Source organism: Anopheles stephensi, chromosome 2 (assembly GCF_013141755.1).
Source record: "Anopheles stephensi strain Indian chromosome 2, UCI_ANSTEP_V1.0, whole genome shotgun sequence".
Classification (NCBI taxonomy): Eukaryota; Metazoa; Arthropoda; class Insecta; order Diptera; family Culicidae; genus Anopheles; species Anopheles stephensi.
Window position 1 is genome coordinate 16,215,012 of NC_050202.1, and position 72,089 is coordinate 16,287,100.

At 41.8% G+C, this 72,089-nt stretch overlaps 1 protein-coding gene across 1 annotated transcript; it reads left to right on the forward strand.

Annotated features, from left to right (window-relative positions):
- The first annotated feature begins 7,657 nt into the window (after positions 1–7,657).
- Positions 7,658–51,377, forward strand: LOC118506315 (roundabout homolog 2-like). The gene is made up of 14 exons (XM_036043264.1): positions 7,658–9,101; positions 18,943–20,036; positions 34,826–35,119; positions 35,213–35,331; positions 35,493–35,676; positions 36,959–37,228; positions 38,005–38,282; positions 38,356–38,587; positions 48,017–48,099; positions 48,447–48,866; positions 49,001–50,056; positions 50,124–50,286; positions 50,360–50,906; positions 51,007–51,377. The coding sequence occupies exons 2-13, from the start codon at positions 19,943–19,945 to the stop codon at positions 50,533–50,535; spliced, it is 3,369 nt and encodes a 1,122-aa protein (XP_035899157.1). The 5' UTR covers positions 7,658–9,101; positions 18,943–19,942; the 3' UTR covers positions 50,536–50,906; positions 51,007–51,377.
- Positions 51,378–72,089: the final 20,712 nt, after the last annotated feature.

Genomic DNA, 72,089 nt, shown 5'->3' on the forward strand with positions numbered 1-72,089 from the left:
AAACCCCCTGCAGCTTTAAAACGCAGTTGTTTTCCCGCGGGAAATTGTTCCTTGCTAGCGTTCGTACGGTACGAAATTTTTTTGCAAACGGAGCTTTAAATGGAATGCAGTTGATGCAAGCGGTATGAAATATAAAATCGTTTCGTCACTGCAGTGCAAGCAGCTCTTGCAGGGCTTGAAGAGACGCAGGAGGTCGTTCTTTCTGGGAAAAGTTGCAATTGAATGCAGCTTAGAAAATCAATGTGGAAAGGAAATTATTTTGGTTTTGCTTGGATTTGCTTGAGAATTTGAATTTCAGAAGATAACGCCTGAAAGTTTGGCTGAAAATTTGGAAAAAGAGAAAATAAAAAGTAAAAATGTGCTGAATCAGGCAACTAATTGGAACAAACAGGTTCGTTGTTTCTGCAGTAATAAAAGCAAAAGACAGACAAACTTGGCCACCAGTTGGAAATTACACGCAAAAGACATAAATTCAAAAAAGGAGAAAAATAAAACCCCACTCACGGTGGTGGCAGTGATCGGCATGTGGTGCGACAATTTTCGCGCCTTCGCACCCTGGTGCCACGCCATGACCTTACCGAACACCGGCGCAGACGATCCTCCGCACGATGTGCCTGGTGGCGTGGGCGACTACCTAAGCGTTTGTTTATGGTTATGTCTGTTCCCGGGGATAATTAAATGCACCGTGAAACGTTCGCTCCGCTCGGGACCATTCGGGCCATTCTCGTTATCGTGGGAAGAAATGGATGTAAGAGATCAGTAACTAACGCCTGCATCCAACGTCTGGCTTGTGGATGGAAAATGCATGTTAATTGATACAAGTGTCACTTTGTTATTAATTTTATTCGCTTCATTTGGTACGTCATGGTCATAATTCTATAATTTAATAAAATTGTTCTTCAAAAGAACGGTTCGCTTTTCCATTCCCAATCAATGCGAGATTAGCCGTTCCGCCAGAATAGCTCGGTAATAAATAAGCAAAACCATCGTATTACCAGCAACTGGACAGCTTTGGTCACGCTAAACATCTTCAAACGCAATACATCACACCACTTCCGGGGTGTGTCGGAAGCGTCATATCATTTGCCACAGCCGACAGACTAATTGTTGTACCGGCCGGCCACACCTCACAAGCGCGGCAAGGTGAGATGTCTGTGGGACAGGTTGAGCCCTATGCACAATGGGCTTTTAAGTGGATAAAACTCCAAAAAGCAAGAGTCATGCTGGGACTAACTTTACTATTATATTCATAACTTAAGAACGAGCAGAATACCAATATCTGCATCTTTAACTTTGTTTAGTTTGAAATTTATGTAAAGTGTCGAAGTTGAAACATTTTAAGCTAAAGTAACTCAGTTTAGAAAATTATATGCGCGTAATATCTTGGATTTATCCGAAGCTTTATAACAAATTCGATATTAAGTACAAATCTGGGAGGGAAATGGGATGTGGATTATGTGGAAAACACAAAGTCAGTTAAGAAAAATCCTGGTTCACCAATAATTTAAAAGTCTTTTCCCCTTCCAAAAATCCTTAAGCTGGGCGAACATTATATGAGGTATCTAAATTTAACAAAATCTCATTACCTTTGCGGAACAGATCCCAACGACATTAGAAAAATAGACTTTATTCTGATTCTACACCGCTTCAATTCAATTCCTACTTGTAAATAGTTAAAATTAGTCAAATAACTAACTATTTTAAATTTTATTTGATATTAATATCAAATATTAACCATTTTAAGTCTCAAAAGGCATCGTTTAGGCTAATCGAATGAAAAATCGCTTCGAGTAACTTTTTTTTAGTTGAATGCATTTGAATGCATCATCAAGATCACCAGAATTCTCACAAAAAATCTTAACCCCTCCAATAGGCTTTATGTCCTATAAATATCTCATATGAAATAATAACACACATTCAAATGATTTTTAGATTCACTTAAACATTTGAGTACTTGGTCTCTTGACGAAAATGAGAAAAAATCTTGTAAGGCAAGTTATCTTGAGCTATTAGAAATATTTTGGACATTAGAAAGTAGGGTTCATATGAGGTTAAGATAAACATTTAGAATCATGTTCGCTACAGTAAAATATTATTTACAGTGCTTGTATTTCAGAGTGAATTTTAATACTAAATTCCATCTTCTTTTGCAGTTTGTTTCCAGTAAAAAAGTACTAAAAACCAATTTTTTTTTTACAACTAACCAATTATTTTTCTTTAAAACTCTTGCAAAAAGCAAATTAATGTAATAAATGTACTTCTCGCAATTTTATACCGACATTTGTTCGGAAAAAATCCCACCGTGCGGTGAGACGCACGTTAGTTAAAGCCAACACCACACTCACAAACCTTTAAAAACCCTAGTTTTCCACACCGTAGAGACCACCCACCGTGTCTAATCTTTACAAGCATAATATTGTACATTTTATTTACAAAGCGTGTAGGAAGAAGGCCGTCAATAAGATTTACTGTTTACTGAGCGTGGTGAAGCGGTAGTAGTACCGGAGTAATAGTGGCCGTAGCCATTAGCTGTAAATAAGAAGCTTTGGGTGGTGCATTATTCTAAAAAACACAATAGAAACACAAGTGTGTGGTTAAAGTTTCTCAATCTCGATAATATGATCTACCACCGGCTGTGTCAAAGTTTTGCTTTTTTTTTTGTTCGAAAAGGCAATTTTCAGTCCAGCGTCTGCAAAGTTCATCATCTCTCGCTGGATGGAAATTCGCTCCACCCTCCCTCGGTTTGCCAACTGCCCGTCCGTCTAGAATTTCCATAATTAATTGCACATAAAGCTTAACCCGGCTAGACGAGAAATCCCGTGCCCCGATCTCATAATCATCTTCGCCTCGCACTCTTCGTTGCACTGCCGTTGATGCATGAAAGTTGGTAAACTAGGAAAAAGTTGTAAATTTATTAACAAGCCAAATCGAGCCAAGCATTTCGTCCTGAAGCACCAGAACCTCACACTCTCTCCTGGGTAAAGTTGGTTCGTCTACAGGTAGTGACGAACGATCTTGCTCTTGCCCGGGGTGCGAGGATGTATGAATCAGCAATAATCTCCTGTGTCTGTTCGTCGTCTATGCAATTCTGCAGCTCGATTGAGGAGCGGTCGTTTTTTTCCAAGCTTCTTCCTGAACATTTGCATCACAATAGTGAAGCACGATTGGGATGTGGGTGGTAAAATGGTGGAACTTAAAAAAAAACACACACACACGAGCAAGAACCCGAAGACAGAAACACGGCGAACGTGGAACCTTGGGCTCAAATTGGTATTGTTAAGCGAATGCTAGCTTAAACCGCGTCGGGCACACGCGTTGCATACGCTGGTCGCGTTTCGCATTACATGTGTTTATATTTTGGGGCCCGTGGAGTACAAGCATAAATTTGAGGAAGGGAGGAGTGGGGGGGGGGGGAGGGGGGCACTGGGTAAGTGAGGATAGGAACTATTTACGATACAGTAACATCGTGTATCCATGCGGCAACGCGGCACCCGCGCGAATCTCCAAGGTAGCCGGCGTTTCATTAAAAGGCTCTTCGCTCGGGTACAGCACATGATGATGCTGGAGCATCATAGTTGGGTACAGCAAGGGTGCACTAGAGTGGGTGAAAGAGCTGGAGTTGTATCGTACCTCGAACCTGCTAGGATGTGTTTTCGTTCGCCCTGCCAACCCTGCCGGTTAACATATTCCGGGCACAGACCGTGACGCAGCTTGCAGTGTTAAGTGTGCTTTTTTAATGCTGAGCGCAACGTTGATCGGTGTAGATTGAGCTACAGTGCATGACACAAGAATGGCAAATTGTCGGTGTGGTTATGGAGATTCCCTAGTTTATTTTCCTTCTTTTTGATAAGTTATTAAAAAAGAATTACTTTTACTACTAAATTTTAAATAGATCAAATCTGAAAATTTGCCAAAATTCCATTTCATTTGTGAACTTTCAGCGTTATTAAAATTTATAACAATTAAAACAAATCTCGGATTTTCCTAACGCTGCAATACTTTTTTATCGTAGTGGTAACCTTTCTACTGATTAACTAGGGTATTGCATTTAGAATGACGGTTACACTGCATCACTTTGAAGGTTCGATTATACTTGAGTTGTACTTCACAAAAGAAAGCAATTACTAACGAATAAAGCCGATGCTGTCAGCAATTAAAGCAGAAACGCTATAAATAATACAATATAAATAATATTTTAGGAGCGGTCTGTTGACCTAGGCAATACCGGCGTCGATCTTCACACGGCCAGACCGTGGTTCGAATCCCATTCAGCCCGCCTCCCCGTTCGCAGGGGTTTGCGTCGGGTAAAATCAAGTCACAGAAAGCCAGAAATAACAGACCCGAGACTTCTCGAGGTTGTAATGCCAAATAAGAAGGAGAAGAATTTATTTTTTACTTATTTATCATTACATATTGTTGTCACCGCTTGTGGTGAATGCGAATTATAAATTCACACAAAAAACAATTAAAGAAAATTTATAGGGCATTTCCTCACAGTTATTTGCCTTATCCCGGGCATGCTCGGTTAAGAAGAAGAAAATATATATTATAAAGAAAAAATGTGATGTAAAAATTTAATATTTAAAACACCCCTTAAATTATGCTTAATCGATATTTCATTGCTCTAAACATGCAAACTGTACTAACAAAAATATATTTAAAAAAAGTTTGGAATAGAAAACTTAACATGATGTTCCATTTAAAAAAATTGTTGACACCTGCAAAATTCCTCCGAATTATACGAATACCTATGGAAAATATTTTTCAATGTTAGTGTAATGACTTTAAAATTCGTTAGCAGCTAGCTGATTCTTTGCAGGCTACTGTATCATTGCAACGATACTTGTTTTTAACTTACGCCCCGATGAGGCTGCAGCAAAAAGGGCAGCAAACCGATACCAAGACACAACACCGGTAGCGTACAGGAAGCGTAACGCGTGGCAGTTGTTATGAGCATCACGATTTATTGACCATTTTGCCGGCGAAAGAAGTAAAAAAAAAGTTGGTTGTGTAGCGTAGTTTAAGGCAGAATCAACGAACAGGCAAAAACAACAACCCTTGATATGAATTTAATGCTTCGCTCGGAAGCTTTCGAAGCTAATTTTCGTATCGATTTATAGTTCTGACAGTTAGTGGGACTTACCCAAGCTCGAGATTCGCTGTGGAGTAAAGGAGCGGATGGAGTCTTTTTGTCAAATAAACGCACGTAATTTGAATCGCACACAGTATCGGGTAATGAGCACTCACTTCCAGCCACAGCATATCGAGTGATAATTGTTTCATCGTTAAGATCCTTTAGCACGAAAGTTGGTGGTTGGATGGAGCATGGATGCGCCTCTTAGTCGACACCGTACTGTCAAAACTTACGCCAGCTACTTTGTCCTTTGGTAGGAACGTCTGAGAGCAAGTTTTAATTTGGATGGGTTTTGCCTGGGCGAAAGGAATTCTTCGCTGCTTAATATTCATGCGAACTAAAAGGGCTTTACACAGAAGATCAATGAAAAAGTCATTTGAAACCGAACCGATTTGGGTTTCGGAAGAGGAGTAGCGATGAAAGGAGGACTGGGAAGGCATCGTTTGCATTGCAATGTGCAATCTGTAGTACATTCAGCACAAGTTGAGATCCGTTCCGTTCGGGTTTTTCTTCGGCGATGGAACTTTGGCGATGGTAAAACTTTGTCAATTAGGTTTGCTGCCTGTTTGAGGGATGGTGGTTAATGAAAGCGAATTATATTCTATACTATTGTCCTAATTGCATCTGTAAACCCTGCAAGGATGATTGCATTTTGTGGTTCGAGCGGTTTCGATGCGGATGAGAAGCGTTGTTTTAATGTAACAAGATTAAAGTTGTAAGTTGTCTCAATGCTGATGGGTTAGATTACTTTACAGTGATTGAGTTTGAAAAATAATTAATAATACTTCTGTTGTGATTTGCTAACCAATGAACCTAGATTATTATGTAAGGTTTAATTATTTAATCGCTAGAATAATTGCCCAAATTTTAACAAAATATAAACGAAGTAGTTAGGGGATAACACCTTGTTTATTATTCATAATTTTATATATATATATATATATATATATATATATATATATATATATATATATATATATATATATATATATTTATATATATATATATATATATATATATATATATATATATATATATATATATATATATATATATATATATATATATATATATATAAATATGTAAACTAAAGAACATCCAATAGTTGGATTTTAAATATATTTAAACAAATTTTAAATATATTTAAAACAAGCAAATTTAGAAATAGAATGCATGAGACATGTTAAACCTTGATCATTTACTGACTTATCAGACGCCCTACCCGTCTAAACAGCCCAAAACAGATTGTACGGACTGGGTTGTCCGGTGTTTTTCCATTACCAGCCTATTGTAGCTAAGAAAGATTGGAATGACTTCAAAGGATATCTTACCTGTAGATCACCCCACCATGAAGAGTAGATTAGGAATTAATAAACAAAAAAAAAAGCAACAATTCTTAAACGAAGAGCGATTTAACAATAATTATTCACCCGTCCATTTAATAAAAAATCCAACAAAACAAATGATGGATTAAAAAACAATGGGCCTATTCTTTTGAGGACATAACCTATCCAAATACTCATGGAAGAAACGAGAAAAGAAGAAAAAAAAATTAGCTGCCAAGTAGGTACCACACCGGAAACGGACACATGTATTTTTTCCAACTTAAAAAATACAACGGATGAAATAACGATTACCAAAGGCTTAACTGGATACATTTAAAAGCAAGTGGAAGCACATAAATGGAAGCAACCATTAGAACTCACTAGAAAAATGGACGAAAAGTCTATAGTATACAAACGCTCAGTAATTCATTTTAGAACGAAGCTAAAAATGGAACAAAAACAGAAGAAAAACAAAACAGACAGTTGTCAATACTCAACTTACTTCAGGAAGTAAAAATTAAGAATATAAAAATATAAAATGCAAATTAATTTAAATGTTTCACACGACATTTTCGCTTACACTTCAAATATTTCTACAATACCTTATTGCTTTCAAACCGAGCATGCCCGGGATAAGGCAGAATAACAGGGAGGAAATGCCTTGTTAATATTTGTGAATATGTAATCGTCAACACATGCGGTGTTGACAATACGGCGTCATGCCGTAATACTGGAATTATAAAATAATAACCTTATTGCTTTCATTTCTTATTTAATTTAAGAATGAACTTCAATTTAATTTTTTTATAAGTTAAAGTCAATTTTTTTCCTTAAATTTCATTTCATGCTAACTATCGCTACACAACTGCAACACACTCTCCTACCGCGTGTAACAGCATGCCTGCAACATTGTCCATGTCACAAAGCGTGCACGCACTTTCAAAAAATGCACCAACATTTCGCCTTCTCTCGCTCGCTCTCTCTGTAGCATTGCTACTCTCCCAGCATCTCTCGCACTGAGAGCGGCGGTAGCATAACTTAACGAAAGATTCGATACGAACCCTGCAAACCGTACGCATGAAAGGGATGCTGCGAAGCAATGTTTCGGTTCTCGCACTCTCTGTCGTAGTTCACTCTCTCGCGAAAGGGCAAACGCACGCACACGGCCGGCAAGCTTTTCTCTAGCAGGTCCGCGTACGTCAGCATTGTTTTCGCTCTCGCAGTCTTACACGAAACGCGTCAAAGTGAACGTGGAACACGGTCGCGCGTGCACCCACTGCTCCGTTGTTGTCCGTCGCGTTTTGTTGTGTCGGTCGTGATTCTATTGAGTGAGAAAGAGATAGAGAGAAGGGCGAAAGTGTGTAGCAAAACAATGGAAATCCTTCCAGCGCGTTTAGCGTGACACGGCCCGTGACAACATCATTCTACACGCACACACACGTACACAGGCGTCCGTTTTAGGACGTTCTTTATTGTTCTGGTGTGCAGTCTCCAGTGCGGTGAACTGCTTTGTGCGGTCATGAAAGGTGGTCGTTGTTGTGTGGATTGTGTCAATCTTCACTGATGTGTTAGTGGTGGTCGTCTCTATTGTGTTTGATGAAGGAAAGCTGAAGCTCGGCTTGTGTTTCCTCCCTTGACGGTGCGCTCCAGCCAATGCAGCTCGGTGCATCCGTGCATGCGCGCTGTCCTGGGTTGTGTGTGAGTGCCGGTGAATGTGTGTGTGTGTGTGCAATTGCGTGCTGTTTGCAAGTTGCCGTTTCCGTCTACATGCCGGTGCTATTTATTTATATTAATAGATTTATCGATGATACGCAGTGCATAATTTAATTGCAACGTCTTGTCCAGTGCGTGTGCGTGCGAGCTCTAAAGTGCATCGATGCGTGTGATGCAGTTCGGGAGTTGGCGATGCGTTTGATCTAGCCCAGTGAAGACATTCGGTCAATCGTGCGTTCCTGGGTTTCCTGCCAGCTTCCGCCAGTTTTCCTTCCTTCCAGCCAACCCGTTCTGGATGAAGCGAAGGCGTTCCGGGATCACCGGGGAAAAGCGGACGCACTCACTGTGCGTATGTGTGGTGTGCTCGGTGTGTATGTGCGCGCGCGTCAGCACGAATGCTATTTCTGGTACCGCGAATGAATAATTGCCGGCAATTTACGCCTCGTCTTCACAGTCGGCAGTCGTGCGCAACGTCTTCTTCAGCTGCAGGAGTTTGTGTGGAGTTTGGGGGGAAAGAAAGCAGAGCGGGGAAATTTGTGATCCGTCCCGACTAGTGTCCCAGGGACGTGTGTGCGTGTGTGCATGTGGCTCCTTCGAGCGAGATTTAATTGTCGAAGCACAAATTAAGCATTAAACGGTGGCGTGTCGGTGACTCTGCCTGAGAGATAGAGAGAAGAGGTCATCATCATCGGCATCATCAGCAGAAGAAGATTCTTTGTGGTGTGCCTCTTCTTCTTCGTCATTCGTCGCCAGAAGGCGCTACACGGACATCGTGAGCTGTCGAATAAATTTGCTCATTATACACCCAACCACCCAACCCAGCTCAACCCGCCCGGAACTGTTTTTCTAGTCATCAACGAGCAGAAGCGGCAAATCGACTTCTATTTTGTCTAGTCTTGGGTGGCGAAAAATCGGCCACTTACAACACGGTAAGTTAAATTATTCCCAGCAAGAGATACTAAATAGAGTTGTACCGTTGGAATGTGTCTTACCGAGCATGCGATTAAAGCGTTGCCGATTTCTGAGTTTGAAGAGCTCTCAAGAAAATAAAGGTCCTAGAGGTGCTATTGCGAAATTAGTTTTCTTCTCTTATTTCCCATGTTTTTTGTGGTTTTTGTTCGTTTTTAGTTCCTCTTTTTTATGTTTTTATATTTATAAGTATTCTTCTATATTTTTATTGAACTTTTTCTTAAAATAGGAGAAGTTTTTATTGATTTCGTTTTTTTGTTTTCAAATTATTTTTTTGTCTTTTGTTTTCTAATTTTTCGTTCGTTTTTAGTTCCTTTTAACCATATTTATGTTTTATATGTTAATCAATGTTCTTATATTTTTTTATTGAACTTTTACTAAAAGTATGAGATATTTTATTTATTTTTTATTACTTGTAAACCCATAGCTGCGGCAATTTTTATAACTTATATGTCACAGCTGACAGCCAAACCCATCAACATACTTCAATCCTCGAGTCTTAGACTTAGTCGAAACTTAATTTTAGTTCGCTATTTTTTCATCTCGTTTTGCTTAGGTTTTTTTGGTATTTAAATTCGTTTTAGCCCTTTTTTAACATTTACATGTTTCAATGTGTTTATAAATGCTGTTCTATATTTTTCTTTTACTTTTACATAAAGTGTGAGTTATTTTCATGTTTTCATTATTATGTATTGCTTGTAATCCCGTGGCTAAGACAATCTTTATAACTCATATCGGTGACAGCCCAACCCATAAACAACAAACAAAACAGTTTCATTTTTCGTTTCAAAATTTTGCTTTACGAACCACACACACACACGTAATATGGTTTTTTGGTTGTGATTTATGGGATGCATGGGTGGCAAACGGTTTCGAACAGATTCACAGTTTGCTGAAAAGTTACATTTTGTTTATGGGTGGTCCATTCCCCCCTCCCGTAATGCTCAAGAAAAGCGTCCATTAAATTATGTTTATTGTACGAGATTTTCGGTTCGGGGAGGTGGTTCTCGAGCTAATTCTCCTAACGCATTCGCAATCAAATATATGTGCTTCGGCACAGTCATAAACCTCCAAGTGTAATGGCTGCTCGTTATTTATTGTACTCCTTCCCGTCTTGTTTTGTTTCCGACTTTAAGGTTTTATTGCCAACCAGCAGAGGTCGTCCAAGTGATTGGGAAGGTTTAATTTTATTTGTCTAATTATACGTTTAATCCTATCGGTCTTCTTTTCGCCGACAAAAGAAAACCACATGAAAGCCGTTAGCGTTATTGCTTAATGCTCACTGACTGATTGGTCTAAAACTGACCTATCAGCGGTGAAATGGATGATCCCGGATAGCGGGACTGTTGGGGACATTCCTGTCGTCTGGCCGGGTGTCATTCTCCAACGGCTCAAATTTTACCGCGTAGCTGCCTGTAGCACTTGACGCTGCTTTTTCCCTGATGGTAATCGAACAATGTCATGCTCATTTTACGTTGCGATCGGGACCAGATCTGTTCGGACGTGACCAAACCCCGCGGAGTGTGTGCGTTTTTGGGGCTATTTTTACCTTCCTTTCTTTGCTCAGCTCACCAGCTATTTACACGCGAAAAGACAAGGAATGGCCGGTTTGTTGTCATGGGCCACGATCTCACAATCGCATAGGAACCACTTAATTAATGCCACACACCACGTGTGCCAGTGTCCAGAAGGCGTTGGTATGTTCATGGTCAGTGTTTGATTTAGTGGTTGGCTTCTGGAGCACTGGGCAGGAGAGTAATTTCTTGTCCACTTTTGCTGACGTGAATATAAACAACAAACAGCAGTATTTTGATAAAAATTATCCGTTTTTAAAACCGGATTAAATTTTTAAAGATATGTTTCTTTCGGTTGAACTACATTTTTGAACGTCTTTTAACTTTATTTAATTTATTTCGATAAACGTACCATTTCGGAAATGGCTAAGAGCCAACGGATTCGTTTTTCCATTGCTTCAAACCGGTTGCTTTCACCCGCGTCTTATCGGACGCGCATTTCTTACGCCCAAATGCACCGTGCCCCTGGTTTTCGGCAGTTGAACACCTTCAAGCCGCGAGGGAGAAGAAAATAAACTGTGACACCGATGACAGCTGCTATCAGCTGTTTTGAACGTTTCGGGTTTCTCTTTCCATGTTTCCTGTATCGGTTCAATGAGTCAGTGCGGTATCGCGCACAATAATGTAGGTTAAGGAAGCGAGTGGTGTAGTGGGTTTTGGACATGAGTATGATATGCTTTTGGGTAGCCTGTCTGGGATGAAACAACACGCAAGTTGAAGTACAACTCGTTGATATAGAAAGATGTTTTGAGATGTGAAATATTTACTAATGCATGTATTACACATCTTATTTTAAAGCTTCTATAGCTTCTATAGGTAAAATCAAGACCGAAATCATAGGAAAAATTTATAGGACAGACAGACTACCCAATAATTCTAGCTCAAAAAGCTACTCCTACTAGTTCTCGGTCTTCATAGCACAAATACCAAAGGCCTAGGAGCTATAGATAGAAGATATAACACCTAATTTCACAGACAAAGGAACAGTGGCTATTCAAGAGTTGTAGTTCAAAAAGCTATTCCCTTTTGGAAAAATAGAAGTTGTTGGTCTTCAAAGTAGCAATACCAAAGGTCATTTTCACATCAAAAACAGAATTAGATATTAAAGTAAATGTTACGAATATAGCAATTTCCTATCCACCAATCCTATATTGCACATCCTATAAAAAGCAGCACATTCATCCTTTATTCTAAAAAACTTGCAACATTTACTCACTATGAATTGCGCACAAAATGTGAAGCTCCGCTCTCACTTAGGAGCTCTGTCTTCATTAGGTAGCTCTGCCTTCACTAAGCAGCTATTCACATCTTACGCAGCTCTGCTGCCTCAATCAGTAGAACTTCTCACGCCTTGTAGCTCTGTCCGCACCCAAAGAATCGAAGCCTTGCCCTCACTTAGATGCTATGGGTCCTCAAAATGTAACTCAGTTCTCACAAGGCAGTTCTATGAGCAATCCATTCGCTCACTAGGCAGCTCTATTCTCAATTTTAGGATATGGCCACACGAGGACGACGAGTTCTGTCCGTACGAAGTAGATTTGTTTTAAAGATTGGAGCTAGAAGTTCTCACAAAGTAGTAGCTCTATCCTCACTAGGTAGCTCTGCGTAGGCTACAAACTTCTCGCTCTTAGTTAGCGTGAAGATACAGATGGCAGCAGTCTCCTCAGCTCTTAAAAAACAGCCATATGATACATACCAAAGACTCAAAGGGTCAAAAAAGGAACATTTTTTTAAAGCTTGGTAATAATATTGAATATCTACGGTGGTATGCCCGGGATACGGCAAACACCAGGGACAGTGGATGCATTGCTTAAACGTGAACTTAAAGCTTACACTTAAAGATGCGAGCTTAAAGACCCAAAGTCTCCATTAATTATTAATTTATGTTATCATCAGCCAAACTTACAAATTTGAACAAAAATGTTGTCACAATTACATCAAGAATAGAAAGGTAGAAAGATAATATTTATTAAAGTAAAATGTTTCATCAACTATATTATTTAACGAAGCATAGATCTATGGATGTGTAAGATATAATTAAATTTTAAATGGGTTGCAATCTCATTGTGTTTCATCATGCAAATAAGGTTTGATAATAAGGCTCAAAATATCATATTACATAGCTCGCATTGATTTTCAATTTTCTGCAAACGTAAACAAAAGCCTCAATTCGACGACTAGGATGCAGATCTCCAATATCAGGTATTCTGCTGAAAATGCCACCGAAACCCTAGCACCCGGATGCATCACTGTCATCACTATTCCGGTGCAAAATCTCGCATACCATTTTGGCCGCATGCGCTCTATTTGCAAATGCATTCCTAGAATGTTTTTGCACTCCAAACAATAGTGCTTTCCCAATACACAAAGCACTGCAGAGAATCCTGCAGGGAACGTAAATTAAAAACTGCTGCCGCTGTTGCTTGTGTTGTTTCGCGTTTTCGATTGTTCGGTCTGATGGGGTTTTGTGGTTTAATTTTACTTCCGCATCGAGAGGGACTTCATCACAACAGTATATGGATTTACTGATGAATCGATAATTTAATATGCGCTCATCATCGCAACCATGCACAATCAACAACGGGAACAGTCACGAATCCCAGCGCCGAAACCCCTTGATTGTCAACGCTCCTTTACCATATTTTTGATGCACTGGCAGGAACAAAAGAAGGACGCTTTGTTGTAGAAAAAAAGGCAGGTCCCGATAATCTATGTGTAGCCGGCCCTATTCGTCAATAAATCAACGGAACGGAAGGGCCATGTTGCTTGCTCAGCAGCAAAAAAGCATTATACGTTCGGCTTCTTATTACACGAACGACACGATTATGATTGATTGTCGCTTCCGTAAGCAGCGCGCCGGTTTTTAAGACCGGGGGAGAGTTTGGTTTGGTGTGTTTTTAGAGTTGATAGATTTTAGGTTTTTTCCCTCCGTTCGTCTCTTCTGCTACCGGCATTCCCGCGCCACGGCACTGATAACGCCCGGTGGTGCGTTCGTTCGAGCACACGTACGGTGGGTCGCTTCCGCGCCGCTGTCAGACAGGCCTATCAGATTCAGTGAGCTGTCAGCGAACATCAAAGTGTCACACTTGCTGCTGCTTCTTCTACTGCTGCTGCTGCTATTTTGATATCGCACCATGTTGCCATCGACTAAGGGAAGATACCTTTCTGCCTTCCCGCGGCAGGGCAGGGAATTCGTTTGACGGTTTGAAGATGTGTCAGGGTTTACGAAATAGCTTTTTGATTGGGACATCTTTAAAGCTGTACGTCATGGAGTGTATGGTGCAAAGAGGTATTTTTTTTATTTAGAGCTAGGGGAAATAGAAATAAAATGTTTGATGCTTTGAAGTTCAATACATTGTTTAATATATTTAAAATTGTCCTACAGTCGTTTGAAAGGCAGATATTAATGGGAGATCCTTCGAAGAATTAGTTTTTAATTAGCTATGACTTGCGATCGTAAGTACATTGGGGTGTGGAAGGTATACTCAAGTAATACAATATCTCATCTGACGGACAAAATGACGTAATGCCTTATCAATTTGTGACACTAAGAAGTTCAAACGGATAGCTTCAGGCAATAGTGTTGGAGGCAACTCATAAGAAACTATATCTGTTTAGTCCCACCTATTTAGAGATGGGCGCTCGAGGTCGGAATCGCGATTCTGATCCGATCCACACATAATAATGAGTGCGATCCGATTCGAAAAAATGATTTCGATCAGTTCTGGACCAGTTTTTAATTCAAGACTCATTTATGATTTTGGTATAGATTACGGACTTTGGATTTCCGTTTAAGTTGCAAAACATCCATCTCGAACATACTGTTCCGTGTTCGGTGTGGTAAGCGTTACCATCGTATGGCTGCCTGATGGATTTAGCTACTGTTGTTCTTTCCTCTCGTTACGTGGTGATCCGGTGGCAGAAGCAATTGCGCCGACGGTCTTCAAATGGCAAGACCTTAAATCGGACCAGCTCTACGTACGCAGAACTGGTTATGCAGCAACGGGTGAAGTTAGTGAATGTAGCGAACAATGATGGTGGTCCGGTGGTAGATGCGACAACACCAGGAAAGAGGTTCAAATCCCATCCGGACCGTTCTCCCGTAGTGAGGACTGATTATCCAACTATACGTGGTATAAATAAGTCTAGTAACCCAGAAACGACAGGCATGAACTTAAGAGGTCGTGAGGCCAAGAAGAGAGCCAACAATCATAGATCAATTCCTGTCGAGGCTGTAGAGCTTAAGAAAAATAAGAAAAACAAATAAAATAAGAAAACAAATAGAGCGCAGAATCGTGATGCGGACTCGACTCCTGTACCGGAGCGAACCGGTCAGATTCTATCCGGCAAATGGTAGGATCTGCCCATTGCTAAATCTAATGTCTTCGATCCTCACCTAAGTTCGATCAGTCCTGATTTTAGTTTAGTTTTACCTTTAGACCTCATTGGCTGTGCCTTGGTCCTGTGTATTTTTACATAATTTTGTCCTTGATGACTCATATGACATCTCTGTCAATCGTTTATTATTAAGTATGTCCGATTATCATAGTAATTTTCAAACAAAATTAAAAAGATCTGAATTATTCTGTCTTTTGTATATTTTCTCCAGAAATTTAAATTGAGATGATTGATAGCTTAGGCATCAATATCCTCCCCACAAAAAATAATATCAAAATTTGCAACACTAACACTAACGGCCTCTAAACTCCTTACATCATCCAGTGGATGGCACTCGAACCAGTTGGTAGGATGGATTCGATTGCGTTCCATTGATGGATCCCGCAATTGACCCATATTTCCGGCAAAATTTCCACTTGCTCACACACGCACGCACTGGTTGACTGATTGATTGCTTTTTCAGCGATTTTACCAGCTGACCCCTGACATGGTTTCGATCGTAACGATGACGATGATGATGAGCATTTGAACATCGCAAGATGATGCTCTCTCTCTCTCGGTACGATACGTGAAGACAGTTCCGTGATTGATGCCATCATGCAAAGATTTGCACGATAATGCACGGAGATAGCTCACGTTTTTTCCTCCCCGATTTTATACTGAATTGCGTGTGTCGAAATCGTGATATTGCTCAAGTTTTTCGATTTTAAAACATATTATTGCGCTGGGGGGGATTTTTTTACTTTGATGTATTTTAAACAAGGGTACAAGTTCACGATGAAAAATAACCATCCATGATTGAATTATTAATTTAAGAAAACACGAAGATTACAACCGTTCCGATCGCACACGCAACACTCACTGACGGCCACAATTTGGCGAAAGTTCACTTCACTCTCGTCAAACGTTTGATGATGTGTTGTGTTATTTCTGCTCTTCTTTTTTGCTTCTTTCCCGCTTCAATGAAGCCGTTTACCTTAACGAGAAATTGATGTCCTGCCAGTCAAAAGTGGAAACATTTAACAAAAGCAACCCACACCCCGTTCCTGGCGCGCGCGCGCGCGATCTCGGAACATGTTAATTGCTAGCCTTTCCCCCGACCGACCGACCGACCTCGCGACCACACGATGCGTTGCTTTTGAGGGGCAAATAAGAAATAAAACATGCTCTGGGTCCTCCCGTGTGCTCCGCAATTGCCTTCGGATCTCTCTCGCTGACCTGGCTCGCTAACCAGCCCGTTTTTCTTTAATTTACTCGACGGTTTGACGGCGGATGCTGTTATAGCCGCGCTTTCGACATCGTCGCCGATACCGTAGATCTTATCCAACCCTTCCGGACACTGTTAGGGGGGGGGGGAGTTGTTTCAAATCTGAATGTGTTGCCCCCGGTAGTGTCAAGGTGTTGAGCCCGTGGTTCGGTCGGAGCGAAGGACCCCTGCTGTTTAAGGCGAGATGTGTCAGAAAACGCTGTATTTACAACTTGGCATTTAATATTTTAACGATATCGAATAGTTTTGAGAATCTCTTGAGGATTTCATCAGTTTGAGCTTATAAGTATATCTTATGCTTACAGAAGTTTAACTTATCTATATTCCATTCTATGAAGAATTCCTACTATCCATCAACTGTTTATGGACCTCTTATTGAACCCCGAAAACAACCCCTAATGTGTTTATTGGTAAGCTGATCAAATAATTAGCTCCATGAATCAGCAATGATTCGATCGTTTCCTTCAAGGTTGTGTCTAGCTGCGACTTCAGACGAAAAGCGTGGCTATAAAACAACTTTCAACTCACCAACGATGTTCAGGGGGGATGTTAATAAATTCTCCAAGTCGGGCGTGCGATCAATAACTATTTTTTAATTATTTGAAACGCCTCCCGGGTTCACGCCGGTGGCCCGGACTGGCGTGAAAAAGGTTAAACTGGGCCACTGGCACTAAGAAGCCATGCTCTGCCTGCCTGGGTGAAGCCATTGGTGTGTGGGGCTATTAGTTAGCCGGCAGCTTAAACGAGCGGCACGTAAGTCTTTTGGTGTTTAGAGTGCTTAGAGCGCCCTTGATTTGCGTTTCGGGGGAAGGGGAAATTAGGACAATGCTTAGTGAGTATGATTTTTATATTTAGGAACTATCAACCGACAAGTTCAGAAATTCGAATTTCATCAATAAGATTCATCAGCATAGAGCATGGAAATTTAATAGCTCTTTACCTTTACCGCGAACAAGCATTCAATAAATAGCCAATGTAACAACGAACCCTCATATCTGCTTACCAACAACTATTTGGAATGCGCATCATTTGTCCTTCTTCAGCTGATGGCATATTAATGTGCTCATTTGCTAGCCAATATGCTCTTGTCACACCTTGACAGTGGACTCAGATTACGCACAAACCCCCGGTGGAGCAGCAGCGTAGTTTAGCGTCTTATTAACATGCACGAACACAATCGATCGTTCGGTGCAGGAAGTTGTGGACAAATGGAAACTACAGGAAGACCTTACAATTGATTCATAGTTCCCTGGTTCCCTTTTGCAGTTGCCGACAACTAAGTTTTTTTTTGTTTCGTTGGGCATCAAATTTCAAGCAACATGTGTTACTCATCCGCTCATCGTTTCAGCCCGAAGAATTCGAATGGTCTTCGAATTACAGTGACGGCGGGTCAAATAGGAACCGTGGGCATGGGCATTGCAAATGACTTGTTGAATCTTTGGAGCGAGTCTTTTTTACACTTCTTCGCACTGAGACAGATTTAGTAACTTCAGCTGAAGCAGACAGCTCGTCTCTTACGCACACGACGCTCGCGCGGACGAGCACTATCGGAGACTAATTTGTTTCGAATTTCCTTAGCGTGGACCGGATATTGGAAAAGATGTTTGGAAAATATGCTCGATGCGATCGGGACCCGGGACCTCCCAGAAGCGATGTTTGGAGAAAAGTTTGCTTATGGTTTTATTGTTTACCGGCAGCGGTGGTCGTCAGAGTGTGCGTTAGGAAGTGCAACAGCTCGAGATGCATTAAATAACAGTTGGAAGTTACGCAGCGCGAAGTTTGATGGTGAATGAGGACGTTGTAGTCTCTTCTGTTATTCAGATACAGCTAGATACGCCTAAAGGAATCAACATATGAAAATCTCTCCCGCCACATTTGGTCTTGCCTTGTAGAATTAGACTACCTCCTCCTTCGAGGACTTCCGATTGAAGAATAGCTTTGAACGTCATTCTCTCAACAACAATGGTGAAAAGTCCTCTAGCTTTCAGTCCTCTGGTTTTATGGTGCTTAGAACAGCGTTGAATTTATAAAATCTTTCTGGAGAACCTTCCTAACAGCTAACTGTTTCTAATCGCTCTATCATGTCCAGTTGCCCGGTCGGTTCAACATCAAAGCCAACTTCAAAGTGACTATCTAAATGTGTTTGATGCGGTCACATCAAGCCCTCGAAAGAGTTTTAAAATTTTAATCAATGCGTCGTTGTGAACCATTTTTTTCGTTATCTCTCCGGTCTACAGTTTTACCCTTCAAGTGAATTTATTATGATCAGATTTTGAGGAAGAAGCAACCTAGATAGGGCAGAATGGGTATTATGGACTCATAAAACGACCCAGGAAGTAGCATAATAATGCTGTTCGGGAGGATGCTGAAGCACGTTGACAGAAGGAGAACTGCATGTTCAGAATTAAAAAGGCAATTAAATTTCACGCTCCATGATAAGTTGTGGGACATGTTGCAAGGCAGCTTGGTACCTGAAGCAGATGGTTTAGTTTTAAAGTTCGTTCAAGTTTTGCATTGGAAGTCATGTTAATTCGTTTATTCCTCTGTTTCTTCTCTTTTCAGCCTAACCGATGTACTGAAGCTGTAACATATTGCATTTACCGTGGATCGACTCAACAAAACGCACACAACGTATCAACCGCGCACTTCCAAGCATCAAACGCCTACCGATCGGTCACCATAGTCAAGTTCCTGCCAGCACACAAGGCCTAACCGCATTTATTCCTCGTAAAATTGCATACATACCATTGGTCGACGGACGCAAACGGAAGACCGCCAGCGAAGGGAAAAAAGGTTTTTTTTGAGAGAAAAAAGGAGAAAACAATAACGCAGACCACCATTCAATTCCTATACCTCTCTGGTGATCGTATCCGGCAGCTGTCGATAGTGAGTCAGTGTCGTCTATTCGGAGGAGACTGGTGGAAAACCCTTAATGAAGGCATCCTCTGGCGGTGAAGCTATTCGATTCGACACGCAAATAGACGGCCGACCAGAAGCGTCCTGAGCGAGAAAGCCGGCACACAGCTGGAATAACGACAATCGGGTGTTCAAACTACAAAAAAAAGGATGATCCTTCGGCGAAGACAACCTTCATAACTCGAAAAAGCAATTAGGGTGCACCATTCACAAAAAAGAGAAGAAGCGTCGTGTAGAATTCGTCAGGCATTTATAGTCGACGCGCGAAGACTTGCCCTACTGTGATAGCCCTCTACCCAAGGTTCCTGGCAGACGTTCGATCCTGCAGCAGCAAACACAACCATTGAAAATCGAAGAAGACCGGACCGGAGAAGGTCACCTGTTACACGAGTCGCCAAGCTATACCAAGTCTCGGTGTAACCGAATGCAAATTCGCTGTTACGCCTTGGGCGGACATTTTGTACATGTGCAAAACACGCTAGTGAAGGGAAGCGTGCAGAAGCGTGTTCGGTGCAACATATCATACGAAACAAATCGTCATTGACCCGTAGCAGAAGTCGCACGGGTCGACAAAATCTTCAGTTAAGCTGCACAAAAGGTGCTGCAGATTCAGACAATCTCTCCAAGATACATAACCGAATCCACAATGCATTACGGCGGCAAGATGCGCTGGACGACGCACGGGATGGTTCGATGGATCACGCTGGTGGTGGTAGCGTTCATGTTACCGCTAACGAACGGTAAGTTGTAGTTTTGTTTGTCTACAATTCCAACTCAATGCTCCCCAGAAGACAGAGCGTGTACACTTATATCTTTTTTAGACGATAGTTCCGTTCTTCTTCCGACCGACACCTTGTCGGTCAGTGCAAAACTGCCATCGTAATGGCACGAGATGCGTGTACCTGGATTGGTTGGGTTGCTTGTCGCTGTAAACAATGCAACGGTCGGTAGAAGGTAACAGAGTCATTTTTCATGTTTCTACTGCAGATCCCTTCCCTACACCAGCAAGCGTGCATCTCACGATCGAGATTAAGCCGCTTCGTTTGTTGCATCCAATCCATCTGTGTTCCGTCCGACAATCTCGCTCAATCTCGCGTTGCATTGTATCGGGACCGTGTGCCCAGATACCGATGAACGAGATGCTTGCTCTGTTTGCCGTGGTCAGCAAGATAGTGTTGCGGACGCGCTGTTGATCTTGTTCGGTGGATAAATTCGTTTGACCCGTGGGTGCTCAGCTCATCGTTTGATTAAGATAACGCGTGTAAACGCGTTGCACTGCTTGTCATCCTATTGTAAGCAATGTTAATCCGCATCCACGCTAGGGTTGGTGGTAGTTAAGGGCTTAATGGAACCACAAGTGCACCGTGAGATAGAGAGAAACCAGAAGATTAGTTAGTGGGCTTGTTTTCTTGTACAAAATTTTGGATGTAGTTGTATGTCTTTGTAGATTTTTTTATTCTTTTAGAATGGACGTATTCCCAGGACACATAGGAAATATATCTAGATATATTTGTGTTATCTGGTGCCTAAATTGCGATATCATCTGCCTTGCGAGCAGATTCCGTATCGTCGTCTGGAAATCCAATATCCTGGCCTTTCAGGCCGTCCGCGCGTTCTCTGTCCATGTGGAGGACATATGAAGACTTTACAGCATGGGTGGATCGGTGTAATTCTCATGACATGACCAATCCACCAGAGCCTAGCGAGTCTAATGTGCTGCATAATCTTAAGGTTATCAGCTTGTAGAGTTATTCATTTTATTGGCTCCTTCATTATCCAGCAACCAAAACCTTGAAACCAGGGATCCTTATGAAAATTTGTAACTCGAGCAAGACTTTAAAGAGTTCTCCAGAGTTCGACAGTTTCCACATCTCAGAGGCGTATGGGATGATTGGGACTACAAATGTTCTATACAGTTCCTGCTTCGTCCTTCGCTATAGGTATGCTGAATGGAGAATTTTACTCAGCCTGTTTATCATTTTATAAACATATGACGCTCCTAGGGTAGGAGCGGCCCGATGCTAGATACGATAGCGGCGCCGGTCTTCACACGACAGGACCGGGGCTCAAGTCTCATCTGGGCCGTTTCCCTATAGTGAGGACTAACTATCCAACTATGCGGTATCAATAAGTCTAGTAAGCCAGAAATGGCTGACATGACCTGAGAGGTCGTTAGGCCAGGAAAGAAGAAGAAGAAGAAGAAGAAGAACCCTAGCCATATTAACCCATTCTTTCGTATGCTGATATCTGATTATTTTTCTGTTGTTAGAATATTTGTAATGCTCTTCAAATACTGTTTAAATCCATATTAGAAAATAATGAACCTTGTGCAACTTGAACACTTCATCAAATTTTACCCTAATATTTATGCAACGTCATCCCAGTACATCATCCGAAAGCCTTCTCCCATTTAATTTGGCACATCTCTTGGAAGAAGCCACCTCCACACGAACCTTATCCACCCACTACAAAACTCGGTTTTCATTTCGCGTAGAAAAAGTCCTGGCTGATGGGGAAAACTAACAAATTTCTGCCCCCGCCCCGAACGAACCGCGGAAGTTCCAATTAAGAAGCCAGCTTACCTTGCTGCTTCCCAGCGCGCGGCTAAATAATTTTCTTGTTGTGGTGAAAATAATGAGGCAGCATCGAAAGTTTGGCGTTCAGAGTTCGTTTCGGTGTTTTTTTTTTGTTTTCGTTCGTTCAGCACCGGGGCGCGTAATTTAGAGTGTAAACGGCTGTGCTGTTCCCTTGGCAATTTAGCCGGGAGTTTTAAGATTTATGCAAGCAATTTCGTTCTGTGCTAGAGATAAGAGATGAGACGGGACGATAGCTGAGATTAGATTCGTACGGCAGGAAGAGTTCGGTAGATTTATCTTAAAGCTGCTGAGGTCTTTAAAGTGGGTTAGCGTTGTCTCAGAATTGGAGTAATATTCTAGGAAAAGCGGAAACTTATTTGTTGTATTATATTTTTAGCTCTGGAATACATATTTCATTCACCAATCTAGTAACAACTTGTGCAACCACTGCGTTAAGCCTCCTCTTTGTGGCTCCAGTTCAATGTTTCCAACGAACGACTTCATAATTGTCGAACCGGAAAATGACTGCGAAATGGCAGAAGCGGGCACGTCCATGAACCAGTGGTCAAATAATGAAAAACCACCAACCCCGTGTCTACCGGGGCGTAATATTGCCGCCGTTGATGTGGGGTTGGTTGCAATATTGCGTACGTCAAATGACCGCTTGCACTTGGCTTGGCGCTTTATGTTTTATGCCCTCGTCTGGCTCGCTATAAATATTTAGCATCGCACTTTATTGTGACAGTTCTGTTTTGATGGTTGCTTATTATTCGGTTGAGTTGTTGTACTGTGTACTTCAAGCACTCATATGGAGCCTTCAATTTTATAGGCTCAAATTTGTTATTGCTATATAGAATTGTTCAACTAGATATTCCTTCTATTTTATTCTTGTAGACATTAGTCAAGCAATTAAAATTCAAACCTAACCTCAATGTTCAAACCATCAAATCAAACGATCGTCAAATGGTATTGGGCGGCACAAGGGTTTTTTTTCGGCGTTGCCAACGATTTCGAATCGTTCCCTACGTGACGTTCGTGGTGCCACCCGCTCGCAACCAAGCACACACTTTCGGTTTTGGTTTTGACAATTTTCCCAGCATATTTCAAACCGTTTGTCGCGTGTGTGCAGCGCCCCTTTTGCTGCATGCAGCAGGTTTAGCGATGGCTGCGGCTGCGGTTTGTGGGCGAAAACCGTTTTAGCACGAAATGCTAAATGAGGCTGCCAATTATGAAATCATTCGACTGGCGCTACGGAATAATAATCAGCACACGTTTGCCATTTTTGGGGCTCCGGTTCAAGATATAGAGCAAAAGTGGACCTCGAAAAACAAAAAAACGGCCACCATTTCTAGCTGAGCCATACTTTTCGAATCGGTTCGATTGTCCGCGTCGGTTTCGCGGTTCAGCAAATTCAAATGACGGATAAATAGCCCTGATTGTTTTCCGTTTTAGAATCCTGCCGGTGTGCAATTGGTTGGTGGGCGACATTTTCAGGGGTCGCTGGCGGGGGTTATCGCTTATGCAATGTGTGCGTACAACTATGCGTGTGAATAATCGCTTTTTTCGTTTGGAATGTGGTGTGAAATATTGTGCTTCGATTGTTGACTTTTTTTTACAACAATGCATTACTTTTCCTTTGACTTGCTAAATTTTTATCAACTTGTTTTTAGACAAAAAATCTTTAATATTCAGTATAAAATTATCAATAGTTGAATTGCATTTCCAATCAATAGGATGATTAAGTTCAGAATTTAAAGTATAGAAATAAGATTTGGATAGATAAAAATAAATATTGTACAATGTTATAGAAAGGATAAGTTTTTTTACTAGCTCATTATCAGATTGATTTAGCGGAAAAAGAGCTCGAAGTAACTTTACCGCTATCTAAGCATTCTATTTTTACTGACGTGTTTAATTTTTTATAATTATGTTTTATTTTTTTATTCGTAAAGGATGGCCTGGCCGCATTGCTTACTTTTTATAAGTATGTTTTATTCTAATTACTAGCATTGGCATGTGTGTGTTACAAGTCTAGTTTGGTTGGACAAACATTCTTTTCTAACATGTGTTTAGGAGAATTAATTGCATAAAAGCTACAGCTAAGAGAGAAACTCCAAGCAAATTAGCATAACAACAATATGGCCAGGTCTTTGGACTTGAATGAACAAAACCTAATAGAATGCTTGTGTGTTTGTTAAAATTTTTATATTTTTTCTCAGTTTTTTAAAAAATTTGTTCAGAAAGCTATTAGCTTTCATGCCATTTCATCGCGCAGCTGTCAGTATGCTTAAAGTTATTTCATTACTTTATTTTCTGCACCAGCCAGAATTTCCGTCCCGTACAAGCACACCCATCGCCATTTTATCGACATACAATTTCCGGCTTTGATTGCACCAGTTCTACACAGTACCAGTATGTGTGAGTGTGTGAGTTTGTTTATCGTTTAGTTTCCGAGGTCCTACTGCTGGCCGCGTTTCTCGGGAGGGCGTTATTCAAATCACGCACTGTTTGTTGTGTTTTTTGTTTTGTTTTCGGCATCGCTGTGTTATTCAAATATTACAACGATGCAGTATGAATATTTTATGCGTGGGGAAGCACATTCTATGCCTCCGGCCCCGTGGGCCCCCCTGGTCCGAGAGCAGCTGGAGATGGTTTTCACTTACAGTTATTGTCCGTTTTATAGTTTGACGTTGGTGCTGATGCTGCTGCTTTTTGGTTTGCTGGCGGCAAAGTGGAGCTTTCAGCAGCCCTTTTCGGGAGTGCAAATTTGTGGAAAATCTATATTCTGTACATGATAGGGCTATCAATAAAGCTTCCTACACAGTGTGCCTTTCAGGGGCTAGCCAATAAGTTAAAGTGTTGGGAAAATTATTACAGTTAACAGAAGAAGTTTTATGATCCTTGATGATATTTGTGGTGGTTTATTGATTATTGAATGCATGTTTTATATATTCAAAGAAGGATTACATGGAGAATTGCTTCTCCCAGTGTAAGGAACGAAGTCATTTCAGTAAAATAACTCTATAATTTGAACATACTAGGATAAAAAGAGATGATTTACTGATGTGGTTGTTACTCTATTTTATGATACTCATTACTTATTCAAGTTCATTAGAAGCAATCTGTAATGCTCTCAGTATTGGTTTATTTAAAGCTGATGCATCTCTTCTGGTTGTATTACTCTTTGGCCGAGACTTCATGATACTATATCGCATGCAGTAAAAAAAACCCTCAACTATTTCTTTACTACACTCCAAAGAGAATTTAAGCCCCAAGTCTCTTACATTACACACTACCTCAGGGAAGAAAATTCTAAAGGAAGGAAGGATTTACGCCCATTTCGGGCAAGGGCACCGTAATAAAGCGAAATTTATATCGAAAGGGAAACCCCACTTTCCACGGAAAAAAGGGAACAGCTCTTTGGTTTGCAGAACAGCCACAAAAGAAAACTGTGCCAAAATTAATGTTTCTTTCCAAGGGATGCCCACCCGGACTTGGCTGGCCGGTAAAACAGATAAATTGGTCAAGATATTCACAGCACGTACCACAGGCGCCTCGTGCCCGGTTCCTCTGTGGGAAAGCTTTTAAGCAAGTGTGATCGGGAAGGAATTCGGGTTTCGGGCCAACAATTTTCACTTCTTTAAGGATTCGATGCGTAGAATATTTGTTTATCGGGTGTTACGGGACATTGAGAAAAGAATTTCTGATTGATATAAATGGACAAGAGAAATTGGAAGTATGAGTTGGGCTTTTGGTGGTGGGCAAGAAGCTGTCATATGCACTGGTACAAGTAGGGAAATAATGACTGCTGGCCTCCTGCAGTATTAATCAACATTCAGTTATTGGAATATTAATGATGTGATTTTGTGTAATGTACAAATAATTGGGTAAACATCGGCTTAGGCCGGTTCCGCTGCTGCTGCTGCTGGTGGTGCGTTGATGACGGCGATGACGATGTTGATTACGAGGCGTTAGTGTCGACTAGTGTCGGTCAACATGTGGGTCTCTGTAAGTTTTTCCCCTTGTCCCTCATCGGTACACTAAGCGGATGTTTGTATTAAGAAATAAGGAACACAAAAAAAAACAAACGCCATGATGTTGGTCGAATATTGTATGAGTCATCGGGGGGAAAAATTGAGGAACAGTGTGGGCCACTGGTCAAACATTAATCAAGGTAATCATAAGCAGACCTTCGACACAATACACGCGGGCCAGCCCTCCAGCTTCTTTATGGTTTTGGTTTTCAAGGCCCACAGCAGACGATGAGCTTGTCCGATAAAAATAGGTTAGTTTTGTTAAGAAAAGAACTGCAAGTCCCCGGACCAGTCATCTTGGGCCATCTTAGGCATCACCCGGAAGATGACCTAAATCTTTTCATAAGAAAAAGAAGCATGCTGTGTTTACTCTGCCATCCTCGGTCGGTCGGTGGATCTGCTCGGGTGGGATTTGTTTGGTTATTAAAAGCAGCTACCGGGTTTTAGCTGAGCTAAGCTTTCAAAGCTAGCTGGGGCCAGGGTTCTTCTTACTGGCGAAGGACATCATACACTCATTTCGTGCAACCCTGATAACACTTTGGAGCGCTCCATGATTAAAAGTATAAAAGAGCCCGTCAGCCTTTTTTCAATTTTCGAGCCTGTGGCGAACAATCAGAAGACTCTCACCCCATCTTCAGGCCTGATGATGAAGCTGCTATCTGGTGAAGTGTTGTGTTGTAAACAATTTTACAAGTAGTAAAATTAAAATTCTGTGTGTGAGAATGATGCGGGCTCGGCGTATGGGTTAGATCAAAAAGATTCGTGCCATGCCATGGTCGGTGTAAGTTTGCGTCACTAAGTGGGGAGCGTACGCATGCTCAATTGCGTATGCTACTGGAGGCAGCAGAAACCCCCGTTTTTGGACGGGCCCGACTGTCTCTTGTGGCAAAAGTTGTTAAAAAGGAAATTATGATTTAATCAAGGGCACGGCATACGGGATGAAACGGGAAAGGTCACCGGCGACGAGTGGCTCGGCTGGCGCTCGTTACAAATTAAAATGTTTTCAAGTGTGTTGAAGTTGCCGGGGCGGATCTAATGAAACTCTAGATAGCAGAGGAACAGTGGGTTAACATGCGGAAAGAATTATTTTTAAATGTTTTAGTATGAATTGTCAAATATTGTGGCTTTTGATAAAATTAAACCCATAAATCAATATGAATTTCACAACGAAAAAGCTCAATCAATTGTCGATTGACGAAACAAGTGTCCGTCGCTGTCCGTCGGGCACTTTAGAAAGGCCGTTTTATCATCAGAGTTTTTAGTGCTGCCCGTACGTTTTAATAAAAAAAAAAACAAGTCCGTTGAGCCACTATCATGTATCATGGCTGTCAGATGGCTCTGTTGCAACTTCGATACGGAGGAGTGTCGGTTGCGTGTGCATATGCCATGAAATTGTAAAATTCAATTATAGCCTCCACTAGTTGGGCCGGGGCACTTGTGCCTCTTTCTCCAATTGAAAAGTCCAGTGAAATGCACAATTGTCCGGCTCACTCGGCTCCACACACACAAACAAGTGTTGCATGTCACCATCATGTCCGCCATGGAAAGCTTCGTCCCCAGGACAACATTATTGTGACTAGTAGGGCCCCAAACGACCGGGCCCAAAGACAAAAACGCGGCCTCGCACTCGCACCGATACCGCAAAACATCTGTATCTCTCGCGTGCGGTATAAACAATCGCGGGCGATCCGCGTGAGGCGTGCGAGTTAAATAAATCAATTTAATAATTTGTTGAACCAATTACGTCGGTGCGCTGTGGACTGTCGGCTATGGGTGTTGCGTTATCCGGTTCACTCAACCTCATCACACAGCCCACACTCAAACGGGCCGTCAGAAAATGACCCGTCCGGGGCCAGGCCTGGCCGGGGGTTCGTCGGTTAATTTGGCGTGCCATGAAGAAGAAAAGTCGTTGGGTGGGGAAAGATTAATAAAAAAACTATGCCGCCACAATGACATGATGTATGACAACGGAGTGAAAACGATATCGGATGATATTGATACTGCTCGGTTCCGAATGATGATGATGATGATGTTTGTTAATTTTCCAGCAAGGGGATAGAGTGATACATTTCTTCTGCCTTCTGTTTACGCTTGTGTGGGTCGTTCATTGGATAATTTCGTAAAAGCAAGAGATACAATTGGTTTTTTCTTCTTTGTTTTCATTTTATATATAAAAAAGAAGGTTTGTTCATGAACAATGCAATGATTGACGCTTTTTGTTGTATGAAGTGGGTGGAATTCATTTTTTGTAGAATTTTTTGCTCCGGAATTCAAATTATGTTTAATTTTTTTAAAGCGTATTATTAATTCTTTCTTTACAGAGTTTTTCAGTTGATAAGGCAATAGCATCCATTCTTATGGTAGGCTTCTTAGATGAAAAGGCAAACAAAGCTAGTTGATATGGAAACGACTTCAGATGACATGGAATTCAAATATCTTTTTTGTGATGTCCTCAGATGATATTATCATAGTAGTATATCTTGTAAACTTTTTTTAGTTTTTACATTTTTATTTTCCATGTTTTATGTTGTTATAATTTCTAAACATTGTCAGTTTATCTTGTCAAACACATATTTCATAACCTTTGGCTGGCATATGCTGAATACTTGCATCGTGGTTTTCAAGAACTTCTGACGAGCTTTCTGAACAGACGATCTATCAAGGATAAGCTAGAAATTATTATCGCATAGCTCGAATGTACTTTTCCTTAATGTGGACAATTCAGTGTTGATTAAGTTCAAATTTCCAAATCTTGGAGCGGTTTAGTGGCCGAGGCGATAGTGGCGCCGGTCTTCACACTGCTGGACCGGGGATCAAAAGCCGTCTACACAGCCTCCTCATACTTAGAACCGACTATCACATAGAACATGTGCAGGCTTGAGCTACGAGTAAAATCAAGTCACAGAATGCCAGAAATGGTTCGACATCGTTTCTAAATTCTCGACGAACCCCCAAAACTTAGTCTCTTATTCTTGAACAGGACCTCAGTATTTTAATCTTTAGGTTCTAAGCTTGGTTGTCCTTGTCTTTATTTTTTTGTAGTTAAGGATAAAATTCATTATTCTGGAGATAGTTTGAGTCATTTAGAAATTGCCTTTAATGTTGTAGATCTAAAGTTGGGGATGTGATGCCTAACTTAACTTAAGGATTCTTGAGGTCTTTTTCCATCCGGAGGCTGATATACTGGATAATGAGTCTCAAGTGTAATTTGATTGCTTAAAATGTTCGTTTCAGTTTCATGAAACCTCTTCAAAAATAATTTAAGTTTGATTTTAAATTTTCAAGAATTTCAAGAAGAAACTATTCAAACTAACCTTTAAGATTCACTATTTGTATTCCCCATTCGCTATGAACTAAAGTTTAGTGGAATACTTCGAACAAAGTTGCACGTTCATTAAAGCAAACGCCGTGGAAAGAAAAGTTAAAGCCGTCGTAGAGCAAAACCTACTCTCTCGCCCTCTCTAAATCAAGCTGGTACCAACTTTATTGTCAATGCGTGCGTTTTCTCCCTGCCGGGCAGATTCCGTGTCATCGCTTTGCGCAACGAGATTTCAAAGGAAAAACGATAAATAAACAGGATGAGACAGTGCAGCGCCAGCAGGCAACACCAGCAACGGCAACATCCATTTCAAAAACAAAAATGGCCCCGGCCACCAACGATGATGATCCAGCTGCGTGCGCTCTTGAACAACTACCAGCTACCACCACCACTACGGTCTGGTGGCTGCAATTTAACTGCACTCTGGTGCTATCATCCTCGCCGGACAGTTTCTGCCGTACCCGTCTGCTGGCCCGGCCCGGAGGCCACGGAGCGGATTGCAAGCAAATTTGTATCAAATGCCACTGCAAACAAAGACGTTGCATTGTTGTGCCGGTTGTCTGCCAATGTCTGTTGACACATGGCGCATTCTTTCTGGTTCTCGTAGGGGGAGGGCTCGCTTTGAGGGCGAAAATCTCAGCGTAAACATCTTCCGTGACGACGTCGCTACGACCCAGGGCAAGCACACTGAAGAACGTGAAGTTCACGTGCACGGTCTAACTTTTGACGCATCGTGTGTTTAAATATCTTCATCTCACTTCTGATCATTAACCACGTGGGATTACGAACCAAAAGGGAAATGCTTCGGGAAATGGGGGTTTATGCGAGAACATGTGCAATGGACTTTCCTTCAAAACAAGATTGTTTATTCATGTGCCACACAGCTTTATTCTGATTTATCTTCCCGCGTAGCTAGGAACCGTTTTGTTTGGAAAAAATAAATAAATAATTTAAAATGAGCAAAACCCAGTCCCCAAAAATTGTGGCTAAATTAGTGACTAATCTCCGTTAGACGCTCATGAATCTACGCCGGCTTCTTGATACGCATGTTGTGCCTGCCAGACAAAAGTGGAAGCTTCCGTACGGGAAGCAGCTTTGATTAGCATAGATAGTGATCAGGGAACCCGGCAAAGAACAGCCTCAACGCCAGCCAATGGGGCCGGGTCGTCCGCCGTCAGTAGTGGAACTGTATCGCCCCGGTAATCATGGTAGCAATCGAGCGTACTATTACGGCCGGGTTTGGTCGTCCGTCGTCTCGAATGGCTGGTGCCATATTTTAACCGTAAACTGTCGTGGGTAGAATGCTAAAAAAAAGAGTATAATATTATCTCTTCATTTACGCGCTTCATGGTAGACGGAATTCGGTGGAAAAATGGGTCCAACAAGCCCAGTGGAGGAGATGGTTATCGGGTGTTTCTGAGTAAAAATCTTGCCTTACCATTATCGACATATGGATACATTTTGTGCGAAAACTAGCTTCTCGGGGCTGTGGTTTTGACTTAATTTAACTTTAAATATTGTGATAAGTACTTCTGGTCTGTTTTAAATAAAATATTTTGTAGATTTAACCTACCGTAGCCTTGCAAATATTCAGAAGTCACTTCATTGAATTCTGTTGAGTTGAGTCAATCGAGTCCGTTGCTCTAGCTGGCGAGTTTAGACTAGTTTTGACCCATAAGTTTGGATGTTTTATTCTCAAGACCGTAGAGCCTTATTGCCAAGAGTATTGAGATCTTGTCTCATTTGAATTATATCTACTCACAAGATACTTTAAATTATATTTTTGAAGCGTGTAACATTCATGCCGACTTAAGAATATATACCTGAGGCAATAGCAATCATAAGACCTGACATATGAAAACTGCATGCAATCATACATGCTTTCTCTCTCTCTCTCTCTCTCTCTCTCTCTCTCTCAATCTCTCTCTCTCTTCTTGGTCAAAAGATCTCTTTGGCCATGCCTACCATTTTTGGTTCAATATACTGATTGATACCACATAGTTGGATAAGCAGTCAGTCCTCACTACGAGGGGACAAAGGTCCTGATGGTATGTCCCCCGAGACCAGGCCGCTCTTAGATGCTTTAGATTTGAGGGAATTAGACTTCAACATCTTTGACATGATTATCCAGTATTCAACACTGGATATATTAAACCAGATTGGGATATTGGGTGTATCTATCAGGAATTGATCAATAGGCGTTTGCGACAAAATCGGCCATGAGATCTTGAAGTACGGCGATCTCCAAAATATCTAGTGGCCTGTCTGCTCTACTTCAGATACCTTTCTTAAGCGACACCCCAGTAGTTATCGCTTGAATTTACTTTAATTTAGTTTCAAAGCTATATTTCAAATCTACCATTGAAACAAATGAAGTGCTTCAAGTCAAGAGAATGACACAATTTCCCTGGAGCCTGGATCCATCTGTTCTATTGCCCCTAGTCAATCATAAAGGTACCTTTAGTTTATTTAAAATATTATTCCATCAACCGTCATCAGTCACAAGAACGTTAGTTACAATTTCTGTCCAGACACCCAACTTCCTGCTCGTTCACACCTTCGTTGCTGCACTGAATGATTCACTGGCGACCGGAGATAAACAAAACCCGTTCCAACTTCCGGACCAGCAATAGAAACTAGACAAACGCCACACCCCATCGCGCACATGACGTCGTCGGCGGAGTTTTTGATTTCTTACGCTAGATAGCCCGTTTTTACAACGCTTCTTAGAACAAAAGCTCCAGGAATGGAGCGATGGAGTAAATGGGCCGCTGTCATCGTAAGAAGCTGACTTATTCCTCTCAGCTCAGCTTTATGACGCTTTATCCGTGTCTGACCACCACCGCAGGCATGGTTAAAGTGGTGACTACGCAACTGTCAATCATAAATTAACTTTTTGCTCAAGCTGGGACAGTTGTGGGCGATAAGTGTGAGGCGAAATGTAGCGGCAATTTGCATGTCTCGTTCTCTTCTGTGCGCTTACCGACGCAGCCTTCATCCTGATGCATGTGATTGAAATATGATGCGTGTTTCATCATTACTGCACTTGAGAGCAATTATGAGTCACGCGGGTGGAAGCGTAGTACCGAAATGCCCCAAGAGTTTGTAATGATAATGGATGCATTTTTCATGTCTAAAGAGTTGCCGTAAAACCGGGCAACAAATGATGCTAAGCCGTTATTTCTTGATGACTTTTTCTTTCTGTTCGAACTCCTTTTCAAACGGGCGCACTGATTCGATTCCACGGTAATTGGGTGCTTCTGGAGGTGTTTTTCAGCTCATGCATTTGCATGCCCACCCTTCGGAAACCCAGCAGACCCATTCGATCCATTTTTCATCGTTTCCAGCATCGTGTCGGAGGCGGTGACTGGGGATATCGCTTACTGCACAGGGCGGCCTGTTGATAGAAATAATCTCCAGCCGTTGCAATTGCTGCACCGACCTTCGGGCCGACTACCATTTTTGGCATATCCGAGGTGAGATGGCGTTTGCGTGTTCGCACGAGCCGTCGCGTGTTCGCTTTCATTGCATTTGTTGCGTCCTATGCAAAATGACAGACGCCAAGTTGACGGGGCGCCGCTGCCAATATTGCAATCGCAAAAACCCCGTTCCGTGGGTGGACAGGATTGTTAATGTTTTTTTCCCCTTTTTTCCAAGTGCCCCAAGAGCACACCAACCGCAACGGGTTCTGGATGTCTGGTGGAGCCTTAGCGGAGATCCTCATCATAACGATTTGTGGCCTCGTATCGATCGAGATCGGTTGGATTGGAGGCTTTGCAAGGTGACAATGAAGTTGAATTTGTTAACCGCGCTTCGCTAAAACCATACGCTAAAAGGGCATCAATCCAGATTCGGTTCGTATTTCAGTTACTTTGTTGTGAACTAGTCGCGCCTCGCGAACTGGTCCAAAGTAGCGATGAGGTAATAGGTGTTGAGCATGAGTGATTGATTGATCCCACAGCAACGAGCTATCCGATCTTGGCTTTTTACCACTACGGTGTATGGCTAATCATTTAGCGACACCGTTTTTGCATTGAGTAGGCTAGTTTGTCATCTTTTTTACCATCTTTGAACAACTACTACATCAGTGCATTAATACCCTTAAATCGACAAAAATTTCTTCCAAGAAAACTCGCAAAGATCGCAGACGATCTGCTGCACCCCCTCCAAAAAGAAACCAAGCCCATATGTGTCTGGGATGTGTCTTTTTACGAGTATAAAAGACTTCCCATTTTTTTCTTGTCTCGCTCGCTTCGGAAGCAACCTTATCGTCATCGGCTGAACGGCAAGGCGTGGGCAACATGAAAAATTACTTTCGTACGATGTTTTTGTATCACGCCACAGTTTGTTCACACGCCGTGCAGCATCTCTAACGCCCAGTTGTGCGTTTTTCTTCCCGTCTCTATCGATAATCTCTTTCATCCGCTGGCTGGCTGGTGGGTAGGATGTAGCTTTGGTGACTAATTTGTTCCTGTTTCGTAATGCCTGAAGTGATCTCTTCTGCGCTGTGAGTTCTTATGGTTCAATATGGTTCTTGGGATGGGAATTTAGGGACGGTTTGTTGGTTGTTTTTGGGAGTTCAAATCCATATGAGGATGATCGTTTGTGCTTGTTCTTCATTTAAGGAAGGAAGCAATAAAATAAGGATTAAGTGACTGGGGAAGCGACATTAAAAGGAACTTTAAGCCATACCCTACGGTATACGGCACAAAATAGTTAACATGCCAATTATGGCTAACAATAACAGTTGTTAATAATTAATAGAATTATAATCACTATAAACTAATTTGACAGATTGAAAAGTTTCGATACTGTAGGACTGTAGGTCATTGTGAAAAAGTTTTTAAGACTAATTTTGTTGAAAGATATACCATTGAGTCATTAAATATTCTTGAAACTGCAAACTTCAATTGCAAGATCTTGACTGTTCTACCAGGATCGCTCCAAATTAGTGTCCTATTAGCTCTATTGGGTATTAACAACATACACCAGGGGTGGGCCGGTGGTTTAGGAGACAGCAGCGCTGGTCTTCAGCTGGCAGGACAGCGGCTCAAATCCCATCCAAACCGACACTTCTAGTCTAGTCTAGTACGTCAGATATGGCAGGCATGACATAAGAAGTCGTTAGGTCAAGAAAGAAGAAGAAGAAGATGAACATAGTTATTCTGATTCAAATTTTATATTACTTATAAAAACGGTGATGTATTTGATACTTCGAAAATTATTACCTAAGATGTAGATACCTAGGTAGAAGGACCAAATCCCTATATTATTTCCTTTATCTACCCTCAAAGAGTTATGGACAATTATTGAAAACTACGTCCTTCAGATATGAGATACTATACAACCTTGAGAGGTCTCGGCCTACCATTTCCGGCTTTCTGTGACTTGATGTTACCCCTAGCAAAAGACTCAACCTTCAGAGATTATATTACTTATAAAAGTGATCTCCTAAGATGGATTTGTTCCTTTGAAAAATTTTATAATACCTAGGACGTAGGACCACATGCCTATATTCCCCCGAATTTTATTCTGAATTTTATGCAATATCATCAAACAAAAAGATTAATGTATTTTTCGCCTATATCTTTCACTTTCAGCACAATATCGCTCGCCGCGAATAATAGAAAACCCAAGCGACACAATCGTCCCCAAGAGTGATCCCGTCACGCTCAACTGCAAGGCGGAAGGTAAACCACAGCCCGTCATCCAGTGGTACAAGGACGGCGAGGAGGTAAAGCTGGACGCCAACCATGTCCTGCTGCCGGCCGGCTCCCTATTCTTCCTGCGCACCGTCCACAGCAAAAAGGAGCAGGACGATGGTGTGTACTGGTGTGTGGCCAGCAATCCGGCCGGTAAGGTGTACAGCCGCAACGCAACACTGCAGGTGGCAAGTAAGTAATCCGGCGAACACTTTAATGTGTTCACCTCGGGACTCACTTAGTACATGGTTATACACACTCAACGGTATCGATTTTCTTACACAGCACTGCGAGACGATTTCCGCGTCGAGCCAAAAAATACACGCGTTGCGGCGGGTGAGACGGCCCTGCTGGAATGCAGTCCACCCCGTGGCAATCCGGAACCGAACGTTAGCTGGAAAAAGGTATGGCGCTATTCCGTTTCTCCTTTTTTTTCGAGCTAAAGTAGCCACTCTCCTCCGGACCATTATCATCAGCGAAATCACAATTTATCATGGTCGCTCGGAACCTTTTTTCGGGGTTGTTTCTGTATATCTTTCTCTCTCTCTCTTGCTCTGCCATGCAGAACGACGGCTTTCTGGAGCTGGACGATTATCGACCATCGAAGGAGCTGGCCCGGATACGGATCGTTGACAGTGGAAACCTTCTGATCAGCGATGTTCGGCCGACGGACGAGGGGCGTTACCAGTGCATCGCCCAGAACATGGTTGGCTCGAGGGAAAGTGGACTCGCCAAATTAACCGTCCAGGGTAAGCGAACGAGCAATCTTGTGGGCTTTTTACTTTCTTGGTGGACGGTGAGGTGTTGTTGGTGTGATGATTTACGGAGGCAACACTACTCAAAAGTGCGGTCGCTTTCGGCTATTGAAATGAAGATCAATATGCGTTGGTTTTTTGTTTCTGCTTTCGGGAACCCCTTTTTTCCTACACAAGTTTTCCTTACGCACAGTGGGTGAGATGCTAGCCAAATGAGTCCAAAATTTGTTTCTACTTGTTAAGACACAAAACGATTCAACTGCAGCTTCAATTTCATAGATATATATTCTAGAAACGGAGTGTAGTGGCGCTGGTCTTCACACGGCAGGGCCGGGGTTCAAATCCCATCCAGACCGCCTCCCTGTACGTAGGGCTGACTGCTTTACTACGGGTAAAATTAAGTTACAGACAGCCGGAAATGGCAGACCGAGACCTCTCGATGTTGTAGTGCCAAGGAAGAAGAAGAAGAAGGAGAATGTTGCTAGTTTGACTTAGTTTTATTTAAAGAAAATTAATGGTGTTCGTAGAGTAAAGTCGATGATGAACCAATTCAAAATTATGTATAGATTCGGAGCATTAATAATTTTGAGCCTATACCGCTTTGCCTAGTTTACTGTACATGCTATACAATTTTAAATGCATTATAATTTAATTTAATTAATTCGAAAATTCAGAGACGAATGTTTGAAGCAACTTTAGTTTAATCCTACACCATCATTCATTAAAAGTAGCCGTAATATATTTAAATATTTACCCACACGTTCATCCTGAAAAGCCCACTGTGCGATGGTCCATCCACGTGTGATTAATGTGTGTAGCTAAAAAGAAATCATTAAAGCGCTTCTTGCACCCAACAAACCGGTTCATCATCGTTAGTCGATTGAGAAGTGGATTATCGGGCCTGAGCTTGCATTGCTTCTAACCATTTGCATAACAAATTAAATTATTCTTTCAAATCACACACACAATGCTGCTGCAGTGGTGTTGTTTCACACACGCCATGCATTTAGAAAGCTTGTTTTAGCCATCTTCACCTAAGCTGGGAGGTGATAAATATCGCATAGCAATGAGAGGAAAAGAAAAATGATCTAACTTTCTTAGCAACAACAAACCAACCCTTTCCAATGGTCGCGGCGTTGTAATGCTGATTGGATCTAATTTTAGCCGGCCACCACTTTGGGACATAATTTATGTCATTTTTAATCAGCCCTGTCGCCTTCAGATCTGCCGATATATGATTTACTACATTTTCCCCCCATTCCTTTTTTTTCCACAGTGAAACCGTACTTTGTGGCCGAACCGGATGATGCGACCGTGCTCGAGGGCCATCGCGTACAGTTCCAGTGTGCGGTCGGTGGCGATCCGGCACCGCAGATACTGTGGACGAAACAGAACGGTGACATTCCGGTCGGGCGGGCAGAAATCTCGGAGGAGGACCGCAGTCTTATTATTCGCAATGTGACCGCGGATGACCACGGGCAGTACATCTGTGAGGCGCGGAACTCGGTCGGTGTGATCAGTGCCCGGGCGAGTCTAGTCGTTAACAGTGAGTATCGTCGTCGAGTAACTGCTGATGATGGCGTGTGATGTTTAATTAATGCAATGCGAATGACATTTTCGAGGTGTCTGACTAATCGCCATCTTGGTCAGATAAAGCCGCTGGTATTCGGCAAACGATTTTACCAAATCACAACCATCGGATTGTATCATAACACATCATTTAGGCTTAAAGCCGCCCATCGCAGCCACAAAGCAGAGCGATGGATTTTATGACCGTTCGAATTGGAAATCAGATTTTAACAACTCCCCTGTCTGCCGGCGCAGAATGGTTCACGGAGGCGTCATTTTATTTGGGGCCCAGCTTTGGGCAACGCCACTTCACAGCAGTTTATTTGGTCTGTTCGGTTGCTTCTGTTTATGTCTTCCCGGGGCTTGCTTAACGCGTTCGCGATTGTGAAGCGTTTTATTGCGACGGTTTTTTTGGCAACCGTGCCGTCGACTTCTGGTTGTCGATCCGTGGGTGTCTGAGTCTCTGTGTGTCACTAGGTTTGCTGGCAAACAGTCGTAAAACTGTTGGAAACACACACACACACACATCTGCCTCGCACTTGATGTCTGATGGAAGGACCTTATGTATGTTCCTCTTTTTATGAGCATTCGAAAAGGTTTCCCTAACCCGTCAATTCCTATTCATTTGAATTTCTGGTTGTTTGGAGTGTGCTGAACGCCATTAAATGCCATGTGCAAACTTTGCCAAAAACGCCAAACTCCATGCTAATCCCTTTTCTGCCTTATTTTACTTTTCTTACTTCAACTCCACAGCACCACCAGTGTTCATTGTGCGACCGCAAGATCAAAAAGTCACCGTGAACGGTGTGGTGACGTTCAAATGTTCCGCCGGTGGAAGTCCACTGCCGTCCGTGTTTTGGACGCGCGAAGGCTCCCAAACACTGATGTTCCCCAACAACAGCTACGGCAATATGCACGTGTCTGGGCAGGGTTCGCTCCAGATTCGTGGGGTGCAGCGTGAGGACGACGGGTACTTCGTCTGTTCGGCACTCAGCGTGGCGGGATCCGTAACGAGTCGGGTGTATCTGCAGGTTAGTTTTGCACTCCGGCCGCAGTTAATATTTGGCAGTTTGGTTCTAAAACGATTTTTGTGTGCTTTCTTAGGTGACTTCTCCGATTGACAGTATTCCACCGCCACTGCTGCTACAGGTACCGTCGAACCAAAGTCTCCCGAGCGGTACGAAGGCTACGCTGCCCTGCCGTAGCTCGTCGTTCGGCGGTTCGTTGTACGATCCACCATCGTCAGCGCCCCGGTGGCAACGGGACGGCACCAATCTTCTCACCGGGGCCGGAAAACGCTTCAAAATTCTTTCCGGCGGATCACTAAGGATTGACGGTAAGTGGAGTGAGCTTTTGATGAACCATTTAAATAGGATTATATGTACAGTGGTGGTCATATAATTACAAGTCTCCTATATAAATTATTACGTTTTTTAACATGTTACAAAATATTCTGACTGTGGTGGAATATTGAAACCATTTTTCGATTTTAATATCACTTCTTGATAGCCAGAAGAATTTGGTTTAGCCATTAAGTACCAACAATTTAATATGGAGATGCATGTTGACTTCAGCTTGGCAATCTGAATATTTATCAATATGTATTTAATATTTATGTATTATCAAAATCACAAATTTGGAACATTTTTGGAAGAAAAAATGGGCCAAACAATTTATTAGATTCTACATAAAGCTAGATTGTTACCTAAAATCATGTAAAGTACAAGTGTTTGAAATACTGTTCTTCTTTCTTGGCATTACAGCCAATAAAGGCCTCGGCCTGCCATTTATGGCTTTCTGTGACTTAGTTTTACCAGTAGCTGGAAAGTCAGCCCTGCGTACGGGGTGGAGAGTCTGGATGAGATTTGAACCCCAGTCCTGCCGTTTGAAGACTGTTTCCGTTACCATCTCGGCCACAAAAGTCAGTCTTTTCAATATATACTTTGGATAGCTATTATTTCTTTCAAAAAACCTTATGTTTATAGTCCTGGAGCATCGAAGACATGAACTAAACTTGCCATAGAAGCTCGAAAAAAAAAAACTGAAATAAATAATTCTTCGAGCATTAGTCAATACTGTGATTGATCAGTATCTTATGCTCATAAATGAGCTTACTTTAATGACCACCACTGTACGGGATGCAAATAAAGTATCGTTCCAAGTCGGGTCGGGTCGACCTTTCCGTAATTCAATACGTATCTATTTGCAACGCGAGAACTACCAACCGGTGTGCCCCATCTGTGCGCTCACTAATCACTGGGTAATGCTTTTACCATAGCGATGAAAAGAAATGTAACAACGACGATAAGAGCGTGATTGAATTTAGCATTGTGCTCGACTTAAACCCCATGGAAACACGGCCGGATATAATATCCTCCTATGGAGTGTGTGTGTGTTGCTACCGAGTCCCTCTTAATAGTCCCCCTCTAATACCCAATTGAAAACTCAACTGCAACGCATTCTATTGAACGATTTAATTGATGCATTAACAATCGCAGAGCCGTGAGCAGCAGCCGAAGCAGCAATATGCGCTTTTCCATTTCGCCAGTCCTTTGTGTGTGTGTGTGCGCGCGCACTATCGGTAATGAGATGAGGGTACGTTGGGTTCAAGAATGCGCTCGCAATCGGCTCCATCTACTACGGCTGCTTCCTTAATAAGCCTGACGTTTGACGTGGTTATTGCAATCACAAGCGAAAAGCCCTTGTGAAAAGTGCAATCTGGTGTTTTGGAAAACCCGTCGGGGGGAGAAGGAGAAACCAGACCTTCTTCGCGTCAGTGCGATCACTTGCGGCTCATCGATTATTTAAAGAGTTTGTGCAGCTGTGCGGCGTGTCAGCGACGGATGCGTACGGATGGTTGAACCAGCATAATACCCGCGAGTGCAGGCAAGGAATCGCCTTCTCGGACGTTTAATTATTGACGAGTGTAGGGTCGTTGTTTTGCTTGGTCGTTCAAATGAGCTAGAATAATAGAAATCTTGAGGTTCGTTCGCGTGAGCGGCGGTCTTGAGCGGTGAAGTGAGGATATCCGGTTTCATTACTCAACCATGTAAAGATCCACTTCTTCCCCACCCCGTGTCAAAGTGTCCTGAACCGATAAGTCGGCAAAGCGTCCATCTGTGTATGTAGCCTTGTGGAAAAGATATACTTTTCACGTCTCGTTTTCATCCCTTGGCGGGTACATGATTGATTGAATCTTTACACAGTTTAGTTCTTAAGCTGTGTGTTTGGCGTGTTTTTTGCTAATGTTCTCGACTCAGCAAAACCCTGAACGCTGTTCTGGATAAGCTTAAGGCGTAAAGCAATCCTGGAGTAAGCGCATGCGAATTTAATGCCCGGCTTGCTGTCGTATCCATGCCGCTTATGCATCATCAATCACCATCCAAGTGAAGTTGGACGAGTGCTCGCTGAGTAAGTTTTTATTTTTGCATGAAACGATTTCCTCTGCAAAGAGTCGGCCACATCCCATTTAAAGGCTGCCCGTTGAAAGGCAGTACTCAGCATGCTTATCAGCAGATTGCAGGCTCTATGGGAGGTGATTCGTATCTTCGTGCCCATCTTTCAGTGCGACGAGCATTAAGCGTCATCTCTCTTCACCTGGTACAAATAGTGCCGTACTTAGACCACAATAAACCACACCGGACGTCCCTCCATGGTTTATGGCAGATGTTAGGCCCGCGGTGCCATATTCTTCAGCCTTGGTACGCTTTGTAATCAGCAATGTGTTTTGTGCAACACCAGAGCACGGGTCAACATCTTAGGCACAGTCGCTTGCGTTTGCGCATCATAGAGAGTCATCTTGCACGTGTTCCTCTTCTTGTACACCATAAAACTTCAACCGAAGGTGATGTTAGCGCCTCGTTTTTGACAGTCCAGCTGTGTTGTGGACGCTAACGGTACTGTCACGGTGCACCTTTTTTCTCTCCACAAGTGTCGTGATGCATCTTGAACATCTTCGTCGAGGCAAAACGATTGAGGCAGTCTCGTAACAAAGACAACCGGACGGAGACGCATTCCATGAGAAAGCAGGTTGAGTGAGGAGTGTGTGTGTGTGATCCTTTGAACTCTCAGCAGGGTAAGTGAATGCTTCACGTCGATGGTACGCCCGAACGGGTCAGAATAAATAACCTGTTGCCCAGAGTAGGAGAAAAAAGGGCTTTTCAATTAAATGTCATTATGTAAATGATCTTTTTCTCGTTGCTTGTTTGGTGGTGTGTGGTATACCGCCGAGAACCGGCATAAGGCTAACGCGAAAGCGAAGAAAGTGTTGCACGGTGGGATAAAGGGTGGACATTTGGAGTGTTCATAAGATATAAAAAAAGGTTAAAAGTAAAGTAATTAGCTAAGCAAAAACAATCCAATTAGCGTACTAGACCTTTTTCATAAACAATTAAAAAATTCGTTGAATACCACGATTCAAAAAATAATAATATTGTTTTAATATTAATTTTAATATATAGTTAGTTATGTTCCTCTAAGAGATACTGCTGAATCATTACTTCATAATTTCTTATAAAATAACTAACCAATTATGCTTTTCAAATTGCTGAATCCTGTATCAAAACCATAAAAACCGTATGGATTTTACTTGGCAATAAAGTAGTTAAGAAAGAATTCTTAAAATATTTGCTAACTTATTAATATTTTTAGCCAAAATCGTTAGAAATCGTAACAAAAATCAGAATTGAACAAGATGATCCCCGATATCCAGGCCGGCATTTATTTGTCAAACTCGTTTAGCACGAGTCAGTATTTTCTCAGTAGTAGAAGAGAGAATTAAAATAATTTCGGAATTCTTGATATCTAACATCGATTTTTTAATTCAAAATTAAATAAACGTTTTTGGATCATTTGTTCTACGCTCTCCCACCGTGCGTTTGCCCGCAGAGACAGAAGACAGACAAATCACTGCAGTGCTTCATCTTATGCTTGGTATTGAAGAGTGCTGTTAAAGGAGATTCACCACATTTTTCCAGCCCTTGCCATGGGTTTGGGGTGTGAAACGTGTACAATGCGATACAATAGAGCGAGAAAATACTCTGGAATGTGTATGTGTGTGTGGCAGAGAGCACACACAAAAAAAGTAAAGCAAATCAGGATCCGATAGAGCGATAAGCTAATGATGCTCGAAAGTTGATTGAGCTTTTGTACTGTCAATGATTCAATTAGTGGTTCTTCTTGTTCCCTCCGCAGCCTAGTGTTGCGAGATGGATAGTTCATGATTAGCCACAAGCATAAAACTTGTTCCCGTTATATAAGGACAAGTTACGTTGCAGATTATTTCGAACAAAATTTTAATTTGAAACACTGGTAAAATAATTTTTAATTCCATTTTTTCCATTGAAATGCTTAACATACCTTAACAACCCCAGAAAATCTGAAGCGAAAAACTGCTCTTTGAAAATGGAGAAGCGTTCATTTTTTTTCGAGAGTCTGCTTCTGTGCACGTTGATCGACCCGAAGGAGGAATGCACAGCAGCTTCATATGTGATGTTTATTTTGCTGTTTGTGTTTTATCGCCCGTCCACCGCAACCGCAAGTCCTTGAGCCGCTGGATGGGCTTTTCAGGCTCGCGTGTCTCGATTGACGGGAATGGCTGCGTCCCAGAGTGATTCGCCGTGCCTAAAAAGGGTACTTCAGTCGGGTGCTGTGCTCATCACGGGTTCTCGGTATCAGGAGCAGGAGCATGTACCGAAGCAAACAGCAAATGAAAAGGTTCATCAAAAAAGTTTTCCAATTTGATCCTTGAACCTCTCATATATGTGTTGCTGGTGGTGCCTGTTTGCTGGTGTAACAAGCCCGGGTGTCTCAACAACCGGGTCTCGTGCGTTTGTTTGTTTTACTTGCCTGCTTGCTTCCTTCTTTTTTTTTACATTTCGACCTCCGCCGAGTGGATATGGTACTTTGGCAAATTGATAAACTTTTATTGACTGGATGATTTATGAAGAAAGTTATGCCTTAATACAGGCATGAGGTTTTTAAAAGCATCATTATTTGTACTTTAAGTTGTTTGCTAAAATTATGAACAATTTTCGTAACACTTAGCGCGTTTTAAAGCCTCGAGCAAACTTTTTCCTCACCCTGTGCTTCAATCTTTAAATTTTAAAATCTTTTAAAATTGTTCTAAGCATCTCAAGACAAAATCTCAATTCACTTTCCTTCTTCGAGCACCCAAATCGTGCTTGCATAGAAAAAGCCGTAAATTTTACGTATAAATTTCCGGTCTCGGAAAACTTTTCTCCCGTATTCTCGACACGTTCCGACGACGCCGCCGGCAGATCGGCAAACGAACCAATCGACCAATGGTGCGTGTTTGTTTGCGAGCCCGACCGTGCTTACCTGCCCCGAAAAAAAAACGAAGAAAATCCAAACTATCATTGAGCGAATTTCCTGCCGAGCTTTGTTACGCCATGTTGGTGGGTTGCTCAAGAAGTACTTCAACCCCCGGTCCACGCGGAGAACACGTTAAGAAGCGTCGGTTTAAAAGCATCGATCGCTCGCACTTTCGGGGTTGGATTGAATAACTTTTATTAGAATGAAGGCCGTCAATGACTTCCGATGGTGTTCCTGTTGTTGAAAATGCAAATGCTTTCGATGATAAGACGCCGTGGTAGACGTGCGTGAAATCGCACACGTTCTTGGCGTTTCTTAAAGAATATCATTTCCCCCTTTTTTTTGCTCCTCCCCCGAATGGTGTTGTGGATGGGGCTCGCCTTAACTCGTTGTTCGTGGTACGCTACAGGTAGTGGGAAATGGGAAATGGCACTTTTCTTTGCCATTTATGGTTCCTTTTCAAAGGTTGGTTGGTTGAAAAGAATCTTAACAGCCGGAGCACATTTATGGTTGTATAAAGGGGTATTTCTTTGCAGAGCAATACGTGGTGAAAGGTTTTAGCTTTGTTGAGAATTGTTCAGAAGTTTCTACTTTTGTTTCACATTGAATATTTTACTTGCTTGACAATTTTAAGTATAGTTATGTATTTTTTGCTCAAAACTCATTTATTTAAACTTATTTTAAGTACGCTGGGTTTATGCGATATTGTCATTTAATAAAAATTTAATAAAAAATATGTCAATCTCAAATAAGTGACTCGTTTTTGAGCAGGATCTATTTAATTTTAATGAAAAAATTTTTTTTTGGTTGACGGAGAAGACTTGAATATCAATTAAAGGCATAAATGTAAAATCAATGCCCTTTGAGACTATTGTTTGATTTTTCTTGTTTTTGTACCTGAGTTCGGGGCGGCCCGGTGGTGGAGCCGGACCGTTCCCCCGTAGTGAGGGCTGACTACCCAACTACGTGGTATCTTTAAGTTTATTAAACCAGAAATTGCAGGCATGACCTAAGAGGTTGTTAGAAGTACCTAAGAAGTACCTGTGTTCTTGTAATTCACCAAATCCGATAGCGCTCCTCGCCTCTAGGAGGCCCATAGAATTCATGAAAGTCGAAGACGCTTATCACCAAAAAAACACTATATCTTGCCTGTAGTAAGCAGTCAAAAAATTATTCCTTGTTCAGTTGCTTTAGAGCAGTTATGGTCAACACAGTCGAGAAACTGCAGTTGAAGAGTTGTTGGGACTGTGGGTTTTATTTCTGAATTAAAAAAAGAAAATTAAGACATGTTCCGACTATAGCTACAGCTATAGCTTCTTCGGGATTTTCACATCACTATTACTAAAGTAAAATGATGAAAAACATAATACGGGATAGTCTTCGGTCATACAACACTATTTTAGGAATCTTATAGGTCAGCAGTAACATTAGAGCAATCTTCAGGCTTCATATTGTCTTTATCATTGAAGAACCAGGAACCAGAGGTCAGAAAGTTCGTCTGAACGATTGAGAGTATCCTGCATGAGACGCATGTTGTTATAAAAAAATTTGCCGTACCAAAATTTAGATGAAGTTGTTCTTGGGAGAATAATAATGAGCTAACTTGAGCTGAAAATGAGCTACGTACGGTGTTTGTGAAAAATATGTTTGTTTCTGGACGTGTTATCTCTGTTTTAATCGGGCAAATCTTCAATAGTTTTGGAGGACCTTATCCAATACTTCTAAGGAGCTGCAAGGCCACTCAGGGCCTACAAGACCTCAGAAGTTTAAATATTTTTGTCAAATGGTTCTTTGGAGTACGCTCCAAGCAACATTTATGCCAAACTTTAACAGCACCAGTTGTTATTATGTGTCAGAACTATGACACCATTGTTTGGGCTGACCAACACCAGTGTTACCAACCATCTTACAATGGAACTTTAAACAGTACATTTAACAACCAAAGCTGCTCCTTCTTAAAGGTGTTTAAAGTTTCATATAGGGCGTACATAAACCGAAAAACCCGACTGCTTTGAATGAACCTGCTCTAATGCGTGTATGCTCCGTAAGTAAAAAGTGTAAAGTACAACGCTTTCTCTCGTTGGGTTTCGTTGGGAAAAGTTTTCTTTGTTCGATACCTTCAGCACTTCCAGGCCGCTTTTAAAAACCCGTCCCCCCACGCCCACCCAACCCATCCTAGCTAGTATTTGTTCTAGAGTACTAAAATCCTGACTAAAGTACACACCGGCCCGCAAACATTTCCCCCCGGGGAAGAGGACGAGTGCAAATGGCGAGCGGCAGTGGCAAGGATAGGATGGTTGGTGAGTGTAGTTTTTGTTTGTCACACCACACATACACACTACCTTCACCACCGTGGCTTTCGAATGGATAAAGAGTGTATCTTTACGACCGGTAAAGCATATCCTTGAGCGTGGCAAAAACTTTCTGAAGCCAGCAAAAATGTTGGTGTGTGTGTGTGTGTGAGTGTTTATAGCCATACGACAGCAAGAGCCTGGGCAAGTAGTGAGCCCAGGAACGAAGAACGCCACAGAACCGACCAAAACATAGAACATAGAACCTTATACGGAACGAGGTGCAAAGCGACCATCACTGGTACCTTTCATTAGTGAAAGAATGTTCGAAAACGTAACACTCTCCACGCCAAGCCATACCATGCGAAGGTTTTTGTCCTCCCAGAATGTGTTTTTGTACTGAAGGAAGGTTTTGTGTTTACATCAGGTACAATCATTTCCATTTTGTTGCTCCATACATTCGACTAACATGGTTATGCAGTGTTTGATGCATGCTGGTGAAGTTGGTGAAAGACCAGCAAACTAGATTTGACATCAACAACAGAGGAACTTTACCGACCAGCGGTCCCCAAAACATGGGACGAAACAGCTAGCAAACAAAACCCGTACATCCTTCTTCGGTACTGCCTCGAAAAAAAAGGAACCGAAATTAACTCCTTCGAAACCGTTTATCTACTTAAGCTCGGGGGCACCGACAGTAAGCAGATACTTTAATGACAAGTAATAATGTCACCGAGATGAACCCTCCATTAGGCAAGTTATCACATCGAGTCCCGTCCCGAATTAAATCCGAGCATCATCCTTCGTCTAAGAGCCTCATTAAGCTTCCAATTTCAAAACACACAGCTTCGAAAGGGTTTTTCTGAGCGGAGGAACGTATTACCGCATCTCCTCTATCCCAGCATTCTTGTGCCAGTCGCGTCGTTGCCCACGGTACTTGGGCCCGATTCATGCCCATCTTCAGCACTGCCGGGTAACGGAAGAAGTGGACAATTAGTGGTACCACTATACCCGAAAGTATGGGCCTCAATAACCCCTCGCTTCGTTTGGCACGAATCTCCACCGGTACGCTCGTTCCGATGTGCCATATCTAATTATTGACCTCTTTACCGGATTGCTCCTCGAAAACCAAAAAAAGAAAAAGAAACAAGATGCTAGGACCGTTTGAGGCCGAACATATTATTAATGGGCTTTCGAGAAGGAAAAATTGATCTCGATTGCGACAGACACACACACACAGTAGGATGATTAAGGCAGATATAGACCCCCAAAAACATTGACCAAGAAGTTTAACAACCGTGCGCGTGGTTATACTGAAAAAGGAGCGCGTACTTAAAATGGCAACACTTCACACAGAGCCGTGAACGAACGGCTTAATTCGCATCTACCATTAAGCGTGCTCAAGTGGTGTGTGTGTGTGTGTGCCTAACATCCCAGTCGGCCGGAGCCTTCAAATACTTGACATCTTGATGGCGGTTTTTGGTGCTACCGTTTGGTAGCCTACCCAAATCGATACCATCATCGGAGAAGATGATGGTGGTCTGGCTAGCGCGATCTGCTTTGCATCGTACTTATGCAGCACTGTGCGGTTTTAAGACATCCGCTGTGACAGCACTGGTAGCACGGCTAGAGTGGTACTTACCGTTACAGTTAAAGGCTTGAGTGAAGGGTGCGAAATGGGGCAAGAATTGGGTCCTTGAAAAGACCCCAAAAATGGTAGCACATAAATTGACGCTGAAGTTGCATTGAAGTACATTGCTGGAGCCAAATGAAAACAGAGGGTAGAAAACGTTTACTATAACAATACTACTAGTTTATACATTGACTAACGTCTGAGCTCATTTCTTATTTTTAAAGGAAAATTGGCCCTTACCTGAGCTTCTTTATGACACCAAAGTGGCCAAGGTGACTTGGTGCCGAATTTATTGATCTAGCTGGAGCTATGGAGCTTGCTAGCATAGAGAATGCAATCCACAAGATCTTCAAAGATTAGCCAAGGGCTATTCTCGCTCTTAAATAACTACAAAGGTCCAATTTTGATTAAAAAAATTATCTAGAAAATGTTTTTTGAGTTAGATTTATACTTTTAAGCTTAAGTAAAGATAATCACTTAAATTGTCTATTATTGTTTATATTTTCAGACCTTCAAACCGAGGACAGCGGTTGGTACCGCTGCTCCGTGAAGCTGGACGATCATGAGTATTCCTGGTCAGCGTATCTGAGTGTAAGTGTTTCTCGTAACTACTCCCTTTCAATTAAATTTGACAGCTGGTTGGTTACAAATTTATTACTCTCCTGCTCGTAATTGGCAAACCGTCCAAGACTCGTTTGCATACCTTCAGGCGTACGAGCTCTTTATGCAACCAATCGGTGAAACTCCGCGTGCAGTTAAAACACTTTTACAGCCGTTTGCTCTAAATTTGCAAAGGGCTTACAATAAAATAAAGCGTGTGAAGGAGGTGTCACGCTTACCTGTAACGATCGTAAACATTCCTTTCCCTCTATTCATTACATACTCATGCCCTAACCCAACCCACCCGGGTCTCTCGTTGCCCACCTTTCGTTCCGCAGGTCGATAGCAATCTCCCGCCGCAATCGCAGCAGATATTCAATCCCGAACTGTTGCCGTCCGCTCCGGGCCAACCGAAGGCAGCGAACATAACCAACACAAACGTCACGCTCATATGGGCCCGTGGGCAGGACAAGCTGCGAACGAACGCGATCGCCAGCTACACGATCGAGTATCACAGCACGGACGATCGGGAGATGGATACGGGCTGGAGGGTGGCGATGCGGCAGATCGCGGGCAATACGGCCACGGTGACGGGTCTGTCACCGGAAACCGGATACATCTTCTCGGTGCGTGCCGAAAATGGTATGGGCTTCTCGGCCCCGTCGCCCCTCTCGACACTGATCCGCACGCTCTCGTCGGACGATCGTGTCACCATACCGGAGGAGATGGAGACGGCACGGATGGTGCTGAGCGGCAAGGTAGGTGTTGCATTCGGCCCATCCCTCGGGATGCGATGGTCTAGATGAGATAATGCTGATTGTCACATATTCCCCTCTATGTTCTTGGTCGGTTGGTTGCATTGTTGGGTGCGGGTTTTGTGCGATGTTTGCAGATCCTGGAGCTGATCGATATCATAGCGCTCACGTCAACATCTGTACGGCTCGAGTGGCAGCTGCAGATCGGTGGTTCGGAAGAGTACATCGAAGGGTTCTACGTGCGCTATCGCGATCTGGACAGTGATGTGCAGCGGTACAGCATGCTACCGATCCCGAACAGCGAAACGGAGAGCCACATCATAACGAACCTCAACAAGTACACCCGGTACGAGTTCTTCCTGACGCCGTACTTTAAGAATCTCGAGGGCCAACCGAGCAATGCGCGCATAGTGCGCACGCTGGAGGACATGCCGACGGGACCACCGACGAACATACAGGCCGGTATGCTAAACCTGACCGCGGGCTGGGTACGGTGGAGTCCACCGTTGCGCGACCATCAGCACGGTGCGGTGGTGGGGTACAAAATCCAGGTAAAGTCGGGCAACAACGCCTCGAAGCTGTTGGCCCAGATGACGCTTAACTCGACGACCACCTCGGTCATGCTGAACAACCTGACCACCGGCTCGAGCTACACGATTCGCGTGGCCATGTTTAACCGGCTCGGCATGGGCCCGTTCTCCAAACCGCTGTACCTGGTGATGGATCCCTCGTTCGTGATCGTACCGCAGGGCGTACACAACAACCACAACCATCTGTTCGGCGACTATGACGAACGGCGCCATCCGCAGCATCAGCCGCACGCGAACAGTTTCCTGCACGAAACGTGGTTTATGATGCTGGTGGTATTTTCGCTGCTGGTCGTACTGATCGTAACGATCGCGGGCGGTGTGGTGCTGTTCCGCCGACGCCAGAGCCTGGGCAAACCGGTTGTCACCGTGCCGACGCTCGGCGCACACCGGGGCGACATAGCGAACCTGAGCATGTCGCGCAAAGATGGCGGCATTTGGATCGATCGTGGCTGGCGGACGTGTGATACGGATAAAGATTCCGGACTCAGCTCGATCAAGCTGCTGGAGGGTAGCCAAACGCACCACACGTATCCATTACCGGACGGGGGCACAGACTACGCCGAGGTTGATCCTCGCGGACTGACGTCATTCTACAATCGAAAGGTAAGTGTGGACGTTTGGATTTAATCGACGCGAGCGATTGGTTTAACGGTGGGCTTTCGTTTTGCAGTCACCCGAAAGTCCTACCCCGTACGCCACAACCATGATCATCAATGGCATTCCGCGGAGCGATAATGGTGATCTAGGGTACCAAGGTCACGATACTTTCTCGTCCACGTCGTCCAGCTTCCGATCGTTCTACGGCTATCCGCGACCGATCAATCCAAACAATGGTAAGCTTTTAGGCGTCACTACACGCCAACTGTGTGGTATGTTAATCTTCTTTACCTTACAAATTCTTTACAGTTCCTCCCAACTGGGTCGACTATCTGCCGCCACCGCCGGAGCATCCACCACCGATCCCGCAACCGCTGGACATCAATCACCATCTCAATCACGTCTATCCGTCCGAGCTGGTCGGCACGATGAACAGTTCGCAAACGTCCAGCTACTGCTCCCGCCGGACGAGCGGGTACAAGTGAGGGCTGGAACCGCGCTTTGGTTGGTAGGCGGTCAACATACCACCAGCACCATCAAAAATACACACACAGAGCAAGAACGAACTAACAGACGAAACTCACGAAATCACCAACGCCACACATTCACACACACACGCCTCGGGCGTTCCTACCGTCGTTATCATTGGCGGTAGCAGTGTCCTTGCGGTAGTGTGCTCACGCCAAATCTTGGTGGCCCTTCTTACAGTGGTCGCAGTGTAACATTGGTACACCCGGAAGCGGTTCAAACGATGAGCTAGAGACGGTTTGTAGCAGGTTTGTGTTCGACGAACGGTACTCGCTTTCAGGTGTGTCAAAGCTGCGTCCCAGCGGCCAACGATAAAAGATCCTCAACGGTAAGTTTGCGCGATAGCTTTGGGGTTGAAAAATGAAGTACATTTCAATTAAATCCCACATTGTCTCTATTTTTGTCTGTCCCGATTTTATTTTCTGAAGGATTATCGTGCAAAGTAGAACTTGTCCGGATTATGGACTGGCCGTCTGTTGGTCAGAAGCGGATCGACCACAGCAGTAAAGCTGTGGAAAAGAAAAGGGAGTGTGTTTCCAAACTGACGAAGTAGCTGTCAGATACACATCAAAAGCTATGTAGAGCTTTGGGCATGCTGTGCTGCCTCATCATCCGCTGTGTGCAGCCCTGCAATGCTATGGCTGGTCAGAATCGGCCAAAAGTTTAACGTTTATCACAACCCGGCGTAAGTTTTTCGCCCTTAGTAGGAACTCCGGGCGGAAACGTCATCGTAGATTCAGAGATGGTAGTGATGAATACAAGCTATATTTTTTCTATGAAAAAACAGTACACAGAATGAGGTGATGCGCAGCCGAAGTTCTTTCGCAAGTTTACGTCCGAAATCGCGCGAGATAAAACTTCAGCCGCAGGTATGTATTAAAATGTATCTTCCATCATTTGCTCTGATTGTAATATTAACACCAGCTTTCACAATTGAACACTTCAACGGTTAATTACAAATTAAACAGCGAAGAGATCAATCGTGATTATCTACCCCCGAAGTGGTGTGCGCTCGACCCGATTAAGCCTGCTTTAAAGCTCAATTTAGCACATTACAATCGATTGGATTTTTCACAGCTTTAATCGCTCGCAACCCTATTTGTCATTTACCCTGTTCAAACAACAACATGTGAGCGCGTGCGATAAATATGGCTATTTAATGGCTTACCAACCGGCTCTAAACAACCGCAAAATTGTTTGAAACATGTCCCGGACCAATCGAAAAAAAAGAATGCCTCCACCATAAATATGCCCAAGTGGTAGCGATGCATGGTGTTAAACAAAGGCGAACATGTGCGACACACCATATGTGGCGGATTTGTTTGGTTTTTTGTTGTTTTGTTTCTGCCAATTGAGGTCATGCTGTGGCCGGCTTTTGATTATTATCCCATTTAGTATCATCTTTCCGTCACATGCGGGGCAAATTTGTTTAATGGGTAATATTTTAAACGAGGGTCCAAACGTTGCCAACGTTAACTAATTGTCGGCTATTTAATTGAAATTGATCATGATTGGTGTGGTGCGTCAAGTTGAGGCGTTTAATTACATTTTGCGTAAAAATATCTCAATAGTTATGCTTGTAAATTAGCCTTTATGGTATTGTAAGGATTGCTTAATTTCTTCGTGAGATAATTTACTATACGCTGCTGCTCTTCAACTTCAATACTAAGCTCTTGACGAGCTTTCATAAGACCAGCACTGATAACCATCGATGGAAGGCTGTTTTTTAAATGGAATCAAACTTCTTGTGGGTGTATGGACACAATCCTTCTCATGTCCCGATGGCAGAACAACCATTATTTAAATGCTTCTTGCTATCATAAGTTGTGCCACGAACATGTACCACAAGTCACTGGTTGGTGGAGCGAAGCATAAACAAGAAGATTAATTGCTTGTGTTTGGGTAAAAGATGTTATTTAAACGGATTTTTTATTTCATCGTCTCTCATGTTCGTTTTATGGATGATAGATAATCATTTAGATTGATTCTCTTGAAAATTCTGACAGGTACCGGCGAAACGTATGGCTATCACTAAAGTGTTTCCGTGACTCCAACCCTTAACTTGTAAGTTCAAAAAATTTCAACCATCAAGCTTTTATGTAGAAAAGGGGATGACCATTGCTCGTAATTAGAAACCCGATCAGATTTTACAATGAACATGTTGAAGTCAAAAACTATCGAAATATGAACCCAAATTCAGTGTTCTGATAGCAGTTGAACAAGATATGCAACTGGAACCAACTTATGGAACAAGTTATTCAAACTGGACGAGTCGCCCACATGATGTCCAAACTATATTTCCTGGTAGTAATAATACGGACCAGTGTAGTTTGTATGATAGACCAACTCTAACCAACTTGGCTATTTTGAAGCAAATATTAGTTGGCAAATATTAGTATATCAGGCACTGGGTATCTCAATTGTCCTTTGAACGAGGATAGGGCATGGAGATCGGATTAGGACACTAAAGGCATGTGGCCTTGGATTCGCTCTCTATGCTTGCCAGACCGTTAAGGCAATCAATAAAATGCTCCAAGCGCATTCCACTCCTTCAGAATATTTTCAGGATTCAAGTAATTTGTATGGCCTGAGCACTTATCATTTATCTTGGATTTGTTTACTTTCTTGAAAATTTCTCAGATCTCTAACGACACAAATAAACTAAAATTACAGCACTCAGCAGGATGACTGTATGATATTAGACAAATATCTCAAAGTCCTTAAGTTTCCCCGCTAGTTTCACAGGGTTTTCTTTAATCCAGAAGGAAGCTCTCTGAAAGATAGCTATAGCTTAATGTCAGCGGCTTAATGTTAATTGGCTGCTTACACGATGAGCTTCTAATCGATCCTCTTGGGATCGTTTTCTCGTACTCATGTCTGGCCAGCTACGGGTAATTAAAGTTCAAGTATCCAGAAATCGCAAGTTAAGATCTACCTATTTTTGGCATCATGTTAGCAATAGGGCTGACGCAACTAACAATTGATGTATTTATCCTGAGGATCATTTTATATATTTTTACGGTAGGAGGAATATTATTGGAAATTCGACTTCAATTAAGGATCGGCATACCAACTCTCTCTAGATTACTTACTTACTTACTTATCAGGCGCTACAACCGCTTTGCGGTCTTGGCCTGCTGCAACAATCCTCGATACCGCTCACGATTCAGGATTCAGCGCCGTCGTCTGCCAATCCGTTATCCCGGCCGTTCTGGCGGACGCATCAACTCTCTCTAGATTGCCCGTTTAGAACTCGCCAAAGTTCACCATCCGTTCAAACAACCAGCTCATTTTCTACCCCCGTTAATTTCATGATGTGCTAAACCTTCTTCAGCACCTCAGCACCGTCGGTCACGGCAAAGCTCCAGCAACCGAAAGAGGAATGTAAAACAATGACCATTTAAGGAGCAAGCATAAGGGGCGAGTCGTCGTTCGCTAAGAGCTTTTTGAACGTGAATGCATAATTTAGTGAAGACGATCTCGTGCAACTGGTGGAACGATTTTTGGTTTTGGTTTTGTTTCGTGCCCACTCTCGTCGACAGCATTAGCATACACTTTAAATGTCGAGTGCAGTTTGAAGTTTAAGTAGCATAATATTGTGTTTGTGCTGATGTTTTAAGCTGTTTCGTTCTAAACTGTTGCTTTTAAAGCATTTTAGCTTGAGACGATTTTTTTTACTGGAAGTATACGTTTAATAATAATCAATCTAATCATATTTTGAAGATGATGTTGTATCCTATCATCCCAAGAAAAATCCCATTTGCTGCCCGAAATATAATCAGCTCTGTTATTCCTGATACCGACACGCCCCTGTGCGACACGATGTGCGAACAAATTAGAACTAATTCCAAACACAAATAAATGTACACATGATCTCTCACGAACCCATGATGCCGATGACTGCCGCAGTCCGGTTGGCGACAGTTTGCGATATAAATCAATTCATGCTGCCCGATGGGGAGGCATGTTTTTCTTCCATTTCCATCCTGGAGTTTCGTGGAGTTCCCCTTTTTGTGCCTAAAGGAACGCAGCGAATGATCCGCACGAGTTAGGTTTCATGAATATGGAAGAGCTGTGGCGGGAAGATAGATGTCGTGCGGCTAGAACCTTGGAACTGTTTGTGTGGAATAGCTTAGGAAGCGGCAGCAATTTGGTAATGTTTTCTGCTGCCGCCTATCAATCGCAATTCCTGAGTGTGACCTAACGACGGGAACACAATTAATTGTATGCTGAAGTTTGTCGATTACGGCGAGCTTTGAAGAGTGGACACAGGGACCCTGCAATGATACGTAATTGAGTAAATGGCTGGGATGGTTCAGCAATTACATGTTAATGTTAATACCTTTAGCACATCGTTAAGGATACTGGTAAAAGAAGGTTTAGCTACATTGATTTGTCTGGTAAAATATTACGTGCCATGGTGTTAAAAGGCTGTGCTTAGTAATCCAATAACAGTCAGCAAAGAAAAGTGTTACAGTTGCTCTTAAAGTGACAATTAACTAAGTGATCCTTGGTAACATTTGAGTTTTATCCATGTTCGATTTGTTCTACCTGATGATATCTTATAGGTACAGAAATTAATTCTTCAAGATATTAGTAAAATCTTATAACCTTAATGGAAGCCAGGACGACGTTTGTATAAGAGTATCCTATCTCATTAGATATTGGGTTTTATAACATTGTATTCTAGTCTCTGGAAGTTACCCAACAGCAAAAAAAAAGGAAGCTGGAGTACAGTATCCTTTGTCATCCGGTTGCAGGATAATATCTTGTTAAGCTCGTTGAGTACGGTGACACGCAGTTTTGGACCCTTTTACCCCCCGTATGTTCCTCTCTCTGATCCATCCGGACATTCCAACCGTCCCAGTAAAGTCCGCCGTTCCGGTGAACAAAGAAGCTTCAAGATTACTGAAGTCCTTCCACCGAACGAGCAAATCCGTCCCGGCAAAGGCAAACAAAATCATTTAGTTCGGCACGAAACCAAAGACAAAAGATGCTGATGATGATTGTACCACCAAGTTCGAACTAGACTTAGAACCTTTATTTCGCAAGCGGTAAGCATTTTCCACTAGTTCGGCTTTGAGTTACGAAGGACCGTTCGGGAAAGATGGAGGATACAAGAACGATGATAAACGATGCTGCTTCCTTCGGCAGCCACCATACAGAGCTCCATGATTAGGTTCTTCCTCGGTATTGACGCTGAAGATGTTGTCCGTCCCGTCTCCGGGAAGTTACGCCATCGTTCACGTTTCGCAAACATAATTTAAAAACAAAGGAGCATAGGAGAATCGTTTCGCCGACTGGCACACTTGAACAACCCACGTGTGGCTCGTGCTAGGAATCGTCCCAGTCTGGTCCTCTGTGTGTCAGTGTCAATAGCTTCAGTGTTCAGTTCATTACCTTCTGCGTTACCGAGTGGGTCGTCAAACGGAAAGGTGAACAATTGAGTGGTTTTCGGTTTTGTTCTCTTTTTTACACTCTTTTTTCTTCTCTTTTTCGTAGATGTGTTGAATAACGAAGGAATTTTGTTTAGTTTATTTGTTTCGCTCTTGCTTTTCTACTCTTTTTACATAAAATCTTTTCCTTCTTTATTTCTCTCTTTATTTTGTTGTTAAGTATTTAGTGTCTTATCTGATAGTGATTTATCTATTTACTTTTTTTTTTAAAATTTGTATGATAGTTTTTTATTAGCTTTTTATTTTTATTATTATGATTTGTATTATTTTTATGATTATTATTATTATTATTATTATTATTATTATTATTATTTTTATTTATTCTTTATTATTATTTATTTTTATTATTATTATTATTTATTATTATTTTTATTAGTTTTTTATTAGTTTGACTTTTTTATTAGCTTCTTATTATTTTTTAATTCTTATTTTGTTTATCATATTTCTTTTTTGTAACTTAATTTATCTTTTTTTTTCTTTTTTTTTTGTTTATTTTTTATACATTTTTTTATTTTTTAATAATTTGTTTAACTTATCAAATTGCTATTTACAATTTACTAAATTTGATTAAAAAAAAGTCTGGTAAATATTTTTCTTTTGCAAAGTACTTAAATATGCTCTAATCAAAATGTCTTAACTCAAAATCACCCGTATTCTCCTCCACCTCCTTCACAACACACAAACGACCTATTAATGTCTTCCCTGTTCCGGAAATGTGTGTCGGAAATGACTGGTGAAAGATTTATTTCCCCCCGTTCGATTACGAACCCGGCTAGATTTTAGGTTAGCACCTCACCAATCAGAACGGTTATGACGATGCAGAAAGGTTATACGGAACGGTTCCTGTTTTTGCGCTCAACTTTTCTTTCTTTTGATGAATTTTCTATTAAAACTTTTTATTTGGTATTCTTGGTTTCGCTCCCAGAAGGGTTACGTTTGAAACTGGACTGTGTTTTTTTCGTCTCATTGCTACTTCGGGTAGGAAAAGTTTTTCAATTTACGAATGATTCGAATTGAGTTGATTTCTCCAATGATGTTTGTCTCCGATGGCCGGCACGGTCGTTTAGAGCGGGTGGAAAACATTGATCATATCTTCGTGATGAAGCACAGTGTTTTTTATGCTTCTTTTTAAAAGTTGGCTTCACATTTGAAACTGTAAACAACTTTAAACATTCTCTCGAAATAAAATGTTTCCTGTCTTTTTTTCCTTTTTGTTGGTAACGTTTTTGTATCACCATTCTTGGAGCGGTACATTAAGATATTATGCTAACGATGGTAAGCAAGAACCGAAAGCACGGCCAAAGCGATGTCAACAAGAACGGGACATTAAAATAAATGTTGCATTGTTCGAACGGAACATTGGGAAAACCGAATTTCCTTCTGCTTTGGTTAGTTTGGAGGTGAGTTAGAACGCTCATCAGCTTGAACAGAGACTATTGTTTTTGAGGTCTGCTTCGTTTCCCATTTTTATCACTTTTTTGCTTTTTTTCCTGTTAAAAACCTGACTTTTAAACATAAAGCAATAAAATGTAAGCTAAACTTTACTTATATAAAACCATCTTCTAATTGCTGATCATGTTTTGTTTAATATTGTTCAATTAATATCTCCTTTCCCTGAGTAACATCACAACAACCAACAGCCCTCTAAAACTTATCTCTTCTAAACAAACAATACTCCTCATTGAACTGGTCAAAAAAACTATCTAAAAACCTTTTTTTTCTCCTTCCGGAAAGAAGCATAAGAACAAGTTGTACTATTCCGTTACGCAAGTCTGCCGAGCCTCGTACAGACCCCTAACTCATATCACTAAGTGTCCCATTAAATTTATTTAGCTAAGCCTACCAAATGTATGCGTTCTCGGGGCCCCGGGATTAGGGGGTTGTGTGCATTAAATCAGCGCATTAGTGTGTGAGTTGGCTGGAGGTGGCTGAATTCTCCCACACACTTCACACACGATTGGTTCGGCGCTGAGTGGCTGGAGATCAGGCCAAGCAAATATATCATACGTCAACGAGAAGGATTGGGGGGAAAAAATGCTATACTTTATAATTGGAGGGAAATTTATCACACCGAGCGATGTCATCTGGTTCACTTGTTTCGGAACACTTCATCATCGCTGTTGGAATGTTGAAAGGAGCATAAATTTTCTGCCTTATTGATTCTGCTGTTTAGTAAATTTTGAAATTTTGTTCAAAGTCCTTTACTTCGACAATAGTTTTACTGATATAACTTGCTTCTGACGTAGCACGCATCTATTACTTCATAAGGCGTCGCTATCTCTTGGAGGATTCCTGGTAAGAAAATGATGTTAGATCCACATTCTTGAACATGCTCCTGTACTTTGTCCTGTTAGCCTTAAATGTGATCATATTGTCCGTCTAAAACAGATGTTGGAGTATGCACCAGAATTATTCATTGTTGATCACTAGAAATCAGCTCCGATTGTTTTAATGCGCCGTGGATAACCTTTAATGGTAACTAAAATTTAGATTAGTTGGAACGATTTCTGATAGATTAATCCTTCCAAGAGAACATCATAGTTCTTCATATTTTGACGTGTGTCTTCGCACGCCATGAGAATGTTGGTGAATTAGACAAACATTTGTATTCAATTTCACCTTACGCCAAGGATATCTTCCACTCGTTCTACGGCATATTTGACGACCATGCCTTATTTGGGTGATCTCAAGGCTAAGGGTTACAAGACCAGTTACTAGGTATTTTGTGCACAACTCTCGTGAGTTGGAAGTTGGAAAGACAGTCTCAAACGGGTGTGGTTACTAAATTTACCCAAAACAAATATTGTCAACTTTTTCTTTCTTTCCTCTATGGGTTGCTTGCGGTGTCCTCATTGGTAGCCAATGATCTAGCTAAAATACTTACTAAGGCATGAACGCATCAACGTCATCACTCCATCTCAATTTGAGCCTACCACCCCTCCTCTGGGCGTGCGGCCGGCCGAAAAGGAATTTATGGGCTGAGTCGTTCGGTGCCATTCTCATGACATGACCAGTCCACCAAAGCCTGGCGAGTCTAATTCGCTACACTCTGGTCCGGTCGGGTGGCAGCGGCGTCGGTCTTCACACGGCAGGACCGTTGATCGAATCTGACTATCCAGATACGGGTCAGATCAAGTTACGGAAATTCAGAAATGGCAGGGCAAGATCTCTCGAGGTTGTAGTGTCAAGGAAGCAATGAAGAAGTCCTAGTATAAATGTATCCTATAGAGTTTTAATATGCCATCTACAGACGTATCCTCTCTGTCTAGCACACATCTCTTACTGATACATATATTTGTTATGTATGCTGTTCTTATGGAAGATATGACTGACTCTCCAGATATGCGTGATCTAAGTCAAGAAAGCCAGAAATAAAGAAGCCTAGACCTCTCAAGAAGTTGTAGAAGAAGAAGAAGAAGAAGAAGAAGACGTCCTTACGGAAGACTGATTGTCCTTTTAAGGATTATATGTTCTAGGAAGTTAAGGAACGCAAATTGACGTAAATTGAGGAAAAAAATACTGAACAAGACATCTCGATTCCTAATGAGGTCTTTTTAAAATATTTGATCCGTGCAAAAGAACTACTGTCTTTAAAAGAGTTTTTAATATATATTTTTTAAATAGTATATAACCGGAGGTTCACCTCTAATAATTCGATTAAAGAGATTTTATGGTGCACTGTTTGGTGGATTTTTGGAGAACCCTTCCCAAAATGTATCAAAATATGAACAAATAGCCAAAAACTTGTTAGTCAACATATTAAAACTTCTCAGACGTTAAATTTATTTTTCATGCCCCCCCCCCCCCTCTTCATTCCCCTACAGCAGCTATTTCCGTTCTAGCATACCATGGTCGTTGATCGTTGATTGACACAGGCTCGACAGAACCAGACGTGCATCACACATCAAAATTATGAGACTAAACATTTACTCTTTCTTGACACTTTGGAGTAAACATCGTCATTACATACCATGTGACGGTGTTGTTTGGCTTTCATTGGAAGACTCCGTCTTCAGGAACACACAGGAACGTACCTCAGTTCTGCACGGCAAAAGTGTCGACCACACAACTGCGCTCACTTCAAAGCCCAACCTTCCTAGCGTTGGATCATAATTTCACTCGTTTGTTTTATTACGAATATTATTATTTGCATTTTACTTCCTTGCGGCGGCAGAGGTCTTGCCACCAGCCAAAGGTTCGTGACAAAATGCCGACGTGACGAGGCACTGCGATTCGCTATGACAAATGAGCTGTGAGTTGAAGTTGAGCTCAACTTGTACCAGACGTCTTATGGCAGATTGTTTCCCTCGGTCGCTCTTTAGTAGAATTAGTAAGTAATTGCAAAAAAACCGGGCTTGATTGTTTAAATAGTTTTTCCTGTATGTTTGAGCTTCATTTGTTGCTCCCCACTCCAGTGAAAGGCACACAATTGGACTATTCGTGTACCGAGCATAGTCACAGTTTTGGCACGTTTCATCGCTTACCACAAAGCCTATGGCACTGACCTCACGGGAATTTGCGCGATTTTTTTCTACGAGACCTTTAATCCACTAATTATCTGAGAAAAATGTCCCGCTTTCCTTCTCACAGTGGGTTTTTCGTCCCACAAAAAAAAAAGCGAAGAACAAAAATTAATTGCCCACCCAAAGCGTGTACCGACCGTGAATCCTCCTCGGTAGCTGCTTTTCTTTCGCGCACAGTATAGTACCGTACGCCCGTGCCTGTGGGCTGCCAACTGTATTTGATCAGCATACAATCAGCACACTTCCAAGCGTTCGTGGATGGTGGCCGGGGTAAAAATTGGGCGATGATGGTACAATAAATTTTCCCGTAACCAACTCCGGATTTGTGGTTACGGAATTCGTTGTACGGAAGCGGACGAGTCGCCATGAAGCAGCAGCAGCAGCATAAACTCTTTTCGTTTACACCATTAATGGTGCTTTAAATGATGATTACTGTAAACAGAGAAATATAATTAAATGGTTGAAGAAAACGGTGGGTGTGGGGCGAGTTTCACGCCACAAACGCATTACTGGCATGATTTCGTGGTACAAACAAGATCGGATTTGGTGAACTATGTAACGAATGAGCTGTGTTTTGGACGTAAGCTTTGGAACGAGCAAGCACTGTCGAAAGTGATGTATTGTTTGCATTCAGGTGGTGTAAATGTTTTATTCACTTGTTGGTTTTTGAGCTTTGGCTGTTTTTTTGGGGCAGAGCATGTCATGTTTTAAAATGTCATTTTGTTACACAATTTTAAATATGCTTTGAGACAAATATATTACAGTTTAAAACGACTCGTTTCTTCGTCCGGCAGATAGCAAAGATTGTACCGAAATTTGCACAAAGGTTTTGTCAAGAAAAACTCTAAGAAAAAAGTTTTCTTTGCTACACTTTTTTATTAATTCCTCATTCTTTTTGATTTTCATTAAAATTGAGACTTTCTATGTTATTTCAATGATGGATAGTGTGTTTTAGTGCCACCTATCGTCTTAGGCTGTGCTCGGTTAACCATCGAGCAAAGCATTGAGCACGAACAAATCCTTATTTTTGTCAGCCTTTTGTTTTGCCCGTCATCACACGTTTGCTCGGGATAAATTTGACATTTTTTATAGGAATTTTTTTAACGAGATTTCTTACACTCTTTCAACAAGACTCACTCTAAACAGCCATCAGTAGCATCGATCACAGCTTGAATTCTGCTTCAAAACTTCAAATCATTCTGGTGCTACAGTCTTTTTGGGAAGGACCTCAATGACTGATTTAATTTGGTAAGGTTATTAGTGTCTTTGTCAGTAGAGCTCTACAAAAAGTATTCTACGAGGTCAAGTTCAGAGGAGTTAGGAGGCAAAAAATTTGATCTGACGAAGTCGTTAAAAAATATCTTGCAATACTTACCTTCATTATCCAAGATTTGACGAGAGTTTTTAGCAACTTCACGTGGTGACATCTGAAATCCATCTAAGGCCCTCTTTGAAAAAATCGGAGGCATTACATCGTCTTCAGAAGATTTATTCGCATGCAAACCACGACAAATGTTCTAAGCAGGTCACGGAGCATGGAGGAAAAGGGAGTCAAAATAATTTTCTTTTGATGCAAGATATTCCTTTTAAGGTGTATTCCAGTCCATATTTTCCTGACGTATGCAATAAAAAGGAAAATAGTTTCAAATTCTTAAATGACAAATAGTTTGTGTTAATTTCTCTTAGCTACGGAAATGTATAACCCCTTATGAATATTTCAACTTTATATCAAACACCCTGCACATCTTGGGCCCAAATTCTTCAAAAAAGGAGCAAAGGTATCTCACACCGATCGTTTGGTTGAAGTTGGACCTGTTGTGGAAATGTTTTTAAGCCTTGAAATTATTTTCTTCACAGCAATACTTGTCACTAAAAACAGTGTTAAGTTTGATATCACGAATGCCATTTCTGAAAGGGAAGCAGACAGAGCACCTTGTCGAACTTGCCTTGTTCAATGTCTTGTGCGATGCTTGTCACAGCACAGCGCTACCGGTCTATTTTATATACGCTGATTTAAATTTCCCTATAAACAGAATTTGGAACTGTTGCATATATTATCCTAAAAATATTTGTATGGGAAAAAATAATGCTGAAGAAGCTTAAACAAAGAACATTTATATGGCCTTATTTGTGAAAAGCAAACTAATCAATTTATCATCCGAATAGTCTAGAGATACTTACATTTTTTATATAAAAATTTACCTATTCAATAATCTTTTTTATATAGCATTACAGCCAGGCTTTTTCTTGTGAAAAAAAAAATTGTAATTTAAATCTTAATCCTGAAATTTTTAAACGTTAAAAAATGGCAGTTGAGGAAGAAACAGATAAAGACTCCTAACCTAAACCTAAAAGAAATGTTTGTAATACTCCAGCCAAAGCTTTTTCTGCTATATAATGACCTTCTACGATTGTTGAATAAATTATATGAAAATTAATTTGACAAAGATAAAAAAAACTAGTCCTTATTATGATTGAGGATGAGCTGTTAGTCATCTTCAAAATTGAACATCGGCAGCTTATTGTCCAGAGTTGACCGTTAAGTTAACTAGTACTTCTCGAGCTTTGATATACTTTGTGCAATTTTCACATCCTCTTATCGTCTTCGATTTAACCTACATAGAGTTCACAACGCAATTCTCCGCAAGTCCGCTGAGAATATCCTTCACTAACAATTTTTTATTAAAAGTTTTGTGAAAGTTCTTCTTTCAAACCGAATGCAAACCCCAATTTGCAACTTGTTGTGCAAAAGTTTAACGAATGTTGCTCGCCAGGGGCCCGCCCGCCTGCAAAAGTGCATTGTGATGTCATTTAGTCCGTGCCCGTGAATGGTAAAGAATGTTTCTCCCCGTGCGAAAGCAGCATAAGCCACGGCCACCCACTGCAGTGAAATAGTTTGTCGATTGTGGCTCGGTGGCGTAGAAATGTGAAACAAGCTTTCTGCATTTAATATTTGCATACAGCAAAGTCGCCATGCTAACACTAGCCTGTCCGGACAGTCCTACCTAGCAGTCCTGACTCTCCTGTTTCGATGAGTCCTCAAAGTGTGCCTGTGTGTGTGTGTGTGGCTGACCGAGGGTGTTTCGAGAGGAGGATCGGCAGCAATCATCTTCTTCAATTAGTGTTCCTCCCCGGGAACGCTGGCACTGCCATTGCTTATGCGAACCACGTTTGCATCCAATTTCCGACGATGATGGCGAGAAATTCTCGGCGGCAATTACTTCGACGCTGTTGGGCTCGCCCGTGTCCCCGAGGTGTCAGGACGCGTCACGGCAGACATATTAGAGGCAGATTCCCTTTTCGATCGGAGGAAGCGGTCGAACATCGTCAGCACCGATGAAACTGATTTCCTTTTGGCAGACACACAGACACGTTATGCGTGATAGCTTTCACTGTGGGGCGACCCAGCTTTTGTGGGTCGGATTTTCCCCGAGATTTCCGAGTGCTCTGCTGACTCAGGCATCGGCCCCGGGATTGGTCCAATTTTCCCGTCCCACTAGGCTCGGTTATGTTCAGCAATTTTAGCTTGCATGTTGGGATTTCTTGCTGCCGATTATGATACGTCTCTCGATGTGTTGTATTCGAATGCTTGTACAACTATGCCGAACACAAATTATGAACTAATTTCCAGCACTGAAGGAGGGGGAATAGAATCAACACCAATAAACCGCTTAAAGCCAGTGCTAGTATAAATTTTAAACGTGTAAGCTAAGGGAAAACTGCATGGAAAATGCAAGCCACAAGAGAGAGAGAGTACAACGGCATTCAATTTTAATCAACATTTATGGCCCATTGTGGATTTGTGGATGTTATTTCCGGTGAAAATGGCGAAAACGCGACTCCCGCGACAATGGCATCGGTCGGATGCTACCGGACGAGCGTACCGTTGTGGTCACTGGACATTGGCCATAATGGGGTGGGGTCATTGTTTTGTGGTTTTTGAAATGTTTTTAGAACGTTCCCTGCAGTTCCACCGTAGTTATGATAGGAATCGCGGGGAAGATATTTGTTTGATAAGCTATTGTTAAGGGGGTTTTTGGAAAATTCTATTATATTTTCTAGCAATACCTGTTTTTTGCTCATTAATTTAACATTCTAGCCTACCACATTAGCGGTTCGATTTTAAAATTTTATTCCGCAAACTAGCTGATAGCGTTACTGGGGAAATTTAATTACAAAGTTTTGAATTTATTCGCAGACATTGTATTTTGATTTTGATCTGAATCCATTCATTTGGGTTTTAGTTTTAGGTTTAATTATTTTGAAATTAGAATACGATTTCGTTTACTACTAACTCTTGATATTTTGTGGACAAAAAGCTGTCAAATGTTTCGGTTGGTTTCAACTTATACATTCCAAAAGCAATCACAAAGCTTTGCATAGCTTTTTACAGTACTTCAAACACAAGTCCGAACACCTAGCAAACGAAGATTCTTTTAACTTTGTGGTTCAACTTGACTTCCAACTTGAAGCATGGATAGTTAAAATTGTGTTTTTCTCTAATTTTTTGATGAAATATTTCTACTTCTACTCGCAAAGAAAGTTATCGGAAGTTGACGGCCATGACTTGATAAATGAGTGCCGAAGATAGTGCACATTTTCGCAATCTAAACGGAAAACCGGACCTTCAAATTTATATTTTAATATTTTAAGCATCTTCTATTACCGGAATCTTTACTTTATTTGTAAAAAGTTTATTTTAGTCGTATAGTAAAATGAATCGTCAGTTCTGGAATGGTTCATTATTAGCTCTTGCTCGTTTCTGCCACTTGCAAACCAGTTTGGTCGTAATCGTACGATTGGGATTTGATGTAAGGTCTTGTCCTGTCGAAGATCGGTGCTGCTGTCACCTTGACTACCGTTCCCATTCTTAAGACCCCCCCAAGTCAAAATAAATTCATAATACTTAAGGTATCCGAATTTGTGTTTCTAGTACTGTATTTATCGCAGGTTCCGGATGTAGTTCAGAGCAGAGTCTGTTAATGATTAAGACTTCTCCCGATTAAGCTAAGGGAATTGGTCGAAACGGCCTGATACATCGTTGAGAAGGAAGTCTCATCATCCGGAAGTTTCATTTTCCAAGCCTCATCTACCAAGTGGCCTTGTAGAACAAATTGTCTTACTTTTGAAGAGATCTAGAGGTCTAAAGGATCTCCTCGTCCAAGCTCTTCTACCACAAGTACTCGTTATCTAGAAATGTCTCTGGACTTATTATTATTAGGCTTATAATTCGATGGACTGCTTAGCCCTCTTGGCAGCTCGGTTTTTACAGGTTATTATGCATTTAACACGAGAATACAAGAGAAAATGGTTTGTCAAACGCTGGGCATTGACACGATTGACGAACTCAGGTTCGAAGACATCACAGACAGCGTAAAATTCTCGACACATAAGTAACAATGGGTCTCAGGAGCCAACAGAAGTCCATAAAGTCCGTAAGGCAAACCTAAAAGCTATGTAAGTTTAGTTTGAGAAGTTGTTTTGATCATTTTATCAATTTATACTCATAATTACCAAAAACATCAGCATAAAATGCGTATATACTGGTAGGTTGGTCATGTCATCAGCATGACACCAGACAATCCAGCTACTACATTTGACCATAGGAAGAGCAGTGAGGCCTTTCTTCTTTTTGACAAAGATAGAGAGTATCTCAGATTATTGAAGTTTAATCTTTTTAACTTGCTTATCACAATCAAACGACTTGGAGATCGAACCTCCCCTAGTGAAGTGAACTATGGAAGAGCCAAAACTCATCTAGGGGATTTTGTTTTCTTTAGAAAATGTTTGATATTTCAATGCTTTAAGAAACATGAAATTAAGATTGAAATTTTCAATTTGAAATTTAAATTAAAATTCTCTTCAAAGCCAGAGAAGCATGATACGAGTTTCATAACAAAAAAAAAAACTGTCTATATCTACCAGCTACAATCACATTTAAACATCTTCTTTGAATGCCTCAGTCAACCCAACCTTGCTATAAACCAGTACAGCCATAAAAAAGAGCACCCCCAAAACCGTCCCCGAGCCCCAAGCCCCATCAAGCAACGACCATCGTTTCGCCATTTTCTACACGCTCGTGTGCAAATGCGCTATTATCGCGAGCCACGCTAGTGTATTTAATTGCATTCTATTTCGATTTTAATGATCATTACCCGGAGGCATATTGTAATTGTATCCACGGCATTGCATCCAATGCAGTATTTCCCATTTCCCTGTGTCGCACTCACGGCTGTCGATGTTCACGTGTGCACCTCATGTGTGTGTTGTGATTCCGGTTGGAGGAAATTGGATGGAGGGCAACCAAATCTCACTCCACTATGGAGGGGGAGAAAAACGCACCAAACGCTGTAGCGGCGCGCACTGGCGCAAAAATGGACGCAGCCAGGAGTACCCTCGTGGACCTTAGACTGGAATAGGGGACGATCATAATAATTAAAGCATCGCCCGTGGGTTCCTTTCGGGGGTTTGGGTTTTGTTTCGATTTTTAATTAAAATAGTACGCGTGCGAAATACGGCTCTGGGTGTGATTCGGGCACTGTTTACGCAGTACTTTATTGCACTTTAAATTAGACACCGGCTGTTGGAGACTGTTGGTCGTAACGTTGGAGGTACGACTAGACCTCTCCATTTCTCTCGCTCTCGGTCTCTGGAACAACCAATGCACACAGTGCATCGATTGCGATGCGGTTTTGGTCGAGGAATGATGTTACACCAGCGCCAGACAATGTCCCGACTACCTTAAGGGTATCCGAACAGAACTTCGCGCCGAATGCAACTCTCGTCAGCTCACCTGTTGCAGTTTGGGGCTGGGCGCGGGATTTAATTATCCCACCACATTATGGCGACCCGCGAGCAAAGATCCGGGAATCGAATTCAATCGGCTCCACCACTGTACCGCAGCAGCGGACTTCAATCGATTTCGCTTCAGATTGACAGTTTCTTCATCGGGCTCTAACTCTCGGGCCAAATCCATCAACGCTTGGCTTATCCCGCTTTCCCGGCTGTCTAATCCGATTAAGGAGGATGAAATTGGAGTTTGGCTGGAAATTTGTTTTGCAAAAAGGCAAAATCCATTTCCGTGCATGTGCGATTGACAGAATCCTTTTGATGTTTCTCGAAAGCGATTCGTGTGGGCTAGTGTTGCGTGATGGGAGAGGAAAAATATTAGCGGGTAGACTGTGGACGGTTCGTTTGGGTGCATTTTGATGAAAAGCTATTTTACTACTTTTATGAACCATCAATTTGCTGGGGGAAATGGTTGGGAATGGATTATTATCAATAAGTGTTTTTTTTGTGGGGAAGGTTGTTCATTGCGAGTAAATTGAACATGGTGGATTAGGGTTTGTATTTATTTTAATTCGTTTTTTAAAGAGAACCTTCTGTTATATCAGCTGTAATTAAATATTATTTCAAAAATGTTTTATGAGGGTTTTATGAAAGCAGAGCAAGAACATAAAAATAATTTGATGGCTCAATAATTTGGTACAGAAATTCTATACATGGTTTTTAAATTTAATAACGGCTTTGACGGAGCGGTCCGGTGGCCGAGGCGATAACGGCGCCGGTCTTCAGGACTGCAGGACTGGAATTTAAATCCCATTGAGACCGCCTCCGCGTACGCAGGGCTGACTACTTTGCTACGTGTAAAATTAAGTCACAGAAAGCCAGAAATGGCAGGCCGAGACCTTTCGAGGTTGAGGTGTCAACCCAAGCAAGCAAGATGGCTTTGAATTACTTCAAGTTGACGACATGCTTAATCAGTCTGAATTTTGGACAGTGTGTAACTCTTGTCTGATAAATAGATTGGTTATTAATCACATGTCAGGTGAAGGTAGATGGTAGAGGCCTGCGCCAAGGAGATTTGCTTGCCTGTTTTCCATTTAATCAGACGCTAGAGAAGGGCATCCAAGAGTCGGAATCTTCGAGGATCATCTTTTTTTTTGTCAATCCAGATCCTGGCATACGCTGATGATATAGACATCAGTGGAGGTTCTTCTGTGTAACAGAAGCTTATCAAAAACCTCCTCACATTTAGGCATTTAGGCAGCGGTGATGTACAGAGAGATCTGTAAAGATCATATCTTTTAATGTTATCCAGAAGTTCGCCTTCCTTCCTTCCTAGGCACTATAACCTCGAAAGGTCTCGGTCAGCCATTTCTGGCTTTGGTGTGACATAAATTTACCCATAGCAAAGAAATCAGCCCTACGTACGGGAAGGCGGTCTCTGGGTGGAATTTGAACCCCAGTCCTGCCGTATGAAGACAGGCGCCGCTGTCGCCTCAAGTAGTTTGCCTATAAGGGGTCGACAGTCTCCAATAATAATTGATCCGGTAGAAGAGTTCATTTCCTTGGTACTAATACGTGGTATCAATAAGTCTAACAGTTCAGAAATTACAGGCATTATTACCTAAGATGTCGTAAGGTCAAGAATAAAAAGTCCCCAACAACATAGATGTGGAGTTACGCTCAAGAGTGTTGTCAGCCATCCAGTCAACTTCTCCACCCCAAAAAATCTGTTGCGCTCAATCAAAAGTTGGGACTATACAGAACATTTAGAGTCCCAGTACTCACATCCGCCTCTAAGCGGAAGATGCTAAGAAGAAGAATGTTTGCCCTGCAGGAGTGCAAGGACGATTGAGGAGCTCCACGATCTGCATGATGATCTCTCCTTAGAACAGCGATAATAAGATTCGCCAGGCTCCAGTTTTCTGGTCATGAGAACGGCACAAAATCTAGTCCGTAAAGTCGAACTTCAAGGACTATAACGATATTGACAAAAAAGCGTGATAGACACAAACTGAAGTGAGTAAGTAGATTAATAACTAAGTGCTAAATATATTTGTCAGTGGTATAAATTATCTTACCTTGTGACTAAATTGTTTAAATTAAAAATTTAAACGATAGAAATATTCTAACACTTCTCTTAATTAAATGTAAATGGATTTTTGAATTTAATTAATCAATCAAAAACACTTACAAAAGTATCAATCCCCTCAGCAATTCCAATCACCAGAGTCGCTACAAAAGCTACATTTTGTAGCGCCTACAATGTATGCAATACGCATTTTTGGTATAGAATTCATTATAGCAAGATGATAGATGTACTGGATAGGATAGATAGTAATCATATTTTAATGTGGCGTGTGGTATAGAATAGAATAGATGTAGAACATTGGAAATAGGATATATAATTAATAAATTAGCATTTATCACACACGATTAGGGAATAAAGATTTTGAAGCGAATAAGCCGCTATAAATGAAGGAGAAAACCCTGGTTAGAGGCAGAATTTTAATTCCGATCCAGGAGGAAACGCTGCTTAAACCTGTAAGTTGTTAGACAATTTGTGTCATTGAAACATATCACTACAAGTGCGCCTAGTCGGTGCTCTGATCGCCTTAGATACCGCGGCCTAAGTCCGAGCTGTGATATTTCAATTAAACCTAAAGCTCTCACCATAAATTGATTCCCAGAATGAAACCACGCGTTTATCACCTGTGCATCAAAATCAAAGCACCAAACCCAATTTAGATTGTTTTTTAAGCCCTTTTTTCATTCTCTACACATCTGTCTCCGTCTACCCTCTGGCAGTTAAAATAAACGATCACATTCTGATCCTTCATCGCTCACCCGTTTTATGACGAACGCGTTCCAAAAACGGTCTCCAGACAGATAGAATGCGAACCAAATTTCAAGCAATAATCGATAACGCCATCGCTTCGGCATGTCACAGCCATCACATTTGTCTTCACCGCCTAGACCAGCCCAAAGGCCCCACCCCGTAATGGGGTATGTGTGTTGTTTTTAAAACAGAACTGACATTCGCTGTTAATTGGACGATAAGCTAAATTGTGACAAAACCGTTCACAGACCGGGGTGAGTGAAAGCAGGCGATAAACATTAAGCACCAAAATCTGATCGGTAATAATTACCGGCGCACCGATGATCGGGTGAGATTAGTGAGACACCGTAAATCATCGACCGTACACGCGCCCTCCCCCCTGACGACGACGGGGAACGTGGCTGAAGACACGTTAAAAAAGTTAATAAAACGGTGGACATCTTGCGTGGACGAGCGTGTGGGTCCCGTGGTCCATTTGATTGCCAGATAAACGGGTTAGCTGCCCAACTGGGATAATAAATATATTCTGTGGGCTTGTTTTTAATGGCTGGGGCTGCTGTTGGAGATTTCAACCCGACAGTTACACATTCTCTTTTGACCGTCGTTTAGTTTTGGTATGTAAAAGAGCAAAAGTGCAGCAACAAATTGAAATGCATTTCTTGTAGGCAGTTTGATGTACGATGTTATACCGGGGCTGCTGTTGTGAGTAATGGTGCGTTGAAAGGCTAAACGACTAATTACTAGAGAGGCACTGATGTTGCTGATGCTGATTGTTTTTATTTAGGATAGAAAGCTTGTCTGTAATGCTTGTAGAGAAATTGTAAATAATATACATTTAACACAACTCTGGAGAATTTCTCTCTTCCGTATCCCGATAGGGCCCTTCTCCTTATATGAATAAGCTCTTCTCAATAAGGCTATTCTTTTTAAGAGGAGTTTTTAGCCGACTTTTGACCGTGAAAGTAATTTTAGTATATTTTTCCAACATTCTGTAACAATTTATCTTTCCGAAAAATATTTTACCTTATTTTTACAATACGTTTTCAATTTTCTGTAACCTTCTGAAGCAAAATATGTCCGGCGTTTGTCAACTTTTCTCTTCCCTTATCTACTTCTAACACTGCTTGTGGATGAGACTTCTCCTATTTGTATACATTTTTTGAAAGGTTTTTGATAGTTCTTAAGTAGCAATAGCAATAATGGTCATGAGAAAGACACCGGACGACCTAACTTGTAAAGCCATTTTAGGCCGTCCACACGAACAGGGGAGGCGTTGAAGGCCCACCAGAACGGCCGGGATAATCGATTGGCAGACGAAGGCATTGGAAAGGGAGCGTTATCGAAGATTGTGGCAGCAGGCCAAGACCTCAAAGCGGTTGTAGCACTCGATAATTGAATTGGGAAGGGAAATAGTAGGAAAGATCCATTTGAATTATGCAAAAAATATAGAGCGTGACGAACCGAGGTAAAGAAAATTGTGTAGATAAATCTTACAAACCATATAATTTAAGTATAATACTAGAAAGGTTGTAAATAGCTTAAGACACGTTCCTTCTTAAGACGTTCAGACGAGTCAGCTCAAGGAAAGTAAATCATGGACAACGATTTTAAGTACCGAAAGTTTTTTTGTTTTGAATAAAATACCTTAGGGACAACGCTTAGTAGCCTGAGAAGCCTGAAAAGAGCCGAACAACAATGGTTAAACCTCCGGAAATCACTTTTAAAGTATGGAAATTAATTGTATTATGCATTGAGACAATAAAAACATATTTTAAAGCAGTAATCAGAAAGCTATTGATTTTTACTATTTTCGTTAAACATGAATCTCTTACTAAAATATAAAATTGCAAGCCATCCTTTTAAGGCTCTTAACCTGAAGAAAGAAAACGCATGAGAAAAAAGATGTT

What these genes read in the sequence shown, in the direction of transcription:
- LOC118506315 (XM_036043264.1), top strand. Translation starts at nt 19,943, where the DNA reads ATGCATTACGGCGGCAAGATGCGCTGGACGACGCACGGGATGGTTCGA. An exon ending in CGCAACACTGCAGGTGGCAA is followed by an intron (nt 35,120 to 35,212) that starts GTAAGTAATCCG and finishes TTTCTTACACAG; the next exon opens with CACTGCGAGACGATTTCCGC. An exon ending in GGCGAGTCTAGTCGTTAACA is followed by an intron (nt 37,229 to 38,004) that starts GTGAGTATCGTC and finishes TCAACTCCACAG; the next exon opens with CACCACCAGTGTTCATTGTG.